At 31.2% G+C, this 60,948-nt stretch overlaps 6 protein-coding genes across 9 annotated transcripts in view; 3 read left to right on the forward strand and 3 right to left on the reverse strand.

Moving 5' to 3' along the window:
* LOC113863011 (DNA ligase 1-like) overlaps window positions 1-1,730 on the reverse strand; it is a 2,739-nt gene extending 1,009 nt beyond the window's left edge. For 2 of the 3 annotated variants that reach the window (XM_027496376.1, XM_027496375.1), the window contains exons 1-2: window positions 1,646-1,697; window positions 1-448 (exon numbers count right to left, since the gene is read on the reverse strand). The exon at window positions 1-448 is cut by the window's left edge. In XM_027496376.1, the coding sequence (XP_027352177.1) occupies window positions 1-441 (441 nt within the window). In that variant the 5' untranslated portion in view covers window positions 442-448; window positions 1,646-1,697. Of the gene's footprint in view, window positions 498-1,645 lie in introns of all 3 variants that reach the window. The other variant, XR_003504511.1, reaches the window with a different exon arrangement.
* Window positions 1,731-17,001: 15,271 nt separating this feature from the next.
* LOC113862238 (probable glycosyltransferase At5g03795) lies at window positions 17,002-19,899 on the reverse strand. Its single transcript, XM_027495337.1, has 3 exons — window positions 19,533-19,899; window positions 18,194-18,761; window positions 17,002-17,515 (listed from the first exon to the last, which is right to left on the reverse strand). The coding sequence occupies exons 1-3, from the start codon at window positions 19,897-19,899 to the stop codon at window positions 17,002-17,004; spliced, it is 1,449 nt and encodes a 482-aa protein (XP_027351138.1).
* Window positions 19,900-31,154: 11,255 nt separating this feature from the next.
* On the forward strand, window positions 31,155-40,656 carry LOC113861177 (importin-5-like). The gene is made up of 20 exons (XM_027493819.1): window positions 31,155-32,573; window positions 32,850-33,053; window positions 33,704-33,808; window positions 34,314-34,379; window positions 34,464-34,628; window positions 34,778-34,852; window positions 34,964-35,115; window positions 35,681-35,816; window positions 35,893-35,962; window positions 36,073-36,200; window positions 36,283-36,339; window positions 37,241-37,426; window positions 37,526-37,618; window positions 38,068-38,153; window positions 38,304-38,370; window positions 38,477-38,543; window positions 38,629-38,765; window positions 39,469-39,560; window positions 39,683-39,749; window positions 39,847-40,656. The coding sequence occupies exons 1-20, from the start codon at window positions 31,338-31,340 to the stop codon at window positions 40,009-40,011; spliced, it is 3,354 nt and encodes a 1,117-aa protein (XP_027349620.1). The 5' UTR covers window positions 31,155-31,337; the 3' UTR covers window positions 40,012-40,656.
* Window positions 40,657-47,158: 6,502 nt separating this feature from the next.
* On the forward strand, window positions 47,159-48,714 carry LOC113863457 (ethylene-responsive transcription factor ERN1-like). Its single transcript, XM_027497047.1, has one exon. It carries the CDS (start codon window positions 47,268-47,270, stop codon window positions 48,069-48,071), a length of 804 nt encoding a protein of 267 aa, XP_027352848.1. The 5' UTR covers window positions 47,159-47,267; the 3' UTR covers window positions 48,072-48,714.
* A 2,355-nt stretch (window positions 48,715-51,069) lies between these two features.
* On the reverse strand, window positions 51,070-56,159 carry LOC113863456 (tubulin alpha-3 chain-like). 2 transcript variants are annotated; one of them, XM_027497046.1, is made up of 6 exons: window positions 56,061-56,159; window positions 54,305-55,739; window positions 53,228-53,442; window positions 52,940-53,139; window positions 51,838-52,346; window positions 51,070-51,701 (listed from the first exon to the last, which is right to left on the reverse strand). In XM_027497046.1, the coding sequence occupies exons 2-6, from the start codon at window positions 54,415-54,417 to the stop codon at window positions 51,377-51,379; spliced, it is 1,362 nt and encodes a 453-aa protein (XP_027352847.1). In that variant the 5' UTR covers window positions 54,418-55,739; window positions 56,061-56,159; the 3' UTR covers window positions 51,070-51,376. The 2 variants fall into 2 exon arrangements, with proteins under 2 accessions (XP_027352847.1, XP_027352846.1); XM_027497045.1 differs by lacking the exon at window positions 56,061-56,159 and adding an exon at window positions 55,947-56,018.
* Window positions 56,160-57,366: 1,207 nt separating this feature from the next.
* On the forward strand, window positions 57,367-60,735 carry LOC113863888. The gene is made up of 3 exons (XM_027497655.1): window positions 57,367-57,626; window positions 58,611-58,716; window positions 60,520-60,735. Exons 1-3 carry the CDS (start codon window positions 57,367-57,369, stop codon window positions 60,673-60,675), a joined length of 522 nt encoding a protein of 173 aa, XP_027353456.1. The 3' UTR covers window positions 60,676-60,735.
* The last annotated feature ends 213 nt before the right edge of the window (window positions 60,736-60,948 follow it).

Below are 60,948 nucleotides of genomic sequence, written 5' to 3' on the forward strand. Positions count from 1 at the left end.
TTTGTCCTTCTTTTCTTCACCCTCCTCCCCATCACCTTTTTCCTTCTTTTCCTTTTTCTTCTTTTCCTTCTTTTTCTCCTTCTTTTCATCATCCTCATCATCATCTTCTTTGCCCTTGACCTTCTCTACATCAACTTTGTCATTTTTGTTTTTCTTTTCCTTTTCCTTTTTCTTCTTCTCCTTTTCCTTTTCCTTTTCCTCCTTTTTCTTCTCACCATCTAAATCATTTTCTTTTTTTTTTCCCTCACCTTTGTCCTTCTCCTCCTTCTCTTTCTTCTTTTTCTTTGATTTATCTTCATCTTTATTTTTTTCCTCTTCCTTAACTTTTGAATCCTCTTCCTGGATTGATTTATTCTTCAGATCCCGTTCTATCTCCATCTTCTCTTCTTGTACATCACCTGGGTTGTAGCCCTCAATCTTGATTTCATGGGAGTCTTCCATATATATTCTGTTTTTACAAAGTGATGATGTTAAACTTAATTAAATCCAACAGGTCCCTGAAACATATGCATGTCATAGTAAAGTCAAACCATCTATTAAATAACTTGCTTGATATGGTTACAGGAAAGACATTAGCTAAACTCCAACATATTGAGTTAATCAAGAGTTAAATGAATGGAGCCTCTCCAAAATCAATGCTGAACTTACAACACAAGCTAGGAAAATGAGAATCAATCAAGCTCTCACAGAATACTCAACGAGGATAACAGAACTAAGTGCCAAATATAAGGAATTGATATATAAAACATCAACTGAATAGATTCAAATTTCATTATTCTTAGACATAGAATTGGAAAACGCACTAACAATTTGTTTAAAACTACAATGTCAAACAAAATAATTCCCAATCAGTTTGACTGCAATTTGTTTCTATTCAATTGGAGTGAGTTTAGATTCACTTTGAATGATAATGAATCCACATTTACTTATAACACTAGTAGTTCCCATTTTCACGTTTTTCAAATACACAAGATATGCAAAGTAAAGTATACAATTACAACATATCACCGAAGAAAACTTCGTTAAAAAGAAAAAACTGAGAATCACTAAAATTATGCACAAGATCTGAGATTATCAGCAGCAATATGCAAAATAATCAACCACTGAATTAGTAACCAAGTATTTAATTTAATTATGACATCTGGGACTTTCCATAGCCCATCCAAGCAAAAAGATGCCAAACATGGATATCCGGCACACATTGGATATGTTAGCTATATTCTTCAAACTTATGTCAGCAGATCCAAAATCCAAGATCTGCTTAAACACACGCATTCGAATCTGAGCGGCCTCTTCCTTATGAAAACTTTTACATCTCAAGAAATGAAAGCTAACCAGACAAGAATTTTCTCCTCAACCAAAAGCAGAACAAATTAAAACAAAATTTGAAATAAAATCTGGGCATTTAAAAAGTCAACAAGATCGATCAATTTTTCATAGTGAAAGGCACACAGATAATTCAATTTTCGATCAATCACGATATGAACGTAGATAAAGTAAGCCTTAGAAAATATGCTAAAAAATACATAAACATAAATTCAAAATAAAACTATAATTAATAACATTAAAATAATTCTGAAAAATGATTATTTAAAACATAAATTCAGTTTGAGAATTGGATGAATAGTTTAAAAGAAAAATGTACCAGTGGTGAAGGCTTGGTTATGGAGAGAATGAGAAGCAGCTTCTGGAACGTAGGTGTGGTGATTTCTTATTTTCGGGGTATTTATAGAATTTTGGTGATGGATTAGTGCAAACATTATGTTACGTGTTGATCACACTGGCTTTGACGCGTATGTGAGTTAGAAACAATAAAGAAGCAGTTTCATTTTTCTATAAAAAGTTGTCAGTGTCTCATTCACCTAACTTGACGGTGCGTTTTTCTCTTCTTCCCGTGTTGCATCCGTAGAATCTTTTATAGCTCGCCTTTATAGTTTTACTTGTTTTATTTTTAGAGGTTTCTTAACTTTAAATTTTATTACTCAGTGTATGTATTTTTAAAATACTCTAATTTTATTAAATATATATTTATTATATTAAAGTATTAAAACTAAAATATTTTTTAATAAAAAATTTATAATTTTGTATATGATTAAATTCAATTTTAAAAGTTTAAATTATTTTTTCTTATTTTTATAACATTAATTATTTAGACTTATATTAGGTCATTATTTATCAATTAAATAAAATACCAAAAATTAATAATTATTTGTTGCTTTTATTTTAACTTTTAAATATAAGGTATTTATATCTTTTGCATACATCATTAACAATATTTGAGGTTCTATTATTAATCATAATTAATATTGTATTGATATTATTTTTTATTTTAAATATATTACTAGTATTAATCATAATGTTATTTTATCATTATTTTCCTTTCTTAGATTATTATACTTTTATTTATAACTATTTTTTATAATTTTATTATTATTTTATTTAATAATGACGGTGGTTACAATTATATATATGTGTGTATTATTTTATTTTTTTCTAAAAAATAATTATTTAAGGAGGTAACACAAGAACTAAACAATGTATTATGTATCTTTAAAATTTATTTATATTACTTTAAAATTATAAAACAGCTATTATTTTAAAAAATAAAATTAGTTAAATAAAATGTTTTACATAAACAGAAAAAATAAAATTCTGTAAATTTTAATACAGTTTAATATAAATTTTAAATAAAAAATTACTTTAAATTTATTAATAAATTCCTAAAAATACTGAATAGCAGGATCACGATGGTAAGCAAAGTACAAAATTTGGTCGGTTCACTGTATAATTTGATGTAATGTATCTAACAATTGCGTGTAGTGTGCGTGGCGTTGCCTTCGGCGCCCTTCGCTAATTGTTTGATCGGTGTTCTATTTGACATATCACAAACTATACAAACTTGACTTGTTATTTTGACATATCACAAACTATACAATATTGTGTTATTTTGAGAGGATGATTATCTATATTTAATTCATCCTCTCTTCTTAACATCCTACTTCTCACTTCTTTTTTATTTGTCTTAACCTATATTAATAACTCACTCCAACACTCAAATCGATTAGCTGATGGGAAAATAAACCACGAACTGTTAATTCCAGCCAATCCAAAATATTAATTGCCAATTTAAAAAAGGCAATGTCATCTTTACTAATATTATCATTACAATCATATCAAATTATTGGTGTCATCGTTAGCTCTGATGAATGATGAGTCACTAACTCATCTAAAAAATTAATGATTTTTTGATATATTTTATTGAATTTAAATTATAAGTTAATGCAATTAATTGATAAATTTAATGGACTGTTGTAAGTGCTGAAAAATAGATGAATCAATTATATTTTGATGGCTGGCAGTTTAATTTTAAAGGGAGTTAAAAGAAATGGACACTTTGGACTTAAAGAGCTGAAGTTGTGTGTTACAGGACACTTTTGTGGAAAACAGATTCTTGATTGTGGGGACACAATGCTGATTGGGCATATAAAAGTGAAAAATTTCTAAAAAGGGAGCATCTTTTTCTTTCCTTTTTAGTACATTCTAGAGGCACAGAATTCTAGGTTTTTTACATATAGCTTACGTAGAACATGTTAGCTAAGGTATTTTTCTTTACATTTTTGCTAGAGGATCTTCATGGAAACTTGGATTTCATCTCATTTTCTCTAGTTTATGTAATGGAACAATAACTTTATCATTTCATCCATCTGTTGTAAGCTCTTCTGTGAACATGAATTCAGTATTTGCAATATATTTCAGTTTTATATTACTTGCTTTCCTCATGTCTATCTAAATATCTTGGGGTTAAGTGAGGAAGAGCTTATACTTTCACCCTTTGCAATGAACTAACATTGGATATAGCTCAAGATACAAGCTTTATTCTAACATTTTGATTCTGAACTTAGTGTCTCACTGTTCTACGTGAATAAGGTTGATAAAAAGGAGTTCATGATGGAAAGTTGTAAGCTTTCTTGGACTGAAACCAAAATGCTTATTATAAATTGTCTAAGAATAGAAGTTTATAATGATGTGGTTTGTTGGATTTTAAATCTTAATGCTAAATGCTTTTAGTTGTATCTAAAAAATTAGAATACTAAATTCATTTTAGAACTAATTACCAAGGAATTGGGATTGGATATTTTAGAAAATCTGACCATTAAATAAAGTTGTATTTTGAGTTATAAATTTATTTTATACAAAGGGAAGGGGATAAGGGATTCCGAACTCAACCTACCTTTTAATTGTTTTTAGACCTATTTCCAGTAATTAAGACATTTAAAATTCTGCAATTATTTTAATTTTTATTCCCAACCTTAATTTTTCAATTCTGTTCATTTATAAATATTAATTCCAGCACTTTCAATTCTATTTTTACAATTCTGCACTTAGTAATTTTACATTCTGTTCATATTCTATTTTTTGTGACTCAACTAGTGTTATTCTTGTAAGTTGGTACTTAGCATTAATCCATGTGAACGATAATCTTTTATTAGTTCAACGATTTGGTGCACTTGTCAAAGAGTTTATCAGTGAACTAAGAGACATGAAAAAGGTTTACAGGTACTAAGAGGTTGGGTTAGATTCGGCTACATTAGTGGACCTTGTTACCTTTGGTTTGATAGATGCCTTACACCTCAACTTTTCCTTCAAGGTACACTTTCTAGTGCTTAAGAAGACTTGGGTAATGGCTAAGTTCTTCACTTTTTCGCTTGGAGTACATCAGGTTTATTTTATTCTTACTGTAGTTTATCCGTATTATGATTAGTAGAACTGTGTTGCTTTTACCTTTCTTTAAGTACACAACAGCCAAGTATATTATGATTTGACCCACTGCATATTATCTAAATGAATTTAGTCAGTTTTCTATTAACTTTATATGGTTCCTTGTTAAGAAATTCTACTTTCAATCCTATTGCTTTTTGCTTTGTAACTACATTAGCAATTTTCAAATAAGCTATTAGTTGCACTAGACTTATATTTTGCTTCTAAACAAGCAAGTTTTCTGCTAATTTGAACATGTACTGAAAACAAAATAATTTGAGATTACTAGTATCTTTTATATGATTATAATGCTAATTTATCATTGGTTTTCTTTCTTAGATGATTATACTGCTATTTATATATTGTTTTTAACAATGACTGTGGTTACAAATCTATATAAACTACTACTTTTATTTTAAAAATTTTATTTAACATGATTATAAATTAATTTGTCATTGTTTCTTAATTTTAGATTATTATTTTGTCATCCATATAACTATAATTGATTTTTTAATGTATTATAATATGTTTTATTACTAATTATTTAAAAATATTATAATGTTAGAGTAAACTATCAATTTAGTTCATATTATTTCTAGAATTTATTAAAATAATTCTTAAACTAAATAAAATGTCATTTTAATTTTCAATGTATGTAGCTATTAATCATTTTAATCTTTATCATCACTTAGACATTAGTTACTTTAATGACAAATAACATTGAAGTAAGCGTGAATTCACTTATATTTTAAAATGAAATAAAACATGTTATTAATGATATTAATATTGCAAAAAAAAATTATATGACTTGAAGTTTATTTTCTTTAAAATGATATTCTGTTTAGTTTAAAAAATATTTTGATAAGTCATAGAAATAATAAAAAAATAATAATTAATGATTGAATATGTTTAAAATTTTAAAAAAAATTCTTAACATGGAGACTATTTTAACGAATGAATCATAAAAATAATATAAAGTAAAATGATTAATGATTGTAAACGTTGAAAATTAAAATAATATATTTTTTCTTATTTAGAAGACTATTTTGATTAAATTTTAAAATTAATAAGAATGAAAATAATATCACTCTATAATATTATTTTATAAATTTTTTGTAGTCGTTACCATTCGAATTCTAGTACAGATATGAACTTATTTATATAACATAGATAATTATAAAATTTTAAGAATAATATTACTTTTTTATTATTAATTTTCTATTTTGAAATATAATATTATTTTATAAATTACTATTTGCGTATGCTATAGTTTGAGTTACAATAATTGTGTGTGCATTAGAATTATTGGGTGAAGATTTAATTCAACTTAGTATTTTTATGAAATATATAATTTTAGTAATGAAAGCATCATAATAATAATAATTATTGTTGAATACTTTAAATCTTGTGTTGAGGTAGACTTTTTAGCCATAGAATTTCACAAGAAGTAGGATACTACAATGCAACTTCAAAACTTTAATTTCATCGCTTTATAAACTCCTAACTTATTCATATCTCAATATACGTGAGACTAATTCACTCTTAATTTCAACTTCTTAAAAGTGTTGATATTGTTGCAATGATAGATCTGTAGTAGTTTAGGCAATTGATTTCGCACGGAGGGAGTATTAAAACCAGATGCTCAAAAGGGATGTAAATAGGCCAGGCTGTCCTAAGACCTAGCCTTTTTAAAGTCCAGTCTAACTTAACTTATTTAATTAATAGACTTAATTTAGACTTTTTAAAAAGCCTAATTAATTAAATAAATTAGGCTTGAGCTTAAAAAAAAGTCTATTAAGCCTATTAAAATAACCTATTTAAAATTTATAATAATATATTAAATAATTTTACATAAAATTATAATATAATAATATATTAAATCAATTAAAATTTAAAATAATAAAATATTAAATTAAAAACTCTAATATTTTTCATTAGAGTTGAAGAAGGTCTCTGTTATATATCCTCTAAGAGAAAAAAGTTCTAATAATGTATGAATATTGGATCTCTTGAGACAATTATAAATCTTAGGAGGCAATTCTAATTAGTCAATAAAAATGGATTTCAATGTTATTAACAAATAAATTTTAAAATAATAAAATCTTAAATTAAAAACCCTAATCATTTTCGTTAAGTTGAAGAATGTCTCTACTACATATCCTCTAATAGAAAGGGTCTTACTTGTTGGAGTCTTTTGCATATCTTATACGCATAACATAACAATGATTTACATTGCATTGTTTCCAATATGCATATGTGGTTTGAAAGTAATAAATAGGAATATGTAATTTTATTATACATATTTAAGGTGTTGAATAATTTTTTTTAATAATTTATTTTTTTAAAAAAATACCTATTAAGATGATTTAATAGCCTATTTACAAATAAGCTTGATGACCTATTGAATGTTTCAATATGAAGTAGGTCATTAAAAAGACAAATAGGCCAAATCAAGCTTTTAAAAAGACTTAATAAAAAAGTCCATGACAAGTAATAGGCCAGGCTCGGGAATATTTGTCCTCACAATACGCCTTAAACATATCACGAAGATATTCACAACCCTATCAGTTCGAAGAGTCTTCTAAGAATAAAAAGCCTATGATTTGGGGTTGTGAACGAGTCCTAGCGACTCTAGTAGCCACTGGAGCATTCGACGAAGGAACTACAAGTTAGCATATCAACCACTCGATCTCGCTTCCACATTCACAAAAGGTTAGTCCTTGCGTGCTTATTTTCTAACATCCTCTTTCACTTCCCACCCTTTATCCTTTCCTTTGTTACCTTTCTCAATATTCTTCTTGATATGTTCTATATTAATATCCCTAACAGAAACTTCACCCTTACTATCCTCCTTCTCATCTTTATCCTTCTTTTCCTTTTTCATCCTTCTTTTTCTCTTCTTATCTTTTTTCTTCTTTTTCTTATTTTCTTCACCATCTTCATCTTCATTATCTTTTTCTCTTTCCTTTAATCTATTGTTTCTTCATCCTTGTCCTTCTTTTCCTTCTTCTCTTCATCATTCTCTCCATCACCTTTTCATTTTTCTCTTCATCATCTTCTTTACCCTTGACCTTCTCTACATCAACTTTGTCATCCTTGTCTTTCTTTTTCTTTTTCTACTTCTCTTTCTCATTTTTCTCCTTCCTTTTCTTCTCATCATCTAAACCGTTATCTTTCTTCCCATGTTCTTACACAATACTCAACTTCTCTTTCTCATCTTTCTCCTTCCTTTTCTTCTCACCATCTAAACCATTATCTTTCTTCCCATGTTTTTACACAATACTCAATGAGGCTACTTGCAAAGATAAGAAATTGATATCTAAAAACATCACCAGAATATATTCAAATTTTATTATTCTTAGACATAGAATTGGAAAAATCACTTAATCAATTTGTTAAAAATTACAATATCAAACAAAACAAAAAATCAATCAGTTTGACCATGCAATTTATTTTCTTTTCAATTTGGATATATAAACTAAATCACACAGTCATAACATATCACCTAAGAGAAACTTAAAACTTCATAAAGAAAAATAAAACAAATTAAAGCTGAATTAATAAAATTAGATACAACATTTGAATTTATAAAAATCAATATTTAACGTTGTCAACTACTTAAAAGAATAACTAATTCTAAGTATTTAATTTAGTTATGACATTTGAAACTTTCCATGGCAGTCACAAAAGAAAGCAAAAGATGTCAAACAAGATATATCAATGTTAGTTATATTCTCTAAAAAGTGAATTTAGATACTCGATTTATTTAAGCACATATTCAATAAGATATTTTAAATAATAATTTATGTCATTCTTATATTTAATCTAAGATTTAACTTAAACTCAAAAATTAACCACTAAATATGTAGCTAATGTGAGATTCTAACACACTTTGTCATACTTGAATTTTATTATTTTTATTCACAGCATACTTTCTCGTTCTTAGATTTGAGCTAAAGTTTAACCAAAACTTAAAAATTAGTTATCAAGATAAAAATTATTTAAACCTTTATAAACTCTTATTTAATCAAATACTTAATCTACACAAGATCTCAACACATCATCCCATATTCAATATTGAACATCTAGAATATAAAATTTATAAAAAAAAAGAAATTAATATTACATTAGTAAAGTTTTGGGACCCAGTACAATGGAAAGATGCTAGGTCAGGTAGGTTGTGCTGTAAAATCTAAAAGGTTTAATTTTAAAAAATGAGTTAATAGTATTAAAAAAATGAGTTAAGACTTAATTTTAAAAAAACTAGTTTACATGATAAAGATTTGTTTAATCTTTATAAGTTCTTATTCATAAATTTAATAATGAAATTTACCTAGATAAATTAAAAATATAATATGTTTATAAGTTATATCAAGAAGCCTATTAAAAAAAATCTGGGGTTATAACGGTCTATAAATTCTTCTAAATAGACCCAAGTGAGATATAAAATTCAAGATATCTAATCTAAGATCTATTGACAAGTTAATATTGATTTCGATTGTTGAAATCTTATAAACTATATTTTGAGTATATTTTTAATTAATGTGAAATATTTTAATCAAATGAAAAGTCAACTAAACAATAATTTTTCCCCAACCAAAAATAGAACAAATCAAATTTTCAAATGAAACTATGTCATTAGGAAATCAACAGTTAGATCAACATAAAATTTACGTTAATCCTACATAAATTTACTTTCTATTAATTTAATTTTTCACAATGAAAAGCACATATCATAAAATGAACAAAGATATCTATAAAAATATAGATGAAAATGAAAATAAAGGCATGATAGATCTTAAAGATAAAGTTTTTTATAGCTGTTAAAAATTTGTATAGTATTTGAATATATGGTGATTCTAAACTTCTAAGAATTAAAGAGTTAAATTTGTTTTATTATCTTATTCTGTTGTTATTGACATTTGACTTGTCACACAAGTTATCAAAATTTTATTTTTTATTAATTATTTATTTCTTGAATTTGGGTGAGTGTACATGAGAGATAATTATGTTAGGTGTATTTCAAATCTTCAATATAGTTACTATCATGTTATCTGCTATCTTGCTACAGCGTTTTGAGGGTCAACCACTCTATATTGTTATTTAGGATTAACTACGATAGTAACATCTTAGATAGAACATTACTACTAGAATAAACATGAAAAGGGATAAATGATTCCTCTACCTAAGACTTTTTTTAAGCGTAAATCTAGTATTGCAAGTGAAGATTGAATTTCACTCTATATGATACAAAAGATATTAATTTCATTATTAAAATGACCAAAGATAGCTTGAACCCATATGATGCTAGTAAAGTTTGTTCTAGAAAGCTTCATTCTAACATATCAAAAGCTTTACTCTTATCTACTCTTATCTAACTTTACTACCAAGTGCTCTTTTATTGCTTTGGACTTGCCTTTTAAATAATGATGGGCTTCATGAGTCATGGCAATATCTTCTTAAATCAATCTATGTCATCTACAAATACACTTCAGTTATGACATATCGATGTAGGCATGTAAGGCTTTAACATTTATATTATGACTTTTAAAATCACCTTGTATAGAAAATTGCAATAGCTTATAAGCCTATATTGATGTATAGACTTGACATAGGAATCTTACAAATTAGCAAAATAATTATCTTATTAATCTCATTGGATAGTTGACCTTTTTTAATAAAACTCCTTACTATTAAACACATATAGCCCTTCATGGTATTTCAATTTTACTAAAAAAAATAGCTTATTCGGCCTATTAGGGCCCAAGGCCTTAATACTGCACAATTCAAAAATTGCTCATTTTATCTTCTCAATAGTGACAGTTTTGCATAATTCATAGTTCATCCATTCGATAACAGTAGTGGGCACAACTTTTAAACATTGTAAAATTTAACACTCCTTTGGTAAAATAGACCTTTTTGAAGTGGTATAATGCTGGTTTTATATCTTCTTTCTATCCTTTCCCCTTGTTTAAGCCATTTTTGTAACATCTTAAATTTAATTTCAATTTAATAATAATTTCACAAATTAGAATAACCAATTTTCACAAAATACATTAAAATAAGGGAAGGGTTACAAATTAATATCAAATGACTGCTACAAGACCTATTTCAATTTCAACAATTTCAAAATAAAAGCTAAGTCCTATAGCAGTCCATCCATCCCTTCACTGAGTGCGGTGCTGATCGTCTTGATTACCTGAAAAATGAATGTAAGGGTGAGTACTCTACACTACCCAAAAACACACAATCAACATAGAGTCTCACCTCCAGAACATTTTCAACACATTAAACAAACACAATCACAAGCAGCTTTTCACATCCATAAGTACAATTCGTAAACCCATGCATATGCACGTCAGCCACACTCACTGTTGCACTGTGATTACAGATTTACACCATGAATGGTTGCTGGTTACCCCCGCCTCACGAATACTACATGGGCAGTCACGATCCACTCAGCAAAGGTAATGGTCAGAGGTCTAGTCAGGAAGAGAGTGTGTGGCCTGTGGTGCACCCGTTCCACATTCAGTGTCACCACTACTCCCTCTTCTCCAAGGTATTTCTACCGTCCTCATCTCTCATACTCTCAGTGTATCACTAAACCATTCACAACATATTACAACAGTGTTACACTCCCAATTCACATATATTTCATTCACACACGCATATTCATACTTGCACACGGCACACAGCTTATATTCAATTCATATTACACTACACATAGTCCACATCTTATCCACAATATACGGCACATAGCCTTCATTTATTCACGATAACATTCATTCACCAATCAATGGCATTCCATCACACACAATCACCCCCACGGGGCCTAACTATGTTAACACACATCACATTGCACATCAATTTCATGAAACACACATTTCTTATTCTCTATCTCAACCACATTGCAATAATCCACAAAATACACAAGAATCACAACACATTGAGATAGGGTAGAGTCCTCCCTTACCTTGGATTGATGCCCCATATGCTAAATCCACCAAGAAGTGCTTCCCCTCATGGATTTCGTCCTAAACACATGGAGAAACTCCATGAGAACCCAGGGAATCCACAAAAACAAAGAAAGGGGATGCAAAATCGAAATCCTAACAATTAAAACTTACCTCCAAGCGTCCCCACACGGGTTCAATCTTCAATCAAGCTTCCGAACAACTTTGGAAGCAATTAATCAGTGGAATAAGGCTTTGGGTCGAGAGAATTGAAGAGATTTGGGAGGGAATTTGAGAAATGAATCTCAAATCCTTAAACCCTTTTTTAAAACCTCTCAGATTGCGACACTCTCGCTATAGCGAGAAATTCTCGCTGCAGCAAGGCATCTCTTGCTACAGCGACACCCTCTGTCGCCACAGCGAAAATCTCAAATAAAATTGCATCCTGATTTCTGCAGAATCTTGCTACAGCGAGACTGCACCCAGAAATGCACCCTAAATTGTCGCTCTCTCGCTACAGCGAGAATCCTCTCACTATAGCGAAAATAGCCTAGTATTACACCCTGCACTTATGCACTTAGCTTATTTTCAGCCTATCCAGTCATGCATACACATAAATACACACATCTACGTACTTAATACACATTAACATCATTATCAAATAAATCAACACATATATGAATATATATATATATATATATATATATATATAATAATTAATATTACCAAAATTTGGGGCGTTACAATTTTAACCTAGATATTTATCCCAATTTAACTCATCCTATTTCCACAACTCCTTAATATTTTTAATATTCACAATTTCTTCAAAGTGATAAACATCTCTTTGAGCCATTCTACAGGACCTAACTTATGCTTTAGTCTTGCAATTTATGTATCTAACTTTAAAAATATAGTTTTACTCCAATAGGTTAAAGCATTCTTACAAAATGTAAAAAAAATTAGAGCCTTTTACCCTTCTAATTCCTATTATTACTATTGTTCTACCGTCCTCATTCTCATCTCAAAAAGTTTCATACTTGAAAGTTTTATCACTTTTATTTTTAAGTATCATGAATATCAATTTTTGTTTAAATGATTTTAGTTTTTTTTATTGTATTGTCTGATCTAGTCTTGTTAATATATATATATATATATATATATATATATATATATATATATTACCAAATTATTCCTTAAAAAATAAGAATTTTTCTTAATAAAAATAAAAAAGAAGCAACCTATTAGGAATCAAATTTGGCTCCAAGAAGTAAAAATTATTCAATTATGTAATTTGGAACCAGAAATAAACATAACTTTTTACTTGGAAATTGAAACATGATCAAAAGAAGCATTACACTATAAATTAGTTTTTGGAGTACTAACTTGGATAGCGATTAGTAGAAACTGTTATGTAATAATACACTTCAAAAGTAATTAGTGTTGAATGCTCTCTAATTTATACTTACAAGAGTGTTTCTTTATTAACTATTCTCTAAAGTGTGATTTTAGAGAACAATTATGTATTAACAATGCTCAAAAGTTATTCTTGGAGTTTGGAGAGCAGTTAATAGAGAATCGTTATCTAAAGTCTTTTTTCTCACAAATCAAAATTTTAAAATGTTTTGCAATTTCTATTCTATAAATGAAGCACGTTTAATTCACACCTTATGAATCTATTTATCTTATCTACTCTAACAAAGTTGGTTTCTTTCATTGTAAGTCTCTTTGTCTTCTTCATTTTCTTTGCACTAACAAAGTTAATCTCTTTCACATCAGTAGGTACCTTTTTTATAGTTATCTTTATTCTCTCTTTCTTTCTTTTTCTCTCTATTAACAGTGAATCATCCTACTAATTTTATTTTTTCTCTGCTTACTAGTGTTTAGTTCATGCAGATATTGACTATTTGGTTAGCACAACATATAAACTCAAGTGTCAATGCATAAGATATAGAATCAATTTAGATTTGTAATAAAATGAAGAATTTTTTAATATTAGACATACAAATTCAAATTTAAACGTAACAATAAATTAATTTGGTTTTGTAATAGAAATTTCATAAAGAAATAAATTTCAAATTTCAAATTCGTGAGTTCATACTCATACTTTGAAGAACGGTTATATAATCTCTTTCTAAGTAATAATATCTACTTTGGATAGCAATGCTTATTAAAGTGGTTTAAATTGCTCTCTAAAATAATGTGGAACTATTCTCTAATTTCTTTTATGTTGTAGTGAAGTTTAGCCTCTAGGTGGAATATAAATTTTTCCTTTGACTTATAAGTTGAACCTATAAGCAAATTAAAAATGGGGAAAAGTATTAAGAAAAATAAAGAAAATGGACACAACCAAGAAAAGGGAATGAGAATCAAAGAAGAAAAGAGCAAAGGAAAAATGAATAAAGCAATAGAAGAACTTATAAACAAGAAATTAAAAAAAATATATAAAGATAGAAAAAAGAAAAACTAAAGATAAAGTAGAAGTCGATTGTTAAAACTTTACAAAGAATAGAAATAACTATCACAAACTCATATGAGACTTTAAGATAACTTGTCTAATCTAAATTGCGTCAGCCTATTACGTCAAAGACATTTAGATCATTATATTGCTATTGTTTTATCAAGCTTAAGTTGTGTTTTTTTTTTTGTTTAACCATATACAAAAAGGCTATCATTATCATTTATTTTAAGCAAAGAAAATTTCTAAATTCTATTATTTAAATGTTGTAAGGAAAATATCAATTTTTAGATACTCTTTTACACACTCTAAAAGAGTTGCTTTCGAAAACTCTAGAAAATTTTTTAAAAATATGTTTAATCTCTCCATTTCTTTTACTTTTAAACTATTTATTTTAAAGTTCATTTTTAGGAGAGTGAGACCTCATTCAACAAACTTTTCCTTCACAAATAATCCATGTATTTTTCAATCTTTAGTATCTTTATGCAATATTCTTTTCTTAGTTGAGTCTTTCTTTGATTGAACAACATGAATTTTTTAAACTTACTCCATCATCTTTCCTTCATGCTTATAAACTCTTCAATTGTTCTTTTTTTATTTAATATCATCTCTTTTTCATTCTATATTTTAATTATCTTCATAAAAAAAAATTTGTAATCTTCCTTTTTCACCAAAATTTTAGCCATTTAAAACTAGTATTTATAAATTATAGTTTCTTGAACTTAAAAATTCAAATTCATTTCCATATTCAAGTTTTAAAACTCCTAAATTTAATTTTCTTTTCAGTTGCAACACAAGTATCTTTTAAAATATTTTATTATTATCCAAAATGTAGATTATGAACTAAATCCATGGAGAAGAAAAATAGTGTTTCTAGAATAGCTATAACAAAGTCTTTAAGGTATGTTTTCCTTAATGTATTATCTTTCTAATATTTTTCCTTAGTATGATATGTTGAGACAAATGAAGGGACTTAAAACATTAATGATATCTCTGTCAATGGTTAAAGAACAAACTATATAAATATACTTCAATACTACACTCAACCCAAAACTTTAAGGCTATTGAGTTGTAAGTCTTTTTTAATTATATGTTGTTTAACTTTTTCATTCTTATTCAATGTAAAAATTCTTCACTCAAACTTTCTCAACAAACTCTCTATCATTTACTATCATTAACTCTCATCAATGGGACATGTTGTCTAACATCTACATCATCGAGAAGATTTTTGATACAAGGATTCGTTTACATAGATCCACTACCATATTTGAATATCCTTGTAAGTAGTCACATAAATGAACTTTTGACTCTAATACCACTATTACAACAGACGATGAGCTTAAAACACCAAGAACTTTTCCATCATTGGTCCACAAGCAAATCATACATGCAAACTTGGATACCACACCTAACTTAAAAGCTTAAAGCTATTGTACTTCGTACTCGGAATGAAATGTTTAAGAGGCTATTGAATTGAGATTATACTAGTGTCATGTATACTTGGTACATTTCTTAGAGTAGTACTTTTGTCGGTTGATATTCTTCTACTCTTTAGAAACGAAGGACAATCAATGGTATTATTGACTTTGATTTAAGATTTTGACCCAGATTTAAGGTATGGAAAGTAGGAAACCACAAACAAATTTACTTATTTTTTACTTTTTTTTTCTTGTAAATTGTATTTGTAGCTCTTTACGTGTGTTAAAGTTTTTGGAATCCTTCTCGGACTTGATCACTACTTCACACGAAAGAAAGAAAGGGAGAGAAATAATGAGAAAATATAGCCCTTAATCTAATATAGTATTTTAAATTAGTAATTCATATGTATGTATACAGTTAATAGAATATCGTCAAGGTTCAAGCATGGGTGATGGTTGTTTCGTTTGAACTCAATTAAGCTTACTTGATGTTAGTGCAGCAATGATATAGCTTAACTTATGCCAACTACACACACAAAAATAAATAAATAAAGATTTCAACACATGTTGAGGTTTATGTCTGTAACAGTGTACAATTACGGTAAAAATTTGCAAGAAATTTTAGTTACAATTTTATTTCACTTGATGGCTAAATTATGAGAACAATTGGAGTTTATAGTTGCATTTAGCAGTTAAAATATGCTATTGATGTCTTTGATTCTATGCTAAAATTAGATGTTCGGATGATTTATCATGTTGAATTCTTAGACTAATGCAGATCTCTAGTTCTATTTTGTGTGAATAGGATGTATATATCTAACTGAAATGTTAGATTACTAAATTAACATACTTCATTTAATATAAATACTACTTTGTGTATAAAAAACAAAGAAGAATTATGAATTGAGATGTTTTATAAGTTTGAAAGCTTCTTTTTGGTACGTAAGTTGGAATGCTTTACAATAATAAAAAATTTAAGCAATTTGGGTGAGGTCATAGTTTCTGATCACATTTCCACCATTGCACCAAAATAAATGCAATTATCCTCACTTACCTACAAAGGCACTCATCTTTCTTTTTTTCTGCATTATTATTAAATTTAATTTAATTTTCACTAGATTATCTCTTAAGCCTGACAAACGCCAAAAGAAAAAAGCTAGCAAACAGTTATTATACTTATTCGTGTGCTAAAAACGTTGTAATACTCAGATTTTGAAAACACCAACCAGATAATTAGATTCGGATGATATAAAACCCTTCATAATTTTAAGTTATTCAATGGTCCAAAGTTTTCATAACAAACTAAACAAAATAATACTTTATTTCCCATGTGAACCACTTTGGCATTAAAATTACAAATAATGTAAAGAACTGGTTCTTAAATGACACTACTACAGAGAAATAACACCACAACTACTCACATAAATCTACCGTTCATGGAGTCACCCAAAGCAATTTTTATAGTACTTCTTCTAAGCCATAATTCATACATAACCATGTAAAATGCATCAAAGTCAAGGGGTGGTGAATGCCATTGGAAGTGTTGCCTCACCTTCAAAACATTGCTTTGTAACATCAAATATTCATTAGAACTGATGATACCTTTCAGGATCTTTTTCAATAAAGGTATATCTAAGCTATTGACAACAACCGAAAAGCTCTTCCAGTTCAACACATCAGCAAATGGAAGGTCATAGTAATTGGCAATGATCACTGGAACACAACCATAGTATAAAGAATCTCCTACACGAGCTGTGTTCACTTCAAAGCCTTTAACATGAAGGCAAAACTTGCTTCCTAGCAGCTCGTCTGCGTATGGTGTTTTGAGCCGTCCATGGTGAACAAAGATTTCTGAGTCATTTTTCCATGTCTCAAGAAGCTTTACACGTATTGGCGAATTAACTGCTCCAGCAAAGAATGCTAACTTTTTCCTGTGCAGCAAAATGAGTTTGACTTGATATCATTATAAACATTATTGTAATGCTTCTTCATCTAGACATCTAATCTATTTTGGCTTTTAGAAATCAGCTTTAACAAATAATATTTTCTTTTCCCTTATCCTCTCCATGCAATTGCGCCAACAAGAAAAGATTCCTTTAATTGAAAAACATAATGGAATGTTTGAGAAATCATCTTCTTATTGCCTTCAATTACATTTACTGATACAACAATAACAAATCAACAATCAAAGTCTTCAGCCGCTAGGTAGGGTGGGTTACAACCTACAGGAATCAAACAATGCCATTGCATTCTGTCCAAAAATTTAACTGATTTTAGATTAAACAAAAACACAAGGATCTATTTTTCTAGGTTCCACTTTAAGAGTACAATCTTCAGCATAACTAATTTTGTTGGCATATCATATATGCTTGTAGGTCATTCACTATACATAGCCAATTTATAATTTTAATTTTACTAGTCACTTTAATAGTTATAGTTAACACAACATTTACAAAAACAGATCTAGTTAATTTGACTATGTACTAATATAGTCCACACTCCATAACTTATTTAGTTGACAAAGTAAATGATGTGATAGGATTAGAACTTGCATTCTAGAGCATGCACAACTCAGAATAATGCTAACTAGCTCAAGGAAGAAATGTTACCTCTTTGACGAAACAAGGTTAGGGGTAGCTCCTTTTCTTGGCCAAATTTGTGGAAGGCATGTATCCTTATGAGCAATATACCCAGTTAGGAAATAACTAGATGAGCATACAACCTGAATGGCATTGAATCTCACATCAGGCGCTTTGTCCATGGCAGACCTTCCAATTGAATGACAAGCAACATAAAAGTGATCAGCACCACCTGTGCGGTTCCAATATGGATACTTGTGACTGATATTCTGCATGTAGTCTCTAATGAAGTCTTGTATACCTCCTACACCAACTCTTCGGTCATGCCGCAATCTTGCTATGGAAAAAGGCAGAAAGAAAAGATCTGCTTCTGTTGGGTCTTTTGTAATGAAATGGCTCTTCATGAGTACATTTTTAAAGTAACTTTCACTGGCATAATTGCCACCAGGTTCAGACTCCACGGGCAAAAGCACGTTTGCAAAAGGATCATCTTCCCTGTGAGGATAAACATATATCTTTAAGCTCCTATTCATTTCTTTATAGTCTTCCAGAAAGATATCTCTATCATGGAACACGCCGCTCTTATTCTCAATTTCTCCTGAACCATAAAGAAAAATAGCATTCCCCGGACACAGGGGTTAAGAAAAAAAAGTTTACACACATTGATTGTATCTTCATCAGCCTAGCTACTGAACCCACTAACCCAAAGTATGTTTTACCATGAAGCATCTGAAGTTAATCAATGTGGTAGCCCCTTGAAAATTAAAATTTAAAAATGAGGCTAATCATTTTGCTTAAAGCACATAATATAGTTAAGATTAATAGAATAATATCATCATTAATTGCAAAAATAATGGAAATGTCACGATATGCTACTATATTAAAACCAAACCATAGTGCTGCAAAACAGAATGCAGAAAGTCAGAAATATTCTTTTATTGTGTAAAATCCAAAACAGAACATGCGAGAGCAGAAGCTGATACCATCTCGCAAGTTTTATTTGAGTCTAGAAGAGATATATTTTACAATCATTCTTCACAGTGTTTCATTAACGTGAGCCATTTTCTATACAAAGAAGGTCTGGTACTTAACATGTTTGATACATATAGTATTCATTTTTCTGAAATTCCGGATTATTTTATCTTTAATAAACTGATAACATAATTTTGAAACTTTCTATATTAGAATCGCACATGTTCATATTCCCTCTTATAGACCGCTCATAAAATCCTCACAGGTTTGATGATCTTACATTAACATACTCAAATTGTCCCCATACAACGGTTGCACCAATAAAAATGAATGAATGAGTGAGTCTAATTATTTGACAATGTGACAGCCACATTAAAAACACTACCCAGAAGCATACTAACAGAAAAGAGAAACAAAAATTGAAACTTTAGCGTACCCTTTAAGCTGAATTGTGATGGCAGTGGAAGAGTGCGTTGACTTTGTGGTATTGGGCTCTGACCCAGATGGAAAGTGTGAGACTGTGTGGACTGAGAAGCAGAGTTGTGGAAGAGGGGAGTGGAAGAAGGGGGGAAAGTGGAAAAGGAAGAGAGTGAAATGAATTGGTGGTGGTGATGAGTGAAGAGATTGGAAGTAGAGTAAATGTAAAAGAGAATGAAGAGAGAGGTGAAAAGAGCTAAAGTTGTGGGGATGAAGAAGAAGAAACTCCTGAAAGAGCCTGAAACACCACGCTCAGAGCAGTAGTAGACCAAGGAAGGACGTGCCATGCCACCAAGAGAGAGAGAGAGAGAGAGAGAGAGAGAGAGAGAGAGAGAGAGAGAAGAGCAATGGAACACAGACGTTGAATATCAGTAACTAATAAAAGAAGAAGAAATCCAACACCCTGTTACATTTTAACACCTAATTTTGTTTATGATTCTTTTATTATAAGTTTAAAGGCATATAATAAAAAATTCATAAATAATAATTTTTTATTCAAAAATTGTTAGATATATTTTAATATGTGAGTCTACATATTCTATTAACTATGTATTGTATGTTATTTATGAAATTTTATGTTTATTTAAGTAATTTTATAAAGATAAATTTATTAAAATTTATAATATTTCACTTGATATGAAATTAATTATGTGTAAATATTATGTTTTATTTTTAATAAGTTCAGATTAAAAATAAGAAAGATTTAGAAGTCTTAATTTTATATTATTTACCTTATTTCTTTATTATTTTACCTAATTTCACACATAAAATTTTTTAAATAATTAAATCCAAACCTGACACGCCGTGACATCCACGAAAAAATTTTGGGCCGTCAACCTAACTTAGGAAAACATTACACAGATAAGTCTGTGGGTTATAAAGAAATTTAGATACGTAATTTTTCGAGGATGACGAGAAAAATTTATTGGAGAATGAAAAGAAATTCAATGGCCCAAAAATCGATGAAGTCACTTAAAAAAGTATTAGAGAATGACAAGAAAAAAAAAACCACACATATTTGTACGTTAATTATAAAGAAATTTAGACACTTGTGGTAATTTTTTAAAAATTAATTTCAACATCAAATGTTTGGAAGAGACAATTTTTTTTCAGAGTCAAATTAGGAATTAACTATTATAACAAAACATTTTTAAAGTATATTTAAGGGGGGAAAAATAGTCTCATGCTTAATAATACATCTGAATACACGATAATAGTTTAGCATGTGTTACACAGTAAAATAATATTATTCTTATAAGAAGCGATATTACTTGCAAGCTAACATATGTCATATTTTAGTAATTGATTCCTAATTTGGCAAGAAAACCTCTAAGGGGAATTTTGCTTTTAAAATAATGATCCTTTCGTAACAACGGGGGTGGCCATAAATCAACAATATTCAAATTTGTAATATTCCATTCACATTTCAAGTCATTGTGTGGTGAGTGGTTTGAGTGGGTAAACAAATTGTAGAAATTAAAAAAAAAAGTTAATAGTAATTTCACATAGTCAAATTTGAGTGCTTGATTTTAAATCCATTAATAACTAAACTAAACATGATCAATTGATACATATAAATATACTTTAACGTGGGAGTGATATGGATTCAAATTTACAAACTTTCTTTAGTTATATTTGTTTTTATTTTTCATTTTTAAACATAAATTAGAGACTAAAACTTAAAAAGGTAGATATTGGTACTTCTATTCTCTAACTAACGATGAAAAAAAATTAGATTTTTGAACAAGAACCTACAACTTAATCTTTTTAAAGTTTAATCTAACTTAACTTATTTAAGTAATTGGTGTAATTTAAGTTTTTCTATAAGCTTAATTAATTAATTAGACTAAACTTAAACTTTTAAAAAAGTATATTATGTCTATTAAAATGTTTTATTTAAAATACATAAAATTTATAGTAATATATTAAATAATTTTATGTAAAAATTATAATATAATATTATAATAAATAAAATAAATTTTAAAATAAATAGAATTTTAAATTAAAAACCCTAATTCTTGTTGGAGTTAAATATTAGGGTACAAAGTGACGGCTTACCATCCATAAAGTGATAGGTAAACAAAAGTTCTGAACAAAATGATATAGAAGTATCTAAGAGCTTTGATCTACAACCAGCCACATACTTGGAGTAAATACCTTGGAGTAAATACCTCCATTAGGCCGAGTGGTGCTATAATACTTCCCTTCACTCATCCTCTAGCATCTCCCCCTATGAGGTTATGTATGGTAAACCACCACCAAATATTCCTCAATATTGTATTGGTAGCTCTAACCTATTTGCTATTGATTCTGAGCTCAACAATCGTGATGTCATTCTCACCAAACTTAAAGCTAAGTTGCTGGAGGCATAAGAAACTATGAAGATTACAGCTAATAACCATAGTCTACTAAGCAAACTTCATTAGCTGGTCATCATTTACAGTAGTTGTCTGGTTTTATGCCCCTTTTTAAATTGTTGAATGTATTAGTGAAGTTACTTACCGTTTATCACTTCCTGCTCATGCCAAACTTTATCCTATTTTCCATGCTTCTCTACTTAAACCTTTCAATAGCACTAGTGATGTTGCTCCGTCGACTCTTCCATCTAATACTTCTGCAACTCAACCAATGATTCAGCCTCTTGCTATTTTGGCTGTGGATAACCAATCCCCACGGCATGTTCTTGTACAATAGGATGGTCTTTATCCAGAGGATGCCACTTGGGAGAATCTCCATGAACTCATAACCGTGTTTTCTTCTCTCCACCTTGAGGACAAGGCATTTGTTAATAGGGAAGGAGATGTTATGGAAGATATTATAGAGGAAAAGGAATTAGCCCAAGAGGAAGACTGTGGAGATGAGGAGGATATTATGTTGTCTACTCCAATTAGGACTCGTCATTCTAAAAGAATGCGTATTAGGCCCAAACATTTTGATAATTTCATTATGTGAATATTGCCTAGTATAGTCGTATGTTATTTTGTCATTTTCCTTTTTCTCTTTCTTTTCTGTTATGGGTTGTTACTGTCGTAATGAGTATATCTTATATATATATTAAGGGACTGTGTTATTTGGACCGCATGGAATGAATATTCAGGATTGTGCATTTTTATGCTTGGAGGTTCCCTTCCCTCGAAAAAGGATTTTTTATCATAGCAAATTCGTGCTTTCATTGAGAGTAACCATGGTCACTCGCCCATCCTCAGATTCTATTGAGACTCAACTCTCCCGTTTGCTTGAAAATCACCTAGCCTTGCAATGAGATTATCAATCCATTGCCACAAAACTCACCGAACTTGAGTCCCTAACAATTACGAGCTCCCTTCACTCTCAAAACAACCCCGAAAAACCCTTTTTCACCATGAAACTCGATGTACCTCGATTTGATGGTTCAAACCCACTTGGGTAAATTTTTAAAATCACTTAATTCTTTTAGTATCACAACAATCCAAAGGCTCAACACATACGCATTGCAAGCTTCTATATGAATGGAGAAGCTCTAAGCTGGTATCAATGGTTATGAAGTGGGAAGAATTGTCAAAGGCGATTGAATTGCGGTTCACACCATCTCAATTTGAAGACCCAGCAAGGGCTTTGTTCAAGCTCACACAAATTGCGATGGTTCGAGAATACTAGCAAGAGTTTGAAGCTCTTCCAAACTGCATTGTTAACCTTTCACCCAATTTCTACCTTAGTTACTTCATATTTGGACTGCAATCAGAGATACAAAAAGAGGTTAAATCTCATCAACCATCATCGCATACTGAAGTCATTGCATTAGCTAAAATATATGAATCAAAGTTTCTTAATAGCAAGAATCCTAGTTACCCCTCCAAAACACAAACTATCATACATAAGCCATCAACCATATCCTTTGTTAACACTTTATACAAAACCTCTCCACCCACCTCATCCACCAATTCCACCCAATTTCATCCTCTAGCCCATCTAATGTGAGCAAAGCTACTGCGATAAAAAGGATGACCCTTATAGAACTGCAAACGAGACACGAAAAGGAGCTTTGTTATTATTGTGATGATACGTATTCCCTAACACATCGTTGTAAGCAATCATTCATGTTGTTAATCGCACATGAGTCCACACTCGAGGAAGATTTCATTCCTGATTTGTTGCAACATTTGAATTCACAGGGACCTAAAACTAATTACCCACCTAATTCTCCACCGCCACAAATTAGCCTTTATGCCTTAATAGGTCATTCAGTGCCCTAAACTTTACGAGTAATAGGCCGCATTGGGAAATCTCAGCTCTCTGTTCTTGTGGATAGTGGAAGTACACACAACTTCCTCCAAGAACACTTAGTTCAATTTTTGGGGCTAAAACCCATTCCAGCTCAAGGGTTCAAGGTCCAAGTTGGTAATGGTGAAGAATCGCGTGTTCTACAGTTTGTAAAGGAGTTGAAATCTATATGGACTCTCATAAGTTTACGCTGGACCTATTTGTTCTACCTATTACAGGTGCGGATGTAGTACTCAGAGTTCAATGGCTAAAATCCCTTGGCCCGACACCCACCGATCATGATAAGTTAACTATGCAGTTTGTGAGAGAAGGCAAAATCATCCAGTTACAAGGGTTTTCCAAACCTAAGGTGGATAAGATTTCAGCTCTACAGCTTAAGAGACTCCAAGCTACTAATGCTATTTTTGAATATTATCATATTCAGGTATAACTTGTGCAATCTCCTTCACTTGTCGAACCATCCATCCCTGCTAATGTCACTGACCTTTTGGACTGTTATGCTAAAATTTTGAGCCACCAGATCAACTTCCCCCTTCTCGCACCACAGACCATCAAATACCTCTCTTGATCGGCTCTTCCCCTGTCAATGTGAAACTATATAAGTATCTCTACTTTCAAAAGCAAGAAATTGAAAAATAGGTGATGGAAATGTTATATTTAGGGGTTATCCCAAGGAGCTCTAGCCCCTTTTTCATCACCAACGTTGTTGGTCCGAAAGAAAGACAATACTTGGAGGTTTTGTACTGACTATCAAGCTCTAAACTCCCTAACCAACAAGGATTGCTTTCCAATTCCAACGATAGATGTATTACTAGATGAATTATTTAGTGCTTGTTGGTTTTTGAAGTTAGATTTGCGTTCTAGTTACCACCAAATATGCATAGCATCAAGTGAAAGTCATAAAACTGCTTTTTGAACTCATGAAGGACATTATGAGTTCATTGTGATGCCTTTTGGACTTTGTAATGCCCTGTCTACATTTCAAAGCACAATGAATGAGCTATTTAGACCTTTTCTGTGTAAGTTCCTTATCGTATTCTTTGATGATATATTGGTTTATAGCCAAGACATTGATCTCGTGTTTCTCACTTGCAACTAGTTTTTCAGTGTTTACTTGATAATAAGTTTCTTTTCGAAAAGGTCAAGATGCATTTTTGCTCAGCCCTTTGTAGCTTATCTTGTTGGTTGATTGGCCTCCACCTAAATCCCTTAAACAACTACGTGGTTTTTTAGGCTTGATGGACTTCTATCGGATGTTTATAAAAGGATATGTCAAAATTGCTTCACCCTTGATTGACTTGCTTAAACACGATGTCATTTGTTGGAATGTCACAACGCAACACACTTTTGATACCCTCAAGTGAGCTATAACTAAGGCATCGGTCTTGGCACTCCCCAATTTTCAATTACGTTTCCATTTAGAGACTGATGCTTTAGATAAGGGAATGGGGGCAGTCCTCCTTCAAGAGGGGCACCCAAGAAGTTTTTTCAGCAAAAGGTTTTGTGAGAAGTTACTAAATGCTTCAACTTATGTTCATGGATTGCATGCAATCGTGGAAGCAATTAAGAAGTGGTGGCACTATTTACTGGAGGTGGAAATTTTTTATTTACACGAATCAACGAAGTCTCAAAGAACTCATAATGCAGGGAATTCAAACTCTGAAGCAGTAGTATTATCTTTCTAAACTGTTGGGTTTTGATTACGAGATTCGTTTCAAGCCAGGCTCTACAAATTGTATCACAGATGCCTTTTCTCGCTTGTATGATCCTCCCAAATCTAGTGAAGAAGAACATGATGCATCTGGTCTTTTCCTTGCTTTCACAGTTTCACACTTTGAATTTGTATCTCAACTTATAGCCTCTTATACTGAGAACTTAGAATTGCGTACCTTAATTGATGATGTTACCTGTGAACCACACCTACATCCTAACTTTGAAATTGTCAATGGGCTGTTATTGTATCGTGGCAAGGTTTATGTGGGAAAGAATTAAAAAATCAAAACCTTACTTTTGGCAGAATTTCAGACAAGCCCAGTAGGTGGTCATATGGGGATCCACAAAACATATGAGCATTTATGTGAGAACTTCTATTGTAAAGGTATCTGGGAAGATATAGCACTTGATTTTATTGTGGGACTTCCATCTTCCAATGGTCACACTGTTATCTTAGTTATTGTTGATAGATTTTCTAAAGTTGGACATTTTGGTATGTTGACAACCAAGTTTATAGCTTATATGGTGGCTGATCTTTTCCTCAAAATTGTTTATAAGCTTTATGGCAAAACTTGTTCAAACTAAGGCGGACAAAGCTTCGCATGACTACGACCCACCATCCACAAAGTGATAGGTAAACAAAAGTTTTGAACAAACTGCTATAGCAGTATCTGAGAGCTTTTGTCCACAACCAGCCACATACTTGGAGTAAATACCTCCATTGGGCCAAGTGGTGCTATAATACTTCTATTCATTCATCCTCTGGTATCTCCCCCTATAAGGTTATGTATGGTAAACCACCACCAAGTATTCCTTAATATTGTATTGGTAGCTCTAACCTAGAGGCTATTGACTCAACAATCGTGATGCCATTCTCACCAAACTCAAAGCTAACTTGTTGAAGGCACAAGAAACTATGAAGATTGCAGCTGATAACCATAGGCTACCAACCCCTTTCAAGGAAGGTGATTGGGTATTGGTGAAACTACACCTATATAAGCAAACTTCATTGTCTGGCCATCATTTACAGAAGTTGGCCAAGAGGTTTTATGGCCCTTTTTAAATTGTTGAATGTATTAGTGAAGTTGCTTACCGTTTATCACTTCCTGCTCATGTCAAACTTCATCCTATTTTCTATGCTTCTTTACTTAAACCTTTCAAGAGCACTAGTGATGTTGCTCTGTTAGCTCTTCCATCTAATACTTCTGCAACTCAACCAATGATTCAGCCTCTTGCTATTTTGGCTATGGATAACCAATCCCCACAACATGTCCTTGTACAATGGGATGGTCTTTATCCAGAAGACGCCACTTGGGAGAATCTCCGTGAACTCACAACTGTGTTTTCTTCTCTCCACCTTGAGGACAAGGCATTTGTTAATAGGGAAGGAGATGTTATTGAAGATATTATAGAGGAAAAGGAATTAGCCCAAGAGGAAGACCGTGGAGATGAGGAGGATATTATGTTGTCCACTCCAATTAGGACCTGTTGTTCTAGAAGGATACGTATTAGGCCCAAACATTTTGATAATTTCATTATGTGAATATTGCCTAGTATAGTCGTACGTTATTTTGTCATTTTTCTTATTCTCTTTCTTTTCTATTACGAGTTGTTACTGTTGTAATGAGTATACCTCATATATATTGAGGGATTGTGTTATTTGGACGGCATGGAATGAATATTCAGGATTGTGCATTTTTATGCTTAGAGGTTCCTTTTCCTCGAAGAAGGATTTTATCATAGCAAGGTCAGGCATATTTAATCAAAGTCTAGCCTAACAGAGTCTATATCTATCCTTATTTCTAACCATAGTGTTTTGGAGTTTAATTGTGAAACTTGTGCTTTTAGGAATTTTGGTGACAACTCATTCAATTGTTAGTCACACTGTTTGATAAGTCATACATCAATAATGAAGTGGTAGCTAAGTCAACAGTGTGCAATAATTGTTTGATGATTTTGTTTTCATTAATGGTTGTATGGTGATGGTGTTATGGCTTTGATGGTGAGGAAGAGACACACAGATGAGTTGATTTCCAACAGGGAGTCTAATGTTGGTAACTTTGAAAAGGGCAAAAAAAAATGTTTAGAGAACCTAAACATGCACTAAACTACTCGATCAAATCAATTACTCACTCAAACCATCAACAGAACAATCTAAAGATATGTTTAGATATAAATGAGTCTTTAATGTTCTAATAAATTTTGATCATATTAAAAAATCAGAGCCTAAAATTGATATTAACTCATTCATTAGTGCTCACTCTTATGCAATTTAACTAATTGCTAAAATATCTCATGAATTGGATGTTCAATATATAATAGAATCATTAAGGTAAAATAGTTAAGCAAATATAATTTAAAATGTTAAAAAAAAGATAAATATGGTTTTAGAAATCACTCAAACAAACACAATACCAAAAAAAAAAGTTAAAAATAAATTTACAATGAACAAGAATTGTTCTTTTAAAAAAAATAAAAATTCAAAACTTTACTAAAATGGTTAGAGCAAATCATTACCATACAAGAAAAACTTAAGATGATAATGCAAAAATAAGTTCTAGTACATGCTAATACCTCTAATCAAATATAAATGATTGTTTAAAAATTTAATTTTCACAGCTTGAATAAAAAGATTAACAATAATAATGTGTGATTGATTTTTGATTGGATCATATTAGGTTGTACTTAATTTTTTTTTATAAATAGATCCAAACTTCATTGTAATATAATTTTATGATTGGATTATATTTTGGTCAAAAAATTTATCTAATTCACTTCCTAAAATTGACTTTATAATTTTTACCAGACAAAATATATTTTATGTGCAAAATTAACAACATACAATTGCTCAAAATTTTCACTAAGAGTATTATAAATAATATATTAAGTATTGTAAATTTTATAAACATGAATATAGATATTATGAAAAATTTAAAGTTTATATAAGGTAATAAGAAAAAAATTATAAATACAAACATGTGTATTTACAAAAAATTTGAAAAAATATATATGATAATAATAAATTTTAATAAATGTAAAAATAAATTTCACAAATTTTTTAAAAGGCAATTGCAATATTACAAATGATAGTATTCTATTTAGAAATGAAGCGTTCAATAAAATACTTTCTTTCATAGTTAACTAATTTTTTTTTTAATAAATAAATTTGTGTAAAAACGATATGTAAATTTTACTCTTCTTTGTTACAATAATTTTATTCTCAATTTTTAAAAATAAAAGTTATTGCTTAACTTTCTTTTATTATTTTATATAAATTTTTAATTATTTTATAAATATTTAAATTTATAAATTATTTTTTATTAATTTTTATAAACTTTCAATTTTTTTACATATATATATATATAATTCTTAATACTTAATATATTATTTTAGTACATATTATTTGTAATTATAGAATTGAGTTAAAATAATTTTTAAAAAAGTTAATATTTTAAATTATTATTATATATATAATTAAAATACATGTGCATTGTTTGAGCTATTAACTAATTTATATGAAACAATAAAAAAAATTTAAATAACCATTTTAATATTTAAAATTTAAAACAAAAATAACAATTATGTTGTTATTGTTATTATTATTACCATTAGTTAATTAATATTATTATTGTAATTATCAAATACTCATTATTAATGAAATTAAGATATTTCTAACAAGAAATATATGAAAAAGTAATGAATTACTCGAAAAAAAAAAGTCTATTTAAAGCTTGATGTATAACTCCTTAAAAAAGTTAGTTTTTTTAATTTCTCGGTGATCTAATAAAAAGAAATTATTTAATCTAGATTCTATAAATAATTAAGATAAAATATTATTACATTAAAATAAATAAATGTTAATTAATTTTATTAATATTTAATTTAATAAAATAAATTTATTAAAAATATTTATCATGATAATAATAAAGATCACCATAATAATTATTATTGTTCTAAGCATAATCATAACTATTACTCTATCATTAGAGTTATTAGTATTGTTACTATAACTATTATCATTGTGACTGATACTATATTGTTATCATTGTTATTAAATATAATTGTTATTATCATCATATTTTTTATTGACTATTTTACTTTTTTTTACTTCATTATTAATTAAAATTGAATAATTGTAAAGTAAAAAGTGATTTAAATAATTTGATTATAAGATTTAGCAATAAAATATAAAAATAAAAAATACAAAATTTAAAACTAATTATAAAACTAATTTTAACTTTTTAAAAATTTAAAAGTTTACCTTGACAATTGCAAATCTTTTGAAAAAAAAGTTGATATTAAGAAAGTAATTACTAATTTATATAAATAATATTTTTAAAGTATGTTATAATAATTTATTATATTTAAAAATATCATTCGATTAATGTTACAAATAATAAATTTTAAATAATTAGTAATATTAAAAATGTATACATGTATCTAATTATGTAATAAAATTGGCCTGTTAATTAAATAACTGAAAAAATAATATATTATTTCGCTTGCGTCTCATTTGGCAAAAGATAAATAAGTCGGAGTAATATATTTCTATAATATTTTTTATATTTTTAACATAAATCAGTTATTTTGTCCGTATATTTTTGTTGTGTGATATTTTATATTATTTTTATGTAAATAAATTTCTCCATTATTGATAATGGTAATTTCATAAAACTTAATAATTTTGCTAATATTAATCTTAAGACATTGGTTAAAATTAATAATACTATTTATCATAAAATTATGGGAAAGGTGTATTTATATTAAGGATTTTATTTTTGTTTTGATTTTATTAAATTTATAAATGTATGACAAATATTTTTTTTATAACAATTTATTTTCATTAATTGTTTAAACTCATTTTTTGAGAGTTGAAATGATATTTTTTAAAATTTATAATAAAAGTATACGAATAATATTTTTTATTAAAAACTATACTATATAATAACAAAAAATATTTAAATTTAGTTTGGAATTTCTAGAGAAGTATTGATAAAAAATATTATTAAAAATAAATAAATTTATTTCATAAATAAGAAACAACTTATATTTCTTTTTTTAGAAACTTTCTCCTTTAATGTTTTTAAAATTTAAGAAAATAAATTAATTTTAATTAAATAAAAGATTCTTATATGCATATATTAATATATTTTATCTTATAAAGATTTTCGAAAAATTTACTCAGACTAAACAATAAACCTTTATACTAAATTTTTAATACAAATTTATTCAATCAGAACATGTATATTTTTAATAGTTTGTCTAACTTGTACAATATTACACTTAATAAAAATTTATATATGAGACATTATTATGAAAACAATAATAATATTTAATAACACTAATAATTGTAAATTTTTTTAATAAAAGTTTACTATTTGTTGCATAAATTTAATGAATAATAAAGAGTGAACCAAGATTAGAGATGAATGAGCGGAATTAAATAGGGATAATGATAATTATTAAGTCAACGGGGAAAACTAATTAAAAGGTATAACGCAAGAAGATGAGTGTGATGGGAGTGGGAAACTGCGAAAGGATAAAATGGAATCTTAACCGTAGGATATGAAGTTGAGAGAAGAGATCTCCCAACCCACCCCGCCATTTAAAATCCCTCTCTCAAACCCTTTCGATTCTCTAATTTCGTCTTCCCTCCCTTTCTTCTTCTCTATCGCTCAACAGAACAGAGTCTCATCCATCCGAGACACACACAGCAACAACAAAAACAAGAACGACCAAAGAATCAACTCTGATGGCGAGCGATCCGAACCAGACGCAGGGCCAACTCGCGCTAATCCTGGGCCCCGATTCGAGCCACTTGGAATCCCTAATAACGAAGCTCATGTCCTCTTCCAACGAGCAACGTTCTCAGGCAGAGTCGCTCTTCAATCTGTGCAAGCAGGCCCACCCAGACTCCCTTATCCTAAAACTCGCCCAAATCCTTCACTCTTCCCCAAACCCCGAAATCCGAACCATGTCCGCCATCCTACTCCGCCGCCACCTCACGCGCCACCACGACTCATTCCTCTGGCCCCACCTCTCCCCTTCCACGCGCTCTTCTCTCCACTCCCTCCTCCTCTCCTCGCTCCACAACGAGCCCGTCAAATCCATCGCCAAAAAGCTCTGTGACACCGTTTCCGAACTCGCCGCCGCCATCCTCCCCGATGACTCCGCCGCCTGGCCGGACCTCCTCCCTCTCCTCTTCCAGTGGGTAACTTCAACCGACCCGAGGCTTCAAGAAATCTCTCTCCTCATCTTCGCTCAATTGGCTCATTACATAGGCCAAACCCTACTCCCTCAATTGTCCACTCTCCACACCGTTTTCCTCCGCTGCCTCCACTCCTCCATTGCCTCCGACGTCCGCATCGCTGCCCTCGCCGCCTCCATCAACTTCGTTCAGTGCCTTAACAGTTCCTCCGACAGGGACAGGTTCCAGGACTTGCTTCCTCACATGATGCAAACCTTGACCGAAGCGCTTAATTCCGGCCAGGAGGCCACCGCGCAGGAGGCGCTTGAGCTTCTCGTCGAACTCGCCGGTACCGAGCCGAGGTTCCTCCGGCGCCAGATTGTGGATGTTGTTGGCTCCATGCTGCAGGTCGCTGAGGCTGAGTCTTTGGAGGAAGGGACGCGGCATTTGGCTATTGAGTTTGTGGTGACCCTTGCTGAGGCGAGGGAGCGGGCTCCTGGGATGATGAGAAAGCTGCCGCAGTTCGTGCGGAAGCTGTTTGGTGTTTTGATGAATTTGTTGCTGGATATTGAAGATGAACCGGCGTGGCACGCGGCGGAGACGGAAGATGAGGATGCTGGTGAAACTAGTAACTATGGGTTTGGACAGGAATGTTTGGATAGGCTTTCAATTTCCTTGGGCGGGAATACTATTGTGCCGGTTGCTTCTGAGCTGTTGCCGACTTACTTGGCTGCGCCTGAGTGGCAAAAGCACCATGCTGCGCTCATTGCACTTGCACAAATTGCCGAGGGCTGTTCCAAGGTATACATACTTGTTGCTTTTTTGCTATGCCCAGTATTCAGAATTGTTTTTTCATTGTTTATTAAGTTGTTATATATGTGATGAAATTGGGCTTGTGATTATCTTTGGTGTGTTTAGGTCATTATGTTGCTTTAAACCTTAGTTCCTTCTACATTGTGTGATTGTTTGTAGTAAGCAAAAAAAAAAAAAAAAAAAGAAAGAAAAAAAAAGAAAAAAGAAACGGAATCCTTAACTTCTGTGTGTGCGTCTCTTAGATGGTAATCTTTGATGGTGCAGGTGATGATAAAGAATCTGGAGCAGGTATTGTCGATGGTTTTGAACTCATTTCGTGATCCCCACCCTCGAGTGCGATGGGCAGCTATAAATGCCATTGGGCAATTATCCACAGATTTGGGGCCAGACTTGCAGGCTAGATATCACCACTTAGTGCTGCCGGCATTAGCTGGGGCCATGGATGATTTTCAAAACCCACGAGTACAGGTTTGTGTTTTTATCTGAACTAGGTGCATTGTCTCTTGTAATGATTCAAATTAGGTTCCATTTTTAATTGTTTTCTAAAAATGTGCAAAAATTGTCTTATCATCTTATATGCCACTGTGTATACTCATTCATATTGGGCGGAGATAGACTCTATAATTTGGCTTTACTATATTCTACTTTGTGCTCTTTCTTTGCCCTTGATAACGTTGTCTGCTGGATAAAAGGCATTTCAGTGCAATGCAATGATTGAGTTCGGTTGCACATGAGTAGAACAATCTTGTGCATTTATCATCTTGTCTTACCTTGTCTATTGTCTTATATTTTCTAGGTATTCAAATATAAATGCCAAACACGTAATTACTGTCATAATGATCCTCAGTTCTCTTAAGGCTTTGTGCAAAGGTTTTTCTCAATCTTATTTGGTATTTAGACCTAAGATAGTTAATGGCCAATTTTCTGGATTTTGCATTTATAACATCTTCGATATTTTGCTGTTATTCTTTTTCATCAGTTGAATATGGTCCCACAACCTATTTTTCAACTGCCGTGTGTCATATGAACCTTGAGTTTCCTAATCTTTGACAACTCATTTCATTTGCATTTAGGGAGTTATTGTAGTTTTTCATAATTAGACTGTTGTTTTGTTGCAGGCTCATGCTGCTTCCGCGGTGCTAAATTTCACTGAGAATTGTACCCCAGATATCCTAACACCTTACTTGGATGGGATTGTGAGCAAACTTCTGGTACTCTTGCAGGTATTGGACTTTTGTTTATATCTAGCTGGCTGGAAAATTGTAGAAAGTTAGAATTATATCTTGCGGAAGAGCATATGGTGTTTTCCTTGATTAGATATTTTGATTTGGTTTGAAAGAAATAGCACTTTGTGGATTCTCCTTCCCTTTTTTTTTTCAGTCTCCAAATGGATTTGCATTTTTCCTCTATTTGTTTTCTTTTTAAATTGCAATTGGATTTTAGTTAGTGCAGTGCAAGCATTACTAACGTTTTGTAGAGTATTTTCTGGGACAAATATTTGTTTTTGGTTTTTTCCCCGCAAAACAAGCTTAGCTAATTTCACATTAGGTGTTAAATTTATTGATTTTTCTTTCATAATTGTGTCGATTTTATGGATGTTTTGTTTGATTTGTTGTTGCATAGTGCTTTATGATCAGTAGATATTTTGATATGCATGTCTCATATTTTATGCATTTTGGATGGTAACTTTACAATTTTATGGTATTCTTCTTTTCTTCCACCTGCTAGAATGGGAAGCAAATGGTTCAAGAAGGGGCTTTGACAGCTTTAGCATCAGTTGCAGATTCTTCACAGGTGCTGCTTTATGTAGCCAATCTTCACCTACTAATGACAAGGCTTTTAAGTTTTATACTTTATAAATAAATATTGTGTAAACAGGAGCAATTTCAGAAGTATTATGATGCTGTGATGCCATACTTAAAAGCTATTCTGATGAATGCAAATGATAAATCTAATCGTATGCTTCGTGCCAAAGCAATGGAGTGCATTAGTTTGGTAGGGATGGCTGTTGGAAAGGAGAAGTTCAGGGATGATGCCAAACAGGTGAACTTTAATTTAGTTCCGAGTGTTGTCTTGTGTTTTTTTTCATCCAATGTATTGCTGGAAGTAGTAATATTAATGTTTTCTTTCTATCCTCATTATTCATTTTTAATGCGCTACATAATGTGTATTTTTCATTTTTCCTTTACTAGGTTATGGATGTCTTGATGTCGCTGCAACAATCTCAACTGGACGCTGATGATCCAACTGCAAGTTACATGTTACAAGTATGGTCCTTTTACTAGTTTGTGGCATGAACTTGGGAATGTATATAATTTTGTCATTCTAATCAAAATTTGTATAAATCTCAATTTTTCACTTGTGTTCCATGTTTTCAGGCATGGGCACGGCTTTGCAAGTGCCTTGGACAGGATTTTCTCCCATATATGGGCTTTGTCATGCCTCCTTTGCTCCAGTCTGCACAACTTAAGCCTGATGTTACCATTACGTCAGCAGATTCTGATACTGAATTCGATGAAGATGATGACAGGTGTCCTTTCAGTTTTTGTTACAGAATTTGATGTCATAAATAATTGATATCTGTGTTATTACATGATGAGATCTATTTGTGTAAAATTTATTCATTTCACTTCCTTGGGCTGCCCCTTCCTGTGTTTGAGCTTCTACATTTGTCTTTATTTTAAAAATATTTTTGGCGAATTGACATATTGTGAGTCCTGCTATACTTTCTTTTATTTTTGTTTGTATGATAATGATAATATCATTGTTAAGAGTAAGACATCCACATGTTAGATCATGTATGTTACCATGTTTGTACATAGGCATGGTTTTTTTTGTGAAAGCGACTTTCCAGGTTTCAAGGAGTTATTTTCAGTCTTAGTTTGTAGAACATGTGGAGGTCTTAGGGTATGTGGGCTCAAATTTTAAGTAAAGCAAAAGAAATTTCCTGAAATATGATCTCTCATATATAAAGAGAATAAAAGGGAATAAATGTAGAAAAAGGAGTTGCAATTTTTTGGTCTGAAAATAAAGAAGAGATATGGATGTATATTGATTAATTTTTTAATACTTAGATGTTGCTGTTTTTCTTGTAGCATTGAAACTATCACACTTGGGGACAAAAGGATAGGCATTAAGACCAGTGTCTTGGAGGAGAAGGCTACCGCATGTAACATGCTATGTTGCTATGCTGATGAGTTGAAGGAAGGATTTTTTCCTTGGATTGACCAGGTTGACTTTGTTTTATATTTTATTGATATTTTCCAGTACAGGATTTTTTATTTTCTAACTTTGCGGGCTCATCTAGGTTGCCTGCACATTGGTTCCTCTTCTTAAATTTTATTTCCACGAAGAAGTTAGGAAGGCAGCAGTTTCAGGTATTTTCTTGACTCTAGTCTTTAAGAACCTAATCTTGCTTCTAGTTTGTTTATTTCCAGTAGCTCTTATTGAAAGTTTTTTTAATTTCACCTGTCTGCATTGTTCATAGCTATGCCAGAACTGTTATCCTCGGCAAAATCAGCTGTAGAGAAGGGACAATCACAAGGTCGAGATGAGACTTACATAAAACAGTTGTCTGATTATATAATACCAAATTTGGTGGAGGCTTTACACAAGGTGAAAGTCCTGCCTATTCTTGTCATTTGTTGTATTCTGAAGTTTTTTGTGTTTGTATTAATATATTTTAGCTGTCTTCCAGGAGCCAGAAGTAGAAATTTGTGCTAGCATGTTGGACGCATTAAACGAATGCATACAGGTTTGTAATGTTTATCTATCGGGATGGAAGATTTATTACAGCCATTTTTTCTATTGGAATTAAATTACAATTCTATTTTATACAATCTTATACCTTCTTTCAAATAATTATGTGAGTGAAGGAGAACATCTATACCCAAAATGACTTATGGGAGATAATTCTGTTTGTGGTGTGTACTATTCTGTTATCTTGCTATGTAATACTGTGTCTAGAAAGAATAATTTATATACAGTGAAATGGAGAAACAAATGAATTTCAATTTTTGAATCAAAGTTTAAGTCTCCTGAAACTTGTTACATGATGATACTAGATTTGAGCAAAGATTGATACTAGGCAATCCTAAATCACTGAAAACCCCAAACAACCCTAATATCAATAATTTTGTTTAAATAAATTTGTGTATGTTATTCCATTCAAGTCACAAATATTCTGATAACATATTCTATATTCTGATATTCCTATCACTTTGTGGTTTGAGAAAGGAAAGATATGGATAATGATCCAGAAATGACATATCCAAGCAGAAATATGGCAATTTGAGTTTTGTATACTCTGATTTGTTTTGAATATTTTGTCTGCGTTTTTAATAATTTGTTCTTGTTTATTCTTTTGGTAGTCTGGAGTGGATTGAATTTGCAATGGGCAACTGCAATAAAATTATTCTGGGTTCTCTATGTGGCCATATAATTCTGCATCTGTATAGAAGATTAGGAAAATAACCTCTGTTCACCTCTCTGTCAATATCTGTCTATCTACTTCTATCTGCATCGTGGTTGGACTTGGATGTGCTATATTGTGCTATTTTATAATCACTTTTTGATTTTGTTTATCCTATTTCTCAAGTCATCAATTCTCTTTAAGATGTTTAAACCTGAAGTTGGCTACTATTTGTTTCTCTCAGGTCTCTGGACCACATCTAGATGAAAATCAAGTGAGGAGCATTGTTGATGAGATCAAACAAGTCATTACAGCCAGTTCATCAAGGAAACACGAAAGAGCAGAGAGGGCCAAAGAAGAAGACTTTGATGCTGAAGAAAGAGAACTACTCAAGGAAGAAAATGAGCAAGAAGAGGAGCTTTTTGATCAAGTATGTTCAGTAATATCTGTTTTTGTGATCTGAATCTTTCATTAAATACTTTTTTATGCATGTTGTTATGGCTCTTATTTGAATAATTTTGTGTTCTAGGTTGGTGATTGCTTGGGGACATTGATAAAAACATTCAGGGCCTCTTTCTTGCCTTTCTTTGATGAGCTTTCATCGTACATAACACCTATGTTTGTAAGCTCCTTTATATTCCTTGCTTAATGTTTCTTCTCTTTCTGCTGTAATGAGTCTTTAAATTCTTGGTGTTCTTGCCTAAAAGTTGTCTGGTATTCTCTTCCCTCATGGCTTTTTCTTTTGTGTTTTTCTTGTCAAATCTTTTACCTTAAAGCATTTAATTTGAAGGAATAACTATCTTGTCTATAGCTATTATGTTTTCCTATGAAGGCATTAGTTCTCTCACCTCTCTTTTGTGTAATTAGCCAAACCAAAAAGTAAAACACACTGTACCCCTCTTTTACACTTCCTCCTGAAATGCTGTATGAAATTATGTCCTTTTTAAATTTTTATTTCTCTTTTGTTGGGATTTGGTGACTGCTGCATTTTTTTTCTCTCCTATTGATAATCATTTGCTATTCTGTTTCCTGATCCAATTTTTTTCTCCCCTATTGATAATCATTAATCAGGGTAAAGATAAAACCTCAGAGGAAAGGAGAATTGCTATTTGTATATTTGATGATGTTGCTGAGCACTGTCGTGAAGCAGCTCTTAAGTAAGAACCTCTCATCCTTGTAGGTTGCCCCCAGTTTTCATTTGTTTTTATGTGGATTGTCTGTAATTTCATGCTCAAAATTATTTTATTCCCTGTAGTCTGAATGACTTTTTTCTATATTTTAAGTGCTGCTACTTTGTATTGCTGCAGGTATTATGATTCTTTTCTTCCATTCTTACTTGAAGCTTGCAATGATGAATATCCAGATGTTCGACAGGTTCTTTTTCCTCTACTCATTTTACTTAATATTAATGTTGCTTATTCAGTTTTGAGACGTAATTGAGGTTCTCATTGTGCAAAACAAAAATAAAATGTCTTTACAGGCAGCTGTTTATGGTGTTGGTGTTTGTGCTGAGTTTGGTGGATCTGTTTTCAAACCCCTTGTTGGAGGTTAGTTGCACAATACCTTTTGTTGCTTATTTTGTTTTTGTGCCTCACTATACATTTTTTAATTAACTTTTCTTTTCTATTGCAGAGGCACTTTCAAGGTTAGATGCCGTGATAAGGCATCCAAATGCACTACATTGTGATAATGTAATGGCATATGACAATGCTGTTTCAGCTCTTGGAAAAATATGCCAGTTCCACCGTGATAGTATAAATGCAACACAGGTACATTGCATTTTGGTGCTCCATGTCTCTGCTGTGTCTTAAAGCGCTGTTCATGTTTACTTAATCTTGCCTGTGTTCATACTGTCATTTGGAAAAGTATAGGCTAGTCATACTGGTTAGGTTAGTGTTGGTCTTGTTAGTTATGACTGCATGGAATTACTTGATCTTCGTTGGGCAGCACCCCCCCCCCCCCCTTTCTTCTGGTTGTGGTGGAAAAACTACTTTGGATTTTGTAATTCTGGATACACAAACTTAATAATGATCTTGTTGACTACCATAGATATCTTTTTCCCAAAATTCCATACTCGAGATTAGCACTACTATGCATGGTAGTTGTTGCTATTCATTGTAAATATTTGATAGAAATTTAATTTTGTATAGTGTAGTTAATATATTCTTGAGACACTTAGAGAGGACTTTGCCCGCCCAAGTCATTCGCATTATAAAAACTCCAATTCCAGTCCAGTAACTGGTTCTTCTATGCCAGAGGACTTGGACACAATTATGTGATGGGTTTTTTATTCATAATTTATTGCTATTATTAATTGGAGTTGGTGGGTTCTCTGAAATTTCTAGGCTGCAAATCCTGGTTTTAGGATAAGATTCTGACTCTCAAAATCCTTGTGTAAATGAAGTTTAGAGCAAAATTCCTCTGCTTATGTGTGTGATTTCTAACTTGCATTTTTTTATTGCTTGGTATCAGGTTTTTCCTGCCTGGCTAAGTTGCTTGCCCATAAAAGGTGATTTAATTGAGGCTAAGGTTGTGCATGACCAACTTTGTTCAATGGTTGAAAGGTAGAATTCTGCTCCAGAACGTTTTGATTGAGCTATTTACCTAATGTGCTGCCTCTTGTTCCTGATTCCTATTGATTCTAATATTCCTCATACGTATTCGTACACACTTCCTTCAATTTCAGATCAGATAGAGAACTTATAGGTCCTAACAATCAATATCTTCCCAAAATTGTTGCAGTTTTTGCGGAGGTATTTAATGCCAGTTCTCTTAGTTACTGATGTTTGATTCAGCTCCACTCCCTTTTCCCTTCTAAAATTTGTTTGTTGTGCATAAACTACGATGTAGATTTTATGTGCGGGAAATGATCTAGCAACCGAACAAACTGCCAGTCGGATGATTAATTTATTGAGGCAGCTTCAGCAGACTTTGCCACCTTCTACCCTTGCTTCAACCTGGTCATCCTTGCAGCCCCAGCAGCAGCTTGCACTTCAGTCTATCCTATCGTCCTAATTATTTTGGATTGTGTTTATGTTTCATCACCTTCAGAAAATGCGCTTCTGTTGTCATGGGATGTCATAGTTGCCCTTTGAGAAGCTGCTATGTCAGGTCGAATTTGTGTGTTTTTTAGGTCGGCAGCTGCGTCTGGGTCAAGTTTTTGATTGCTGAATCCATATTTGGTCATGCCACCGGGACATATCTGAGGTATGGCTTTATTGCAGAGGAAGAGCAGTGTTGAATAGGTTGAATGAGAACCAGAGTTTTGGTGTCGAATGTGTATATTGTGTTATAGGTTGAACGGTGACTAGTTTGTGTTATAGGTTGAACGGTGACTAGATCCTGTCTGGATGATGGGGACGAGGCGTGACTGAGTCATGCATGACTCAGGAAAATCGCATAGCATTCTTTTGTTTTTATAACAGTTTTGATGAGTCATTTCTTTGGTCGTGGGAAACAATTTGTCACAGTTTATTTTTCATTTTTTGGGTCAAATTAAATTGTATACCCGCTGGGTTCTTCCCCCTTCCGTTTTTGGTGAGCCTACTCCCCCATGCCCCAACTTCGTTTTGGGAAATTTCGAAATAAAAAATATGGAAATTATTTATTCACATAACCACAAATTTTGTATAGCATGATGTTGCTAATGTTTTGGATTTGCACAATTTATTTTCCTTTTAAGTAATGAAGTATAGTTAAACTGTTAGATGCCTGAAATTAAGTGGGTGAATATAAGTTAAAACGTTGAACATAAGATGCCTGCGAATAGTTAATGAGCCACACTGATATTGATAAATGAGTTTTATATTTTCTATGAATCTTTTAAATAATTTTCTTACCGTTGACGTTTACTAAAGTAAATATTAAAAGAAAAGTACATTTATTATTTAAAAAACATTTAATAATGAGGAGTGTTTACAGGTACAAAAGGTAAGGATTGTTTCTATCTGCGGTCACATATAGAATGAGTTGAAACATTTTTTGGTGCTATAGTTAGTCGAAACAGTTTTTGATGCTTTAATTAGTAATACGGATTAAATAGGTAGATTAATCTCTTTGACTTTTGCTTTAATTTCAATTTTGTCTTTTAATTTTTTATATTTTGTTCTATATGTATATATACGCCTTAATTCATGACACATTATTTTCGTCTACAAAATTCTTCAACATCTGACTCACCATTTTTATGGATTTGCTAATCCTTTCTATACAAAAATAGAGTTTTAATTTTTATCAATTAAGGCACTGATTTATAAAAAAAAAATATATATGTATTAAAGTAACGAATCAAGAAGAGAAATATACTGAGTTTGAATATTTATCAGCGAAAATTTTTTAAAGCCTTTTTATTATTGACATGATGAATTTAAGACTCAACCAAAAAATTTACTAGAAATAAAAAGAAATTAAGTTTAAAGAAAGAGTATAGACAAAGGAGAAGAGAAAAAGTAGAAAAAAAATATTTTTATTAGAGTTTAAAGAGAGAAAGAGAAATAGTTCATGAAAGTATAAATAAAAGATTAAAAAAATTAAGAAAATAAGAAAAAAAAAAAGAAAGACAATCAAAAAATTGATTAAAATATATTATACGAAGTAATATTTCATAAAAAAGAAGTTAAACATTGATTTTTTCATGAAATTAATATTTTTAATAAAAAATGATTTATTTAAAATATTCTTAATAGTTAAGCAACTAAAATAAAAGAAAAACAAAATGAAGACAAAATCAAAGTTAAGAAATTAATCTGCTAATCAGCCTAATACTTTTTATCCATATTATTTTGTGTTACTGCAACTAGTGTTGACTAATCTACTAGGCTAGTTTAATTAATTAAATGAAGACTTGATTATTTCAAAAGTTATGATTTTATTTTTTAACTAGGATTTTGAAAACGCTCTATATTATTCTTCCATAATTTTGTATATATTATGTAATTTAATTTTCCCTTCTTTATCATTTATTTATTTTACTTTATATTTTTCTCTCTTTTATTTCTATCTATTAGCTGTAAAAATTATTATACTGAAATAGTTGGAACAAAAGTTCTCTTTTAAAATCAAGTAACAGGTGCACAACTGTACTCCTTTCCTCTAAAAACGAGTTATTAGGAGATGAAAGTAAAGAAATCTGCATAACTGTTTCGTTTTTTTGCTTCTTCTATTGTTGAATTCATTACACTAGCCAAACTGATGCATTTATTTCCCTATATATTTATGAAATTACCGTTCATAATTTAGCTATGAAAAAGTACATTTGAATGAAGCATACATTTAAGTTTTGATAGATAATTGTAACCTGATATACTCCATATTTTCATATTTTCATGGAGTGTTGAAGCTTGAGTGAAATCTTTTAAAGGGTGATTTTTATTTGGCTAAACTTGTTCAATTCAACGTGCGAATAGCCGTACAAGTTTTGATTTAGTCCCATAATCTGATTTGCGATTAAATTAGTTTAAACGACGTAAAATCAAACGAACTAGTTATACAGTTTTTTAATTGAAAAAGACAGAATCTTTTTGTAGATTTCGCGTTGTTTATACATAAATGGTTTCTAGATTTCATAAATGATTTTTATATATTGTGTTCTTCTTATATATAAACAATTTTATAACAGTTTTTTTAATATGTGTCAAGGGACACACAACAGAGAAATAAATAAATTATTAATATTTAATGTTAATGAATTGATTCTAATGATATTATGTAATTTTTAATAAAAAAATCAAAATATATTAGTTTTTATTGTATATTCTTAAATATAAATTTAAAAAGTATTTTTATGATATCAATTATTTCAATGAATCGGTTTACTGAATTAAAATTGAACTAAAAGTAAGTATTATTTTGGTTTTAACTCAATTTTAATATTACTCTGAAATATCTTTTTGATTCTATGTATCTAGTTACAACTTGTTAGTTTAAATAATAGATATATTTTACATCAATTAATCTTATTTGAATTGAATAAAATTATTATAAACGATATAGTTTTTTTTTTATAAAATATTAAACACAATTATATATTTACGATATCTTTTGCATGAGACAATTTTTTTAAAGTTAAACAAGATTATTATAATTAGTAAATTTTTTTAATTGTTTAAATGTTTGACACAAATTTATAATTGTTAAAACTCAAATTATAAGTTAAATTAAAACAATTTTATGACAATAAAGGATGTGCTTAGGTTGAAAGTATATATGACTTACCTTTAAATACAAATAAAAATAAAAAAAAAAGTTTTGTTAATCTTAGCTCTTAAAACTGGGTTTAAATATTTATAAATAGAAAATTTTTATGAAAAAAGTATACATTTATTATATTGAAGTTATAAAAATACTTACTATTATTAGTTGTTTATTCTCAGTTTTAATGGTTGATATTAACAAAATAAAAAAATATATAATTATATCATAACTCTTTAATTAAATGTTGTTGCTAATTTTAATCATTAATATTTCTTTTAAACATTTAAAATTTTAATTTTTTATTTTAAAAATATTAAATATATTAAAGGTATAAAAGTACAATGATTTTTTTTCAATAAATAAATTTTTTATCATATCATTCGTCATAATATATGATGAGATATTTCTAATAATATGCTTTTCTAATTTTTTTTTTATCATCGTATGAAATCTGAATAGAATCCATAAAATAGGAAAATACGACATACTACATAATAAAAATTGAATGTAAAATGAGTATGAAAGTTAGTTTTTTTATCGTCGTGTTTCTAGAATTTGTAAGTTATTCTTAAAAAAAAAATGAACTATCCAATGTCCATAATAGTTTCTTTTTTAATGTTTTATCTTTCCTTGGCCAAGAAAGAGTAGTTTCAAGAATTGGAAAACTAATCTAAAATTTGAAGCGTAAATTTGATAATAAATTTCATATTATTGTAGTAATTAATGTTTTTTATTATTGGATTTTTTCAAAACTTTTTAAAATGCATGGTACCACCTTTATATATATAATCATTTTAGCATTGTCAATGGATCAAATCAAATCAAATATTAGTTTGCTCGTATACTATTATATGTCAAAAAGAAAATATTGACTCCTTTTCATATAAGAGGGGCTAAATCAATTTTCATTCATGTATTTGTCTCTATAAATGATGCCTACACTAACTACGCCTATGTGCTACTCTTTTCAATTTCTATGAACTCATGGGAACTAGTAGTAGTTGTAGTAGGTACCAACGAAAGTATTTGGGTGTTGAATATTAAAAACAGCCTAAGTACATCATTGACTTTAAATGGCTTTGCTTTTCAATTCATTTTGGTCCTTAAAAAAAAATTCAAATGTTAATAGAATTATATTATTTTTAAATGCCCTACTAATAACTTTAAAAGGCAGCTAAAGGCCACATTTGATAAGCTACCAAGGAAAGTAAAGGATAATGATACATAGAAAATTAGAAAGGAGGTTGGATTTGTTTTTATAGAGAAAGATTCTCATTGCAAAGTCATGAAAGCCAACTTTACCGCATTAGTAGTTGAAGCATCTAACATCAGCCATCTCCTACAATGTACATCTAATTTCTTCCTTTTTGAGAATTGAAAAATATTGTTCATGTAAGGAACATTGGGCACTTGGACTCTTCCTGTTTTTTATTTTTTTCACTTTAATTTGCAATTAAGTTGAATGACAATTCTACCCAAATCCTTGAGAAGTCACATTTTTCTGGCACTACGGCAATTTCACTTTCTATTGACTATTTGATGTTATTCCATTCATTTATCTTGTCACATTATTTGAACTTTTTATTTTTTAGAACTATTATTCATACCACATTATTCAAGTCAGTTTCAAATTGATGAAGGTTGATATCTTTAGGTACCTTTTGCCTTATAATAATAATAATAGAACTTAAAATTTCAAGCTACTTTAAAGGACACGATTATTGTTAACATGATTAATGAATTGTTAAGGTCATTATGATTAATGCTAACATAAACTTGAATCTCGGAAAGATCTTTCAAGATAACATTTACCATGTTGTATAGCTAAATTATTTAATATAATAAACTTGTGTCTTACTCCCCATATCTTCATTCTTGTCTATCGTGAGATCCATTGTATACTTTTAGTGTCAATCAATATTTAATTATTCAAATTTCATTTCATTGTTAAAAAATAACCAAAACACTTAGATGATTAACATAAACTGAATTGTTGTTTTAGGTTAGCTAATTGTCTTTATCAATCAATTAACAAAGAAGACAAGGACAATGTCAAATAAATAAATAAATAATTGGGATTGGTTGAAAGAATGATGAAGAAGAATCTATGAATAAAACATAATGGAGGGGAACAAAGTGTTCCCTTGGTGACGTGAGAAGAGGGGTTCAACTTACAACAAACCCAGCATGCACGATGAGATATATGTATGAATCTTTAATATATTATTATTATTATTATTATTATTGTGTGTAGCCATATAGTTAAGTGACCACCTTAGTGCAATCATGGCTTTAATGTTGATTTTGTTAATGGGTACATCTGAAGGATCATTTTGGAGGCTCCATGTGGCACCCATTTATGCCTTCAACACAATGCTTTCAACTGTTTGACTTACCAAAAAAAGGGGAAGAGTGAGAACAAGGACTTGGTAGCCTCAACCCTCTCTTTTTCCACTGTTGGTTTTTATCTAGGTAGACCTTAGGATGCTTTCCCAAATTGGGCATTGACCCAAAAAGCAAGATTTTAGACCTTTTCGAGATGTAAGCAAAATAATAATACAAAGATTTGTATGTTTTTCAACTGGCTCCCGATTCTATGCAGTTTTTATGTAGTCTAAATTTGTTTAAAGGAATTTGATAAAAAATAATTTTTATTTAAGTTAAAAAAATTTGCTTAAGTAAATTTGTTGAGGTGTAATAATTTATAATTGAATTAAATTATTGAGGATGATGATAAGGATTATAAGAATAATTATTTTAAAAAATTAATTAAAAATTAATTATATTATTACATGACCTAGGATACTTAAGTCTTTGTAGTATGATAATTCTTACTTGATAAATCTTTATAACCATTTGTAAACATGGTTAGCAATGAAGTAACAAAACAATCTTAGATAAAGGTTCTTTAAATTTGCTGTAATTTATAAAAGAAAAAAAAATTGAAGTTTTAAATTTTTTTACAATTTTATCTTAAGTAAATTATCAAATCTACTTAAACCAATTTTTTTAAGTTAAACGAATTTAGATTGTAGGTTGTAGTTCCATAAAAAAATGCGGAAGATTTAAATCCTTTCAATAATTCTTTTTATATATAAAAATGCCTTATATGTTTTTATTCTAAACAAATTCTCTTTTGAATATATTTTAGAGAAGTCATTCATTACAATACTATCTGCTAAGTTTGTATTTAAATTATCAAATGGAGATTTTAGTATTTTAATTATATAAAAAGGGAATGGAAATCCACATAATTTTGTGGTGGGATTTAATATCTGATTTGTTAAACAATGCTTGATATATGGATTATATTGTACCTTATGAGAAGATTCTAGAACCAAAAACAATCATCTGGGCAAATTTTAGGGGGCAGGGAAGAGTTTTGTTAGAACTTAGAATATTAGGTCTGTGATAAATTTCTTTTCTTATTTAGAAACATGATGCTTTTAAGGAATTACAACTATGACTGAAAATAAATTAAGATACATTTTGAAGAGCTTGTGAAAACAACTTATGATTTCCATAAATTCTTTTTAGCTTATTCCAATAATTTTTATTATCAAATTGATGTCATGAATTCTCATGTGATAAAAGCTCATTGAATATGTACTTTATTAAGCTTTTTACCAAAACATACCATAAATTGCTTGATTCTCTTTTTGGTGTATACGTCCAAACTGAAGCTTGACTCTTTCAGCAATGCAATGCCTACTAAAAACATATATAGATATAGTAACGATCATTCTGTTGAAAAAGTAAAGGGGGCATTGAATTTGAAGGGTACCCTGTCTGCATCATGTAAAGTTTTAACTATTCTTCTTAAAAAATTAAAGAATTAACAAATTTCAAGACGATGTGCATGTAATATATTAATACCACTTGCTGGCTGAAAAGCTTAGCAACTTTTTCATATATATAATCTCACAGCTTGCAAACGGCAACATGAAAGATTAAGTAATAGCATGCCACTAATATTGTGAAAGCTAAACACTTTCAGCTTCTCTTGTCTCTTTTTGATATATCTTCTTCGTAAATTCTCCCACTCAAACACCATTTTGTCGAAGCAACATAAACTTGTCATGGAAATTCAATTCCAGCGACCAAACCTGCAGCATCAGAAAGCAGGCATTTCAATCACCAAAGGAGGGAAATTCAAAGGGAGAAACAGAAACAGCAACACAAACAAATTTGTTGGGGTGAGACAAAGGCCTTCAGGGAGATGGGTAGCTGAGATCAAGGACACAACTCAGAAGATAAGAATGTGGCTTGGAACATTTGAGACAGCTGAGGAAGCAGCCAGAGCCTATGATGAAGCAGCATGCCTTCTTCGCGGTTCCAACACTCGCACCAACTTCATTACTCATGTTTCCTTGGATTCGCCTCTTGCTTCTCGCATTCGAAATCTCCTTAACAACAGAAAAGGTATCAAAAAACAAGAAGATGCAAATGCTAACAATGCACCTGCTCCAAGAGTTAGCAACAATAGTTGTGCTAGTACTAGCACTGGTAGTAATTCAAGCAATAATGACAAATCTCTTTCTACTGTGACAACTCAAAATTCAAATCTGTTTGATGATGGTTATAAACCAGATTTGAGCAATTGCAGGGAGGACTTTGAGTTAGGTCCTCAATCCAATGCTTCATGGGGTTTTGGACCTGTCTTTGATCGTTTTCCTATTGCTCAAATATTGGACATGCCAAAGACTGATGGCTTGATTGATACAGTTGACTTGGAGCTTTCAGAATTTGACAGAATGAAAGTTGAAAGACAAATATCAGCTTCACTCTATGCAATTAATGGAGTGCACGAGTACATGGAAACTGTTCAGGACTCCAGTGAAACTCTCTGGGATCTTCCACCCCTGTGCTCATTGTTCTGTTAAACTTAAAACTTGGAACGTCTAAATGATCCTACAAATATTCCTTCACAGTATCATTGCAGTCCTATTTGTTTTTTTTCATCCTATTGTTGGAAATTTGAAGGAGTGTAGGATCAAATTATTGATTGAAATGTTACAATAACATATATTGCTTTAGCGAGATATAATTCTGTTTTCCTAACTGCTTAATATCAGCAGGAAGATCCATGAGTTGCATTAGCTGCTTGTGGAAGCTCTTTTTCAATCATTATTATGTAAAAATTCTAAGAATTTATGTTTTTTGCGTCCCTAATGTCAAAAGTGAATCTTGAAGTCCCTTTTTTAGGAATATGTCTGAAAATCTAGACTTTGGAGGCAAAATAAGCAGATTGGAATCTTGGACCTTATAGGCAAAATCCAGATGACTATTCACGTTGCTTTACATGGATAAACAGTAGAATCACACACAAATTTCCTTTATACATGAAAGAGACAAGTACTATGCTTGCTTTGTCAGTAATTAATAATAAAAAAAAAATGCTTCCGGATCTTCTTAGATTTTGGTCCAATGTTTCTGCATAACTCATGCCTTTTGGTTATCTGCTTTGGCTATGATCATTTACCCCAATCAATTATGGATACTTAAAACTTGTCTCATTCTCATGTGCTAAACCTTAGCCTGTGAACCATCATAGAAATGAAGCCTGTGAACCATCATAGAAATGATTAACTGTGGAATCTTTTATTTATTTGGACATTAAGTGATGGGACTAAGATTAAATTACTCATCATATCCAAGGATTAGGTAACATCTTGCTAACAGTTCAAAAGCATCATTTTCATTTCACCTGTCTTGTGGACCCAGAAGCTACCCTTTTAATACTCTATTTTCTTGATCCTTATCCTCTCTTTACTTCCATTTGGCTGGTGAAGACTACATTGAGACTTAACTATCAAGAATTGCTCTAAAACAACCAACTAGATGTTAACAATTGCAAAACTCTGAAATAAGGACAGAAACTTCATTGAAAGTGGCTGTTTGTATTTAAGAAGAATGTCTGTTAGTCTTTCTGAATTGCAAGAAGAGACAAATCTCATGGCCAGTAATACTAGATGCGAAATATTCAAGATCAAACTCGCCAGCATAAAATACAAGCAAAGAATAAAGAACCATTCTTAAGGGCATGCTTCATGGAATAATTCAGCACAATATTTACCAAAAAATGGAGTAAAAATACTTTTAGTGGTTTTAGTCTAACATTGACTACAGATATGACTAAAGTAGAACTAAAAGGATAAAACAATTCTCACCTTAGGAGCTAGCTTTTTGGGTTGAGTTAAGCATAAGTTCAAATTTAAGATAATATTAGAGTCTATTGTAGATCTAATATTAAGCCAATCTTGACTGAAAAAAAAAAATCTGGCGTCTACAAATTTTCTCAGTATAATTTACTTGGTCCTGTGAATTTTTCAGCGCAACGTACCTGACCCTACGACTTTCCCAATGCAAGACTAAAGCAAAAACAAAAATCTTGCAATTTTCATACTCCAATGTCTAATCTTGAGTTTGAGAGGGAGTGTGTTGAATTCTCACTTTGACTACAAATATGATTAAAGTAGAACTTATAAAGGTTATAAAAATCTTCACTTTGTGAGCTAGTTTTTAGATTTGAGTTAAGACTTAAATCAAAATTAAAAATAATATTAGAGTCGATCGTAATCGTTGAAAAAAAAAAAACTAGCTTCTTGAATTTTCTTAGTGCAATTAACTAGTTCCAAGAATTTCTCAATACAACCTACTTCGTTTCACAACATTCCTAGTACTATCTACTTGACCTTGTGACTTTCCTAGTGCAATATTAAAAGTAAATTAAACTTTTTTATTGAGTTATGCCTAATACTAGCAACAAGATTTGATAGATTTATTGCACTATAGAACATCGGTGGAGACAAATCACATCTGAGCCTTCTCTTAAGTAAAAAGTAAAATGAATGTGTCAGTTGGGGAGGAGCCTGGAGTAGAGAGTTTTTTCACCAAACAAGTAGTTCAATAACAAAAAGACTTTTGCTTCATGATATATAACACCACTATAATAGTATTCATGGCATGTAAGACTACTAGTCTTTCACTACGGTTCAATACCAAAGGCCGGAAATTTTCATCATCACATTTATAAATTTTCTTGTTTTTGCGTTTAACATGAAAAGTAAAAAAGTTTTAGTCCTATACTCTTAAATTTGGACTTTGAACTAACTCAACTCCAAAAGTTTTCTTATAAGATGAGGATTGCTTTACTCTTTATAAATTTTACTTTAGCCATACTTGTTTTTGACGTGAGACTTCAACATGTACGAAGTAGGCAAACTCTATGATAGGTTTATGATAAAATCTTGCATTCTCCAACTCTGCTTAGACCTTCAAATTTGAAATAAATATACCTGATTTTTTTTTTTATGTACATAGACCACGTAACAATATGTTCCACCTATGTTGCTTAACGTGGAAGTGTAGAAGCAGAACCACAGGTCTTCAACTTGTTTCCTCAAACAATTGGTTTTGAAGTACTGAATTTCTCCTTATCCACATGGTGTGTTTCTGCATGAACTATGGGAAGGTGTGATTGGTCCGAGTGAATATGAAGGTAGAACATGATAATGTATTTCATATCGAGGCAAAATACATTAGCATTTCCTCCTCTTCATTTTCCACCAGCCTATTTTTCATTCAAAGCACAGCAGAAGTGACTTGCATACTATTGTGTTGACAACACCTACTGTGGTTTTGCAGCAAATGAAGGGTGATTTTTATATTGGAAATACAATGAAATAACAAATAGTGGCTACTTTAGATGGACAAACTCCATTTAAAAGTTTTGTTAGACATTATTATAGTTTATCATTGAACTCTTTACCTAACCATCCTTCCACTGGCAGAAAATAATATGCAGCCAATTTATCTCTGTTGTTCCTTATTTTCTGTTTGTTATCATTTAAATATGCTATTACTTATTACAAAAGATAAAATAAAAATCTAATATCTTTTAAAGTAATGGAACTTTGAAGCATTTCGACTCGACCATTTATTTAGCTCTGTACATACACAGGCAAGTGAATCAAAATGAAAATTAAATCAACATTCTTCATGAGGAAAGCAATTGTCTCACTCAACACTTTTACATGAAACAATAGTAAGAACAGAGCTAGCAGCACACAATAGAAAGATTCTTAAAAACAATGGACGAGGACAGACATTAGACAGCCATAGATGGAAGAGAAAGAAGAGAAGGGAGACATAGGTAAGGTAGCAGATGATGAAGGATAGACTAGTTTCAATAACCAGGGTTAGATTCTTCTCCTTCTTCTTCGTCTTCTTCACCTTCTTCTCCAACCTCTTCATAGTCCTTTTCAAGAGCAGCAAGATCCTCCCGGGCTTCTGAGAATTCACCTTCTTCCATTCCTTCACCCACATACCAGTGGACAAATGCCCTCTTAGCATACATGAGATCAAACTTGTGATCAATGCGAGAGAAAACCTCCGCAACAGCTGTGTTGTTGCTTATCATACAAAGTGCCCGCTGCACCATGGCAAGATCACCACCTGGTACCACCGTTGGAGGCTGGTAGTTGATACCACACTTGAATCCAGTAGGACACCTGAAATTCTTCATCAAAATCACTTATCATATTTTTTTTTCAGTTAGAATTACAACAGAAGGAACAAAACCATTAGGCAAGGAACGTAGTCTAAAACTATCACCAATAATATTATATTCCAAGGATGTCTAATTACCAGTCAACAAATTGAATGGTTCGCTTTGTCTTGATATTTGAAACAGCTGCATTTACATCTTTGGGAACAACGTCCCCACGATACATTAGGCAGCATGCCATGTACTTGCCATGTCTTGGATCACACTTAGCCATCATACTTGATGGCTCAAAAACAGCACTGGTGATCTCTGGAACTGATAGCTGCTCGTGGTAGGCCTTTGCAGCCGATATTACAGGAGCATAAGATGAAAGCATGAAATGGATACGAGGGTATGGCACAAGATTAGTCTGGAACTCAGTAATGTCCACATTAATTGCACCATCAAATCTCAAGGAAGTGGTCAAGGAAGAGATAACTTGAGATATCAGACGGTTCAAGTTTGTGTAAGTTGGCCTTTCTATATCTAATGATTTTCTGCAGATATCATATATTGCTTCATTGTCCAAAAGCACAACCACATCAGTGTGCTCAAGAAGAGAATGTGTGGAAAGGACACTGTTGTAAGGTTCTACAACTGCAGTAGATACCTGCATGATAAACATTCCACATGGATAATCAATAATAGAGAAATGCTAGCAAGATGCTCTATAACACATTTTTTATTATTGATTGAAATTTATTGGAAATAACATAAATTATGTGGGTCTCACTCCTAATTTAATGAAACACCATTAATTTTGTAGTTTTTAATAAATTTCAACTAATACTCGAGAGTGTGTTAGAGAGAATGTTTCTAACACTTTTCTCAACAATAATATACACATATAAACAATTAATAAGCAATGCATTCGACATGAATTAAGAAAACCCAGAAGAATGTGGTGCAACATATGGGAAAGTATCTCGAGTAATATAAGCTGACCAAGTAGTTTCTTTTGTGACAATGTTACATCATATCTTAGAGTATTAAAAAATAAAGTAGGGGACATCCAAATACATATCACTTGATTTCTTTCCATTTGAATTTGATTAGTCAGACACAAATAAATTTCTTACCGGAATACTATCCTGAGTAAAAGACCAGAAATCAGAAGATGGAACGATGTTAGCAAGTGTATTGTTCATCACAAACAGCTCATTTTATTTTCATTCTTATTTTAGAATGATCTTTAGACAATACCTGAGGAGAAGGATAGATGGTAAAGCCAAGTTTAGACTTCTTCCCATAATCTACAGACAATCGTTCCAGAAGTAATGATCCCAAACCAGAACCAGTGCCACCACCAACAGCATTGAAAACCAAGAATCCTTGCAAACCAGTGCAGTTGTCTGCTAATTTTCTGATACGATCAAGACATAGTTCAACAATTTCTCTTCCAACTGCAGCAGATATACACAATAAGTGACCCTGTCTAGCTAAACAAGGAAGAAAATAGCCAATTTTGACTTGCATTAGAAATTGACTTACCAGTGTAATGTCCCCTTGCAAAATTATTAGCAGCATCTTCCTTGCCAGAAATTAATTGCTCAGGGTGAAAGAGTTGTCTGTAAGGGCCAGATCTTACTTCATCAATAACACTAGGTTCCAGATCAACAAATAATGCCCTTGGCACATGCTTGCCCGATCCAGTCTCACTGAAGAAGGTGTTGAAAGCATCATGTGCAATGCCAACTGACTTATCACTGCGTGCAGATACAAATGAGAATTATTTGTACCAAATGAAAAAGGAAAAGCAATTTGATTGGATGTGTAAAAAGTCAAATTCTACTTTCAGGGTAATGAGAAATTAGAAGCTTAAAAGGTGATAATATCATTTCAATATGAATTTAGACTCCAAATTGTTTTACACTAACCTCCTACCAAGACTCACAATAAATCAACCATCTGGTTTAACACGTGTATAAAATATAAAATATGAAGAAAAGTAGTAGTAGTACATAAATTCCTTCTGAAGCTTCAGAGGTAGTCAATTAGGGTAGCAATTATAAGTTTAAATATACGAGGAAATATAACTATAGATTATAGAGTCGTAAAATGTTGATACAAATTGAAGAGGTATTCCTAGTTTCTCCAATTTGGCAGTGTGTTAACCCCACGTTACAAGCAATATCCTGGTGTAATTGAATTCCTTGCCCCACTTAACATATAGCTCTAAATATAAGTTAACTCTGCAATTGATGGACCTTTGTATGTGGAAATTAAAAGTAAGGGATTCTCATAGGTAGAAAATGCCTTACTACATGATTTTTTATATCACCTTTTTTAAGGATCTGTATGGATATTACCACCCCTATGTGCAGATAGCAACAGAAGTTCAAATTGACAATAGCTAGCGCTGAAATAGAAGTTAAACAAGAAGGATACTATTTAAGAGAGCGAAATTAAGCTGAAAATCAATCAAATTAAACTTTCTTATATCCAAGACAACACATTTGAGGAAAAGAAAAAAACCAACGGCAAAAGGCCTAAAAATTCAAACCAGTTCCATAAAGCTACAACTTACCCTATACAAAATTCATGTAAACAACACAGAGAACAGTGTACCTTGGCATCATGCCATCAGGCTGAATTCCATGCTCAAGGCAATACAGCTCCCAACATGAATTCCCCACCTGAATTCCTGCTTGTCCAATATGAATACTTATTATCTCTCTCATCTTGTGAGTCTCAATTTTTCTCTGGGCTGCAAATAACAATCACAAGGAGAAGGAAACTGCAAAGAATAGAAAGCAAAGAAGTTTCTTGATATTTGTTTTATCCCTTTAGCATTATAATATAACTTATCACAAACGCAATGAAGTGTAGAATGGCCAAAATGTCAAATAGGCTTTAACAGTTCGAGAAAATCTTAAATTATTGAACAAAATTTTCTCAATAATGAATTGGGACCCTCATTTGGACATAACTGCTTGGAGGGGTTGAAGGGGTCCATGCTTGGGTCTGTTTTCCAACTTATGTGTGGGGGCATTAGTCCTTGTCTCGTTTGCTGTTATTTCATGTCATAACTCATAGCACAAAGCAAGACATTATGACAAGACATTATGAAATACATAACTTCTTCATTCCCCAAATATCTATATCTATTCTGTAACTGCTCTCTCTTATTTGTGACACGTTTCTCCTTCGGGACTGTTCCAACTTATAATACAGCTGTTGACGTTGTTCTTCCACATGCTTCTCTTTAATAATTAAGATTGCTCAGTCAGATATTTTTTTTTGTGTATTGTAATTAGAGTTGTCAATCAGAGTTATAGCCCAAGACCCAGCCCGCCCTGAAAAAACTCATCCAGCCTTAATCCTGTGTTAAATAAAAAATAATAATTAAGCTCTAAATTATATAATCCAAAGTATATAGATCAGGGTTGGGTTATCCATGGGTTGGCCCAGACCCTCTGAAATACTTCACGCAATATGTTAATCCCCTTTGTCTTAAGAACTTTGTCCTTTTTCTCTAAATTACAATAACCCTAATCCCCTTTCTTTAAATCACACATGGATTGAAGTTGCTAATGCAATAGATTTTCACAGATTTTCAGTTCGCAGATTTCGCAAATTCGCAAATTTCACACATAGATGTAAGTGGCTCCTCCAACACTTCTCAGATTCGCAGCTCTTTGCGAAAGGTGGTCATTCAATATTTCTCAATTCATAGAGCAAGTTAATAGTTACTTTAAGTTGCGTTGGGAAACAAACATCAAAACATACTCTTCTACCTCCAATGAGCTTTTGCTCACCGGGCGGGCATCTTCTTCCAAATACATATAATTAGCAAAAATTTACAATTCCAAACATAAGCTAACTAAAATCTAAGCTCTTAGACATCAATATTGCAAAATTTTCCACCCATTCGGTTCTGAACAGCTTTCACTGCAGCAACTCTAGCAGCAGTGGCAGCCTTGTTTGCAGCTATTATTGCTTTGCTCACTTGCTCATCCTTACGGGGAAGGTTTATAGCATTTTCTGTTGTTTTTCTAGCAGCCTGCAATTTAAACCCCCCAAAGGGAACAAACATTTATCAGAACATCAACATCATTTTTCTAAAGAGATTATAGGAAGAAAACAATCATAACTTGTTCTAAGATTGTAAGTGTAATAGCACGTTTAGATTCATGGTTGAACTACTAGTTGTAAGATAAGTATTTTAAGATGTTTTCAAAATCACTAATTCCAACTTTATAAAACTCACGCTTAACAAAATTCAGGTGAAGGATTTTATAAGTCAGATATTAAAGAGATTTAAGTAACCAGTTACAATCTTAGGTCAAAACAACGTGAATGTTAATAAGTAAATGACAAGTACCTGAACTGCTCGAAGGATAGAATCATTTAGTGGTGGAAGAGAGTGCTTGAGGTCATAGTCTACAATAGCTTTCCATGTAATAACAACTGGTTTTACCATAACAGAAACTTCGCAATACAACTATTATAAAACTATTATAAGTACAATTAATATCACAAACTGTTAGCATGAACTTGAAAATATAAATTTAATTTATATTTATTGAACTCATATGCAGAGCATATACAAATGTTTGCTCTATTCTATTTTGGTTTGGAAATTTTTCTTTATTTTCTTCTTCTAAATTTTTTGTTCATTTATGCACCATCTATTCTATTAATTATAATAATTTTTTTATTTTATTTATGTAAACTAATTATTACATTTTAAATAATTATATGTAAAAAAATTAACAGACAGTTTTTTTACGATAAAAGTATACTTTTAAATTAATTTAAAATATATAAATGAACTAAAATAAGTTTAAATTATCAAATTTATTAGTATAATATCCATTGTAACATAGAAGCAAGGGATACTTTAGATAAATTAAACGTTTATTTTTATAACAAGTAAATGCATAATTTTTTATATTTTAGTTGTTCCTGTGCATTCAAGAGAACCCATGCAAGCTTGTTTACTCACTCTTCACACCTTATACTACTTCATTCCTCAGCCTCTGCACTTGCACAGTAAGTAAACTTCAATTCACTGGATTTAGTTTTTCTTCTGTGTACGAACCTTTTGTGCTCCCCAAATTTTTAAATTCAATAGTTTTCTAACTTGCTTGTTCTATTTGAATGCACATGTACTACCGTTAGGGTTTGAATTATTGAAGCTGTACTTTAGTTGCTGCTGATTTCATCCATGCTAGCATTTATTAGCTGTCTTTTGTTTTTAAATAAATTTGATGTTTTACTTAGTGTTGTTTGAATGATTCAAATAACTTAGTCAGCACGTTTCAGATTTTTAGGAAGTGGTTAAACGTGTAAACGTAACTCATGTGTATTTGCTATTTTCACGTACTTTCAGTTTTAGAGCTTCAGCTGTATTTAAAGTCTTCATTAGTTCAATAATAAAAGACGACTTTACACAGCAATTTCATTCTTAAGAATCTTTCTTTTCCTTTAAATATCCAACATGAATGGATATTGCTTTTCTCTTTTAAATGTGAAAACTTTCTTTTCAGTTTATAGTTCTGTGTCTATTGTAGTTTAGATTATAGTTTTTGTATTTTATTTCTCATAACTGTGTTCTTATGTGTCCATCATGGATGTGTTGCGCGTCATCTATTTATTGACAATGGCTTTTGAATGCAAGTTTCGTAATGGAGGACGGAGACAACATTTTGGATGCCATAAATGAGGATAACTTCAATGATGTGGGTGATGATGTTGACATGGTTGATGTTGAAGAAGGAGAATTGGTGGAGCCTGATTCCAAAAATGTTTTGGGACAAAGCAGTGCTGAAAATATCAATGAAGCAAATCAAGAACCTAACAGTAAGAACCACATGCATAGGGGTAACAAGGAGAAGAATAAGAGAAAAAGGAAGAGTTCTGGATCTAATCCTGTGGATATAAACAGGTTTAACATTCTTCCCAATTAGAAAAATAGATTCATTTTGGGGGAAATATGATTTAACCTCTTAACTTTAGTTCATGTGCCTTATACTGCCTAAGTTTTAAGGTGTAGTAAACCATTGAAATTAATTTTTTATTGGAGTATGGTACTCATTATTCACAGATGTCATTCAAATAAATGACAGTGAAACCACAAAAAAAGACAATTTTTGGATACATTCCATGTCCAATTTCTGCTCAAAGCTCTTTGCTTTACAGTCTCTCCTGAACTGAAATCGCCAGCTCAAAAACAATTGGAACATGCAGTTCTGATCCCTTTGGCTATTCATTTTTGCTGTTTTTCTTTGTTTCCTCTCACCTCGTGCAACAGTGTTGTCTCATTTTTTTTCATGTTGTCCTGTCCTCCCTGTTTAACTTAGAGGAAGAGATGGTCTGAGTGAAAGGAATGACACTAACTTCTCCCCTGATCTCAAGATAATGAAAGTACAAGTGATGCTAAGGCCAAGGGGAAAGCCATAGTTGGGGAAGAGGTGGAGCTCCACCCGGTGCTTAATGAGGAACACCAAGCCCCAAAATTTGGAAACTGCAGTTGAAATTAGACCTAACATTGTAGTTGTGTATAATATTTACTAGTTTATGTGGTTCTTTACATTTTGTTATGTAGGATTATTGAATTCATAATTAATTATGATTTTTTTATTATCTTTTGATTTGATAACCATTCTGCAGTTATTTAAATCATGGTTTATCCAATAATAATTATATTCCTGAAGCATTGCTGATTACTTAATAAGCTCATTTACATTTTGACCCAATAGAATTTGAAGCATTGCTTGCTACTCTTTTGCTATCCTAAGCCATATAGTATACAATTCTCCACCCTATAGTAAATCAAATGTGGGTATAAGGTTTTTTCTGTTTGTGACATTAACAAATTTTAGCAGCTTTCTTGCCCGCTGATTGAATTTCTAACAAATTGTGTTTTCAGATTTGTGCTAGATACATGTCGACGTCTGAAAGAGAAAAAGTCATACATGCTATACACCGCAGTAGGTTACCTTGGGGTCTTTGCATTAAGTGATCTCATCAAAGAGGTAGTGAAACCTTGTTATACACTCAAGTTAGTTTAATAAGCAAGCTTACTGTATTTGTTTTTACTTCTGTAAGTTTTTTTATGTGAAATACCATGACCACTAGAAAATTGGAAAATAATTTAAGAACTACATAAATAGTAATGCATCATATGACTTTAATACTATTGATGATCGAGTTTAATAACTGGTATGATTTTATCTACCCATAGGATCTTCCGACCCAACCATCTTGTTTTTCTTTCATCAAATTCTGCTAAAGGATTTACTTTTAATTGTATTATTGTACTAGAATTTGCAGTCTCCCTTCAGTAAATTTCTTACTATTGCATCTTGTCTTAGTTCCTACTAGTTGTCTTTGTCCGCTTATACTGAATTCGTAAGTCTAAGAAGTAGTGCAATCTCCCTTTTTTCTCCCAATTATGTGGAATTTGTTGTCCCTAAAGATTGATTGCCTATGTTGGTGTTAGTTTGATGGGATTACTCTGAGGTGTAGCTTTCTGCACCATGCACAGTTGTTAGAATGATCTTTATTTACTAGTTTATTTTATTTTAGCCACTTGAACTCCTCATGTGATGGCAACTTTCCACAATATTGGTTCTAATCTTACAAATGTTGTCAGGTTTACATGGTCATAGGGCTACTTTTTGAATATTACCATTCTTGGCTTCATTCACTGGTTGAATGGCTTCCACTCTTAGTTTCCTACTTGATGTGCATTCTATTTCATAAAAATAGTTTTTTTTTTCATGAATTATTTTCCTTTCTTTGTCGAGAATGTGGTTATGGTTGGGAGTACACATTATTTGTTCATTTATTGTTGAGTTAAGGTTCTACAAGATTTGGACAAGCTTTGACCTGGTTATTCTTATCCACTCTTTCAAGCACCATATGGCCAGTCATAATTTCTGATGTGTTCAATTTTGTCTCTAACCTTACAGATTTTCTTCTTGATGCTAGTTTGCTCCTTCCAACTCTCTGCTTGAACTTCAGTGTTCTTAGCTGAACCACTTTATTATTTATTAAAGTGAAGGTTGATGTCCATATTTTTTGCTTCATGTTGTCAGTTATTGGAATACATATGTACAGAATGTTTTCTTTTTTTATCCCCACAATCAAATTACTAAGCTGTGCAAACTGGTGAAGAGGAAACTGATAATTATTAATTAAGGGCCTATTTGATTAAACATAAAAAAATCAATTCTATGATACAATTTCTTTCAGACTTATCTTTAGGAATATACTTTTTTGGCTTCTGAACAAAAAATCTAAAATAACTTATTTTAAGGTTTAGGAAACAGTTTTCCATAAAATAAAGGAATGAACAGGTCCTTGGTCATTTTTGTTCCCCTCAATGTAGGAATGAACAATTTCAAAGCAAATTTGAATATCTCTCTAAATGTACAGTGCAATGCCACAAGGATTATTTTACTTTAAACATGATCTCATTTTTTATAGGCAAATGCTAACCAGTGTCCTTAGGGTACCGGTTAGCAGGACCCTTTTTAATATTGTATCTTTCTTTATTTTTGTTCAATAAAAAATATTACAAGACTAAACTTGAGTAAATCATGCATTAGTAAAAGACTAAAAACTACAGTTAAGCCTTATTTGTTACATGTGCCATATGCTTTGATGGAATCACAGTGATAATATCTACTATTTGTATATTATGTATTGATGATATATGATTGCTTAAATTTCAGACTGAAATGTCCCATTTTATTCTTATTATTTTTCGTTATTTTCTAGTCTGTACAAGTTAATATGTTGTAAACTTGTATAATGATGTGTGGAGGTTGCAGGTGGATGCAATACAAGCTTGTGGAGGCAAGAAAACTGCTGATGGTAAACGATTCCAGATAGGGGGTGGCATATTGTGGAGCATCTTAAAGGTTAGGGAACCAAAGGTCTACAAAGAGATAATGAAAAAAGCAAGGGAATTTGAGGTTTGTGATTAACCTTTGAATTTTCAGTGTGATACTCGTTTTAAAAAAGAAAAGTAGTTATGCTCCTGTTTATGCAGTAACAATGAAGGGTTATTTTTAGTGTCTGGTGGGGGTGTTTATCAACTGTCTAGGATCCCATAAAAGGGACAACAAATATGAAAATAATATTTATTTCATGAGAGGAAGGAAACAATTATGATACTGAGTGAGGTGAAATATGACCTCATCAGCTCTTATAAATAAATACATGCAGGGTAACAAGAAGCCTTGGTGTGGTTGTTCACA

The sequence above is a fragment of the Abrus precatorius genome, unplaced genomic scaffold (genome assembly GCF_003935025.1).
Source record: "Abrus precatorius isolate BTA unplaced genomic scaffold, Abrus_2018 Scaffold3, whole genome shotgun sequence".
In the NCBI taxonomy this organism is placed as follows: Eukaryota; Viridiplantae; Streptophyta; class Magnoliopsida; order Fabales; family Fabaceae; genus Abrus; species Abrus precatorius.

Bases quoted from the DNA above. Each gene is read 5' to 3' on its own strand.
- LOC113862238 (XM_027495337.1), bottom strand. From the start codon at position 19,899: ATGGCACGTCCTTCCTTGGTCTACTACTGCTCTGAGCGTGGTGTTTCA. The intron at 18,762-19,532 runs GTATGCTTCTGG...TTTATGGTTCAG, and splicing joins TTTGTTTCTCTTTTCTGTTA to GAGAAATTGAGAATAAGAGC. The intron at 17,516-18,193 runs GTAACATTTCTT...TTTGCTGCACAG, and splicing joins AACCTTGTTTCGTCAAAGAG to GAAAAAGTTAGCATTCTTTG.
- LOC113861177 (XM_027493819.1), top strand. From the start codon at position 31,338: ATGGCGAGCGATCCGAACCAGACGCAGGGCCAACTCGCGCTAATCCTG. The intron at 37,619-38,067 runs GTAAGCTCCTTT...ATCATTAATCAG, and splicing joins CGTACATAACACCTATGTTT to GGTAAAGATAAAACCTCAGA. The intron at 38,154-38,303 runs GTAAGAACCTCT...GTATTGCTGCAG, and splicing joins TGTCGTGAAGCAGCTCTTAA to GTATTATGATTCTTTTCTTC.
- LOC113863457 (XM_027497047.1), top strand. From the start codon at position 47,268: ATGGAAATTCAATTCCAGCGACCAAACCTGCAGCATCAGAAAGCAGGC.
- LOC113863456 (XM_027497046.1), bottom strand. From the start codon at position 54,417: ATGAGAGAGATAATAAGTATTCATATTGGACAAGCAGGAATTCAGGTG. The intron at 53,443-54,304 runs GTACACTGTTCT...ATCTGCACGCAG, and splicing joins CCTGATGGCATGATGCCAAG to TGATAAGTCAGTTGGCATTG. The intron at 52,347-52,939 runs GTATTGTCTAAA...TTTATCATGCAG, and splicing joins CCATCTATCCTTCTCCTCAG to GTATCTACTGCAGTTGTAGA.
- LOC113863888 (XM_027497655.1), top strand. From the start codon at position 57,367: ATGGAGGACGGAGACAACATTTTGGATGCCATAAATGAGGATAACTTC. The intron at 57,627-58,610 runs GTTTAACATTCT...TTGTGTTTTCAG, and splicing joins AATCCTGTGGATATAAACAG to ATTTGTGCTAGATACATGTC. The intron at 58,717-60,519 runs GTAGTGAAACCT...TGGAGGTTGCAG, and splicing joins TAAGTGATCTCATCAAAGAG to GTGGATGCAATACAAGCTTG.